This window comes from Oncorhynchus nerka, linkage group LG1, assembly GCF_034236695.1.
Source record: "Oncorhynchus nerka isolate Pitt River linkage group LG1, Oner_Uvic_2.0, whole genome shotgun sequence".
Classification (NCBI taxonomy): domain Eukaryota; kingdom Metazoa; phylum Chordata; class Actinopteri; order Salmoniformes; family Salmonidae; genus Oncorhynchus; species Oncorhynchus nerka.
The window spans coordinates 31,154,018-31,222,078 of NC_088396.1; the positions used below are offsets into that span (position 1 = coordinate 31,154,018).

A 68,061-nucleotide genomic window follows, 5' to 3' on the forward strand; every position below is an offset into this window, starting at 1 on the left:
TACTTCAATCCAAGCTAAATAGATTGTTATGGAAACATGCCATATAGTCCTGATGCTTAGCAGTGTGGTACCATAACTAATGCTACTGACATGACTGTAATCTTTACAGGAACAGAGAGGATGAGGACAGATGCATGTCACCATCTCACCAGGCTGACTTATAGCCACACAGGCTCGTGCTAGACCCAGGTACTAAGGACACACACATCATATACCCCTTTTCCATATCTTGTACTGATTTACCCCACAAGACATGTCATCAGAGGTCTCTTCACAGTCCCAAGTCCAGAACAGACTATGGGAGGTGCACAGTACTACATAGAGACATGACTACATGGAACTCTATTCCACATCAATTAACTTATGCAATCAGTAACATTTTATTTCAAAAACAGATAAAAATACACCTTATGGACCAGCGGGGACTGTGAAGCAACACAAGCACAGGCACAGACACATGCATACAAACACACGATAACAAACGTACTATACACACATGTACACATGGATTTTGTGTTGTGGACATGTGGTAGTAGAGTATGGGACTGAGGGCACACACTTAATATGTTGTGAAATCTTTCGTGAATGTATTGTAATGTTTTTTTATTTTTATGTTATTGGACCCCAGGGAGCCAAGGCAGCAGCTAATGGGGCCCCATAATAAATACAAAAACTGGATTAGCTCTGATGATGATATTGACCCATTTGTCTGTTCTAGTCTGGCCATGTAATGAGTAACTTCAATTCAATACGACTTTATTAATCCCATAGGGACAATTCGATAGGCATCTAGGGAGTCGGCCAGTAAGGAGTCATCCAACTGGAGATCCATGGTCCTAAGAGATACACACACTGAGACGTTATCAACTCAACCGGGCTCTGACAAGGGCCCTTAATAGTCCTCTCATATTCTCACGCCCAAACGTCTACACAACGTCCTGTAAATCTCCCACTGTTATTGTTTTAATGGTACTAATGTTAGTATTGTCCCAGTGGTAAAAACGTCAGCTTCAAACAGCCGACTATGTCTGGGCTCTACTGGAGTAAAGGAGAAGGGCGAGAGTATATAGCTTGTGAAAATAGATGGCCACGCTGACTCAGCGCTGAATGGAGTGTGTGTGTGTGTCGGTGTGTGTGAGCATGCGAACTGCTAAGCAACCTGACCGTGAATAACAAAGCACCCAGCTGCTTCGTAAATCGGACCTCGCAGTTATTTCCCCCAAAACCACAGAACCTCATAAAGTCAAGCACCCATGGTTCACTAATGGTATAAGAAGCTGTATCAATGCCTCTGAAATTTACTAAGGAAAACAACCCCGTAGAAACAAAACACCACTGGGTGTTTTAATCCCACTCCACCCCTCAGCTGAGACATTATTCTCATCAATAGACAAGACACTGAAATCATGTCTGTGGCCTGAAAGAGTCATGAGTCAAGTTCAATATGTCTTTGGACTGTATTTAGTAGATCGTCATGTAACAGTCAACTTCCTCACACTGGAGACATAGAGAAAATACCAGGCAGCAGTAATGGGTCTTTTGAGGAACTGTAAAAGGTTTTATGTCCTGTAGTGTAGGTTCAATTCCATATTAACATTGTCATGCCTTGTTTTGCCAATTATACTTCATTGCTGTAGCACTTTGTGTTTTTACATATGTGAACAATAATGTGAGCTGATAAATTCCTCTGCTTTGCCAAATGTGGCTTTTTTATGTACAGCGGGGACTATGACTATCTGTGTGTGTGTGTGTGTGTGTGTGTGTGTGTGTGTGTGTGTGTGTGTGTGTGTGTGGCTGTTATAGTTGTCTTTATAAGACTCCCATTACTCCCTGAATCAGTGAGAAAGCAGCTAAAAGAATTGGCTAGATTGTGTGTGTGTGTGTGTGTGTGTGTGTGTGTGTGTGTGTGTGTGTGTGTGTGTGTGTGTGTGTGTGTGTGTGTGTGTGTGTGTGTGTGTGTGTGTGTGTGTGTGTGTGTGTGTACACGTTCCCCTGGGCAAGCCTGGCTAAATGTTTACTGACACAACACATTTGAATGTTTTTTTGTCCGCGCCAGGCATTGTGAAATTAAGTGACTTCAGAAGAGAACGAGTCACTGCGGAAGTCTATCCTGCATACTTCAAATGGAATACCGTTGTGAAATGCATATTTAAAATGTGCAGAGGGCTGAATGTACGATAGCTGCCAAATATTGTGAAACATTGTAAGCATTGTTCTAAAAGGGTTCGAACATTTCTGAATAACAGACCAATTGTGCCTAAGAACCTTTTCTGACTGCAATACATCGCATGTTTAGGAACCAACCTCTCTTAAAAATGTGCAATTGTTATCAGACAGATGAAAATAAGAACAGTATGGGACCATTTTGGAGCAGTATACGTAATCCTAGAACTCAGATCTCTCTCTGAGAGAAATGTTGAAATTCAACCTGATCAACTCCATATGCACCTCAGTCACATTTTCCATGACAAATCACTCCATTTCCAACCCAGTGAGAGCATTGTTGAGAAACGTGCTGCAAGCCATCTGAGGGCCCTCCAAATGGACATGTGAAGGATGGAGAGCTATCTCCAGACCATATGCTTGTTAAATCCAAGGGATAGGAGGTCCATCCAGGGGGCTGCTGTGCTCTCCTCCTCTGAGGATGGGGGGTTCATAGCAAGACTCATTTTTATATTTGATTTAGATATTAGTATAAAATTGAAATTTTAGTAGAAAAAAAAAACATAATTTTTTTTTTTTGGGCCTCACTGCTATTAGCCCATACAAAATGTATGCATTGAATAACAGATTCACTACATGGAACAACAGATAGATATAACATCTAAATGAAGTTTGTTCTGAAGTGTATGACCTATATCTGACAGATTTAAAAAAAAAAATTTCAGTGTCTTTAACCCATTTGTTTTGGCACTAGACAGTCTAAACCCTGTCTCAGCCGGGGGGAAGGGGGTTCTACTCAGCTATATGGAATTAGAAGAAGAAGGTCATACCAAGGATCATGTTGATATTTTATTTAGAATTTTAAGACCACTTGAAGTATCAAAAACAAACAAAACAATTATTTAATGAAACATTTGATTTGATCTTAGTGCTATTAGCCCATACAAACACATTGAATAACAGATTCACTACATGGAACAACAGATAGTCCCCCCAAAAAAATCTAAAAGAAGTTCGTTCTGAAGTGTCTGTCCTATGAATTTCTGAGCGCTATAAGAAAGATCAGGATTTTTTATTTTTTTAACCGCTTATTTTTGGCACTAAACTGTTTCCATAAACTTCCATTCATTTTTACAACTGGTACCAGGGGACCTTCAGGTGAGTCTTGTGAGGCCTGTGGGCACCCTAGAGCAAAACATGTTCGTGAGAGTTTCACCTTTCCACAGAGGGGTCATATTAGTGTGTAGCCCAAACTGTTCGGATGCTACAGACAGAAGTTGGCAGAATGGCTGTACCAACTTCAGACAAGTCCCAAGACGCTTGTGTGGGTCGTAGAGCAAAACGGAGAACACCATCGTCTTCGTGAGAGTCTCATATTTTCATAATAACCACCACAGACAATTTTGGACACTACAGACAATTTTGTGAGAAGACAGATTTTTCGGGATGTCTCATGGTCTGACAAACACCGCTATAGCTCTATCACCTTTCACCACAGATGCGGAAGTGCGACATAGATGGATGTGGTAAATTGAGACGCAGCCCATGCAACAAAACAAAAAAAATATCCCTAGCTTAAACTGACAGGTTTTTATGGGGATTTTTGTATTATGCTAATTAGACTTCCTCGGGGGCGCAGACATCAACCTTAGGGGTTTTTAAACATCTCTCAGAGCGGAGAACCAGCTTCACTGTGTTCTGGTCACATACTCCAGGAACACACTACAACCACCCACATTTCCTATACACACATCACATATTTATCCCATACACACACTTTTCACAAACACACCCATGTAATAAACATAATGAATGTCATTATTTTTCATTGCCTCCAGTCTGGTACTATTTACTCCCCAGGTCCCCTGTGGTTCAGATATCTGCACAGAGTTATTGGGAGAGTGGGTTACACCATATGACAATAGCTATAAGGCAGGGATAGGCAACTAGATTCAGCCGTTGGCCAATTTGTGTCGGAGCAAATGGTCGGGGGGTGGAAAATAATAATAATAATTTGTACACTGCAAATTGACCAAAAATATATTGTATTTGAAAAGAAACATGATCACATAATATGATCACGTAATATGATCACGTAATATGATCACGTAATATGTGATCGTGTTTCTTTTCAAATACAATGTCTTTATTATCTATTTTTTATTTATTTCTGGGAATACTTGGGAACATATTTCCTAAATTAAACAAATTTTAAGGTGAATTCCTGGGGATTTTACAGTCTATTTTTGACTAAAAACTTTGGGTCTCCCCAAAAAATCACTTGCAGACCGGTTCTGGACCCCGGACCACCTGTTGCCGACACCTGCTGTAGGGTGAAGATGGGGGTTAGACCATATGACAATAGCTGTAGGGTGAAGATGGGGGTTAGACCATATGACAATAGCTGTAGGGTGAAGATGGGGGTAGACCATATGACAATAGCTGTAGGGTGAAGATGGGGGTTAGACCATATGACAATAGCTGTAGGGTGAAGATGGGGGTTAGACCATATGACAATAGCTGTAGGGTGAAGATGGGGGTTAGACCATATGACATTAGCTGTAGGGTGAAGATGGGGGTTAGACCATATGACAATAGCTGTAGGGTGAAGATGGGGGTTAGACCATATGACATTAGCTGTAGGGTAAAGATGGGGGTTAGACCATATGACAATAGCTGTAGGGTGAAGATGGGGGTTAGACCATATGACATTAGCTGTAGGGTAAAGATGGGGGTTAGACCATATGACAATAGCTGTAGGGTGAAGATGGGGGTTAGACCATATGACAATAGCTGTAGGGTGAAGATGGGTGTTAGACCATATGACAATAGCTGTAGGGTGAAGATGGGGGTTAGACCATATGACAATAGCTGTAGGGTGAAGATGGGGGTTAGACCATATGACAATAGCTGTAGGGTGAAGATGGGGGTTAGACCATATGACAATAGCTGTAGGGTAAAGACGGGGGTTACACCATATGACAATAACTGTAGGGTAAAGACGAGGGTTACACCATATGACAATAGCTGTAGGGTAAAGATGGAGTTAGACCATATGACAATAGCTGTAGGGTAAAGACGAAGTTACACCATATGACAATACTGTAGGATAAGAGGGTTACACCATATGACAATAACTGTAGGGTAAAGACGAGGGTTACACCATATGACAATAACTGTAGGATAAAGACGAGGGTTACACCATATGACAATAACTGTAGGATAAAGACGAGGGTTACACCATATGACAATAACTGTAGGGTAAAGACGAGTGTTACACCATATGACAATAACTGTAGGGTAAAGACGATTGTTACACCATATGACAATAACTGTAGGGTAAAGACGATTGTTACACCATATGACAATAACTGTAGGGTAAAGACGATTGTTACACCATATGACAATAACTGTAGGGTAAAGACGATTGTTACACCATATGACAATAACTGTAGGATAAAGACGAGTGTTACACCATATGACAATAACTGTAGGGTAAAGACGATTGTTACACCATATGACAATAACTGTAGGGTAAAGACGATTGTTACACCATATGACAATAACTGTAGGGTAAAGACGATTGTTACACCATATGACAATAACTGTAGGATAAAGACGAGGGTTACACCATATGACAATAACTGTAGGATAAAGACGAGGGTTACACCATATGACAATAACTGTAGGGTAAAGACGAGTGTTACACCATATGACAATAACTGTAGGATAAAGACGAGGGTTACACCATATGACAATAACTGTAGGGTAAAGACGAGTGTTAAACCATATGACAATAACTGTAGGATAAAGACGAGGGTTACACCATATGACAATAACTGTAGGATAAAGACGAGGGTTACACCATATGACAATAACTGTAGGATAAAGACGAGGGTTACACCATATGACAATAACCGTAGGGTAAAGACGAGGGTTACACCATATGACAATAACTGTAGGATAAAGACGAGGGTTACACCATATGACAATAACCGTAGGGTAAAGACGAGTGTTACACCATATGACAATAACTGTAGGATAAAGACAAGTGTTACACCATATGACAATAACTGTAGGATAAAGACGAGGGTTACACCATATGACAATAACTGTAGGATAAAGACGAGGGTTACACCATATGACAATAACTGTAGGGTAAAGACGAGGGTTAGACCATATGACAATAGCTGTAGGGTGAAGATGGGGGTAGACCATATGACAATAGCTGTAGGGTGAAGATGGGGGTTAGACCATATGACAATAGCTGTAGGGTGAAGATGGGGGTTAGACCAAATGACAATAGCTGTAGGGTGAAGATGGGGGTTAGACCATATGACAATAGCTGTAGGGTGAAGATGGGGGTTAGACCATATGACAATAACTGTAGGGTAAAGATGAGTGTTACACCATATGACAATAGCTGTAGGGTGAAGATGGGGGTTAGACCATATGACAATAGCTGTAGGGTGAAGATGAGTGTTACACCATATGACAATACTGTAGGGTGAAGATGGGGTTAGACCATATGACAATAGCTGTAGGATAAAGACGAGGGTTACACCATATGACAATAGCTGTAGGGTAAAGATGGGGTTAGACCATATGACAATAGCTGTAGGGTGAAGATGAGTGTTACACCATATGACAATAGCTGTAGAAGATGGGGGTTAGACCATATGACAATAGCTGTAGGGTAAAGACGAGGTGTTACATCATATGACAATAACTGTAGGGTAAAAAGACGAGGGTTACACCATATGACAATAACTGTAGGATAAAGACGAGGGTTACACCATATGACAATAACTGTAAAGGGTTAAAGACAATAACGAGGGTTACACCATATGACAATAACTGTAGGATAAAGACGAGGGTTACACCATATGACAATAACTGTAGGATAAAGACGAGGGTTACACCATATGACAATAACTGTAGGGTAAAGACGAGGGTTACACCATATGACAATAACTGTAGGGTAAAGATGGGGTTACACCATATGACAATAACTGTTACACCATATGACAATAACTGTAGGGTAAAGACGATTGTTACACCATATGACAATAACTGTAGGGTAAAGATGGGGGTTACACCATATGACAATAACTGTAGGGTAAAGACGAGGGTTACACCATATGACAATAACTGTAGGTAAAGACGAGGTTACACCATATGACAATAACCATGGGTTACACCATATGACAATAACTGTAGGGATAAAGACGAGGGTTACACCATATGACAATAACTGTAGGGTGAGTGTTAAACCATATGACAATAACTGTAGGATAAAGACGGGGTTACACCATATGACAATAACTGTAGGGATAAAGACGGGGTTACACCATATGACAATAACTGTAGGATAAAGACGAGGGTTACACCATATGACAATAACCGTAGGGTAAAGACGAGGGTTACACCATATGACAATAACTGTAGGATAAAGACGAGGGTTACACCATATGACAATAACCGTAGGGTAAAGACGAGGGTTACACCATATGACAATAACTGTAGGATAAAGACGAGGGTTACACCATATGACAATAACTGTAGGATAAAGACGAGGGTTACACCATATGACAATAACTGTAGGATAAAGACGAGGGTTACACCATATGACAATAACTGTAGGGTAAAGACGAGGGTTACACCATATGACAATAACTGTAGGATAAAGATGGGGGTTAGACCATATGACAATAACTGTAGGGTGAAGATGAGGGTTAGACCATATGACAATAGCTGTAGGGTGAAGAATGACAATAGCTGTAGGGTGAAGATGGGGTTACACCATATGACAATAACTGTAGGGTGAAGACGGGGGTTAGACCATATGACAATAACTGTAGGGTAAAGATGAGTGTTACACCATATGACAATAGCTGTAGGGTGAAGATGGGGTTAGACCATATGACAATAACTGTAGGGTAAAGAGAGGTTAATATGACTGTAGTAAAGACGAGGGTTACACCATATGACAATAACTGTAGGGTAAAGACGAGGGTTACACCATATGACAATAACACCACCATATGACAATAACTGTAGGATAAAGACCCTGGTTACACCATATGACAATAACTGTGTTTAGGAGTAAAGACGAGGGTTACACCATATGACAATAACTGTAGGTAAAGAAGGGTTACACCATATGACAATAACTGTAGGATAAAAGAAAGTTACATCTATGACAATAACTGCTATATGACTTTTTTTAGTAGTTACACCATATGACAATAACTGTAGGATAAAGACGAAGCAACAGCTCACTAGGGTTACACCATATGACAATAACTGTAGGATAAAGGTGTAAAGACGAGGGTTACACCATATGACAATAACTGTAGGTAAAGATGAGTTACACCATATGACAATAACTGTAGGATAAAGACGAGGGTTACACCATATGACAATAATAGGATAGGGTGACAATAACTAGGGTAAAGACGGGGTGATAAAGACAGAGTTACACCATATGACAATAACTAAAGACATGTTACATACACCATATGACAATAACTGTAGGGTAAAGACGAGGGTTACACCATATGACACCATATGAAATAACTGTAGGATAAAGACGAGGGTTACACCATATGACAATAACTGTAGGGTAAAGACGAGGGTTACACCATATGACAATAACTGTAGGGTAAAGACAGGGTTACACCATATGATAACTGTAGGAAAGACGAGGGTTGGACACCATATGATCAACTGTAGGATAAAGACGAGGTTACCATATGACAATAACTGTAGGATAAAGACGATGGTTACACCATATGACAATAACTGTAGGGTAAAGACGAGGGTTACACCATATGACAATAACTGTAGGATAAAGACGAGAGTTACACCATATGACAATAACTGTAGGATAAAGACGAAAGTTACACCATATGACAAGGCGAAAACTGTAGGGTAAAGATGTAGGTAAAGGGTTACACCATATGACAATAACTGTAGGTAAAGACAGGGTTACACCATATGAAAACATAACTGTAGGATAAAGACGAGGGTTAGTGATGTAGGTGAATATGGTATAACTGTAGGATAAAACGAGGGTTAGTGATGACAATAACTGTATGACAATAACAATAACTGTAGGGTAAAGACGAGGGTAACCATATGGTGTAGTGATGTACACCATATGACAATAACTGTAGGATAAAGACGAGGGTTACACCATATGACAGGATGAAAACTGTGTAGGTGAAAACAGTGGTAAAGATGTAGGTTACACCATATGACAATAACTGTAGGATAAAGACGAGGTTACACCATATGTAATGTAGGTGAAAACAGTGGTTAGTGACTGTAGGATAAAACAGTGGTAGACAATAACTGTAGGATAAAGAGTGATGGGAGGGTTACACCATATGACAATAACTGTAGGATAAAGACGAGGGTTAACCATATGACAATAATGTAGGATAAAGAGTGGAGGGTTACACCATATGACAATAACTGTAGGATAAAGACGAAAGGGTTACACCATATGACAATAACTGTAGGGTAAAGACGAGGGTTACACCATATGACAATAACTGTAGACAGAGCAAGGGTAAAGACGAGGGTTACACCATATGACAATAAGTAGGGTAAAGACAGGTTACACCATATGACAATAACTGTAAAAAGACGAGGTTGACAATAACATATGACAATAACTGTAGGGTAAAGACGAGGGTTACACCATATGACAATAACTGTAGATAAATGATAAAGACGACAAGGTTACATATGACAACCATAAAGACATCACAAATGACAATAACTGTAGGATAAAGACGAAAAGAAGGTTACACCATATGACAATAACTGTAGGATAAAGACGAGGGTTAACATATGACAATAACTGTAGGTAAAGACAGGGTTACACCATATGACAATAACTGTAGGGTAAAGAAGGGTTACACCATATGACAATAACTAGGTAGGGTTAAAGACGAGGTTACACCATATGACAATAACTGTAGGGAAAGTGGGTTACACCATATGTTAACTGTAGGATAAAGACGAGGGTTACACCATATGTCAACTCAGGATAAAGACTAGGGTTACACCATATGACAATAACTGTAGGATAAAGGACTGCTGGTTACCCATATGACAATAACTGTAGGATAAACCTGCTGGTTTGGCACCAATGACAATAACTGTAGATAAAGACGAGGGTTACACCATATGACAATAACTCTAAGGATGGGTTACACCATATGACAATAACTGTAGGATAAAGACGAGGGTTACCACCATATGACAATAACTGTAGGATAAAGACTAGGTTACACCATATGACAATAACTGTAGGATAAAGAGGAGGGTTACACCATATGACAATAACTGTAGGATAAAGACGAGGGTTACACCATATGACAATAACTGTAGATAAAGACGAGGTTACACCATATGACAATAACTCTAACCACTAAAGTAGGGTAAAGTGGAGAGGGTTACACCATATGACAATAACTGTAGGATAAAGACGAGGGTTACACCATATGACAATAACTGTAGGATAAAGACGAGGGTTACACCATATGACAATAACTGTAGGATAAAGACGAGGGTTACACCATATGACAATAACTGTAGGATAAAGACGAGGGTTACACCATATGACAATAACTGTAGGATAAAGACTGTTACACCATATGAGAAACTGTATAAAGACTGGTTACACCATATGACAATAACAGGATAAAAAAAACATGACAAAATGGATAAAGACGAGGGTTACACCATATGACAATAACTGTAGGGTAAAGACGAGGGTTACACCATATGACAATAACTGTGATAGGGTTACACCATATGACAATAACTGTAGGGTAAAGATGAGGGTTACACCATATGACAATAGCTGAAGATGGAGGTTAGACCATATGGGTAAAGATGAGGGTTACACCATATGACAATAACTGTAGGTAAAGACGAGGGTTACACCATATGACAATAACTGTAGGATGAAGATGGGGTTACACCATATGACAATAGCTGTAGGGTGTAGGTTAGACCATATGACAAAGAGGGTGAAGATGGGGTTACACCATATGACAATAGCTGTAGGGTGAAGATGGGGGTTAGACCATATGACAATAACTGTAGGGTAAAGATGAGTGTTACACCATATGACAATAACTGTAGGGTAAAGATGGGGTTACACCATATGACAATAACTGTAGGGTAAAGATGAGGGTTACACCATATGACAATAACTGTAGGTAAAGACGAGGGTTACACCATATGACAATAACTGTAGGATAAAGACGAGAGGGTTACACCATATGACAATAACTGTAGGATAAAAAGACGAGAGTTACACCATATGACAATAACTGTAGGATAAAGGGTTACACCAAGACAATAATGAGACGAGGGTTACACCATATGACAATAACTGTAGGATAAAGACGAGGGTTACACCATATGACAATAACTGTAGGGTAAAGACGAGGGTTACACCATATGACAATAACTGTAGGGATAAAGACGAGGTTACACCATATGACAATAACTGTAGGATAAAGACGAGGGTTACACCATATGACAATAACTGTAGGGATAAAGACGAGGGTTACACCATATGACAATAACTGTAGGATAAAGACTGTAGGGTAAAGAGGGTTACACCATATGACAATAACTGTAGGATAAAGACGAGGTTACACCATATGACAATAACTGTAGGATAAAGACGAGGGTTACACCATATGACAATAACTGTATAAAGACAGGGTTACACCATATGACAATAACTGTAGGTAAAGGAGGTTACACCATATGACAATAACCGTAGGGTAAAGACGAGGGTTACACCATATGACAATAACTGTAGGATAAAGACGAGGGTTACACCATATGACAATAACCGTAGGGTAAAGACGAGGGTTACACCATATGACAATAACTGTAGGATAAAGACGAGGGTTACACCATATGACAATAACTGTAGGATAAAGACGAGGGTTACACCATATGACAATAACTGTAGGATAAAGACGAGGGTTACACCATATGACAATAACTGTAGGATAAAGACGAGGGTTACACCATATGACAATAACTGTAGGATAAAGACGAGGGTTACACCATATGACAATAACTAGGTAAAGGATAAAGACGAGGGTTACACCATATGACAATAACTGTAGGATAAAGACGAGGGTTACACCATATGACAATAACTGTAGGATAAAGACGAGGGTTACACCATATGACAATAACTGTAGGATAAAGACGAGGGTTACACCATATGACAATAACTGTAGGATAAAGACGAGGGTTACACCATATGACAATAACTGATAAGATAAAGGGTTACACCAATAATATGACAATAACTGTAGGATAAAGACGAGGGTTACACCATATGACAATAACTAGGGTAGGATAAAGGAGGGTTACACCATATGACAATAACTGTAGGATAAAGACGAGGGTTACACCATATGACAATAACTGTAGGATAAAGACGAGGGTTACACCATATGACAATAACTGTAGGATAAAGACGAGGGTTACACCATATGACAATAACTGTAGGATAAAGACAATAACTGTAGGATAAAGAGGGTTACACCATATGACAATAACTGTAGGATAAAGACGAGGGTTACACCATATGACAATAACTGTAGGATAAAGACGAGGGTTACACCATATGACAATAACCGTAGGGTAAAGACGAGGGTTACACCATATGACAATAACTGTAGTTACAATATGACAATAACTGTAGGATAAAGACGGGTTACACCATATGACAATAACTGTAGGATAAAGACGAGGGTTACACCATATGACAATAACTGTAGGATAAAGACAATAACTGTAAGAGGGTTACACCATATGACAATAACTGTAAGGGTAAATGACAATAACTGTAGGGTAAAGGGTTACACCATATGACAATAACTGTAGGGTAAAGACGAGGGTTACACCATATGACAATAACTGTAGGATAAAGACGAGGGTTACACCATATGACAATAACTGTAGGATAAAGGAGGGTTACACCATATGACAATAACTGTAGGATAAAGACGAGGGTTACACCATATGACAATAACTGTAGGATAAAGACGAGGGTTACACCATATGACAATAACTGTAGGATAAAGACGAGGGTTACACCATATGACAATAACCGTAGGGTAAAGACGAGGGTTACACCATATGACAATAACTGTAGGATAAAGACGAGGGTTACACCATATGACAATAACTGTAGGGTAAAAGGATAAAGAGAGGGTTAAATGACAATAACTGTAGGATAAAGACGAGGTTACACCATATGACAATAACTGTAGGATAAAGACGAGGGTTACACCATATGACAATAACTGTAGGATAAAGACGAGTTACACCATATGTTACACCATATGACAATAACTGTAGGATAAAGACGAGGGTTACACCATATGACAATAACTGTAGGATAAAGACGAGGGTTACACCATATGACAATAACTGTAGGATAAAAGATAAATGACTGTAGGGTAAAGACGAGGGTTACACCATATGACAATAACCGTAGGGTAAAGACGAGGGTTACACCATATGACAATAACTGTAGGATAAAGACGAGGGTTACACCATATGACAATAACTGTAGGATAAAGACGAGGGTTACACCATATGACAATAACTGTAGGGTAAAGACGAGGGTTACACCATATGACAATAACTGTAGGATAAAGACGAGGGTTACACCATATGACAATAACCGTAGGGTCAGGACAACTCCAAGACATCAGAGCTCCTGAGTGGCACAGTGGTGTAAGGCACTGCATCTCAGTGCAAGAGGTGTGCGTCACTGCAGTCCCTGGTTCAAATCCATGGATGCATCACATCTAACTGTGTTTAGGAGTCCCATAGTGTGGTGCACAATTTGCCCAGCATTGGTCTGGGGTAGGCTGTTACTGTAAATAAGAGTTTATTCTTAACTGACTTGCCTAGTTAAATAAAAAAATTATCTGATCTCGATAGAGCTGCTATATGACAACATCACTTTTTTAGTAGTTCTTCAATGTAAATAAGGCATACTTATGACTGCTGAATACCAATACCTTGCGAAGCAACAGCTCACTATGTACCCCCTCTTGATCGCACATTCTTCTGTCTCTTACGTATCAGGTGTAAAAGAAACATAGACCAGAGTGGCGCAGCAGTCTAAGGCACTGTGTCTCAGTGCTAGAGGTGTCACTACAGACCCTGGTTTGATTCCAGGCTGTATCATAACCGGCAGTGATTGGGAATCCCATAGGGTGGTGCACAATTAGCCCAGTGTCTTTAGGGTTAGGCCGTCATTGTAAATAACAATGTGTTCTTAGCTGACATGCCTACTAAAATAAGGGTTAAAAAAATATACAAATAGCTGTACAATGGATTATGGTCATTTCATTGTCATGTTTCATACGATAAACTATGTAGAACATTGGCCTGTTGGAAACTCCCTCATTATCAATCATCAATAATTATCGAGGTAATTACTTCCCTCAATAACGATATAAAAACCTTTTAGATTCATTTTCGATAATGTCGATATAGAATAATTAGGTACAGCAGTCCATTTCACCTCTGTGACCCAGCAGGAACGTGCGGAGAAGTGACAATATGCACGTGGAGAGGTATACGCCCACTAAAAACCACTTAGCACCTCGAGTGATGGAGTCGCCACTATTAACCACGAAAAATGAGTGATGTAGGCGAAAACAGTGGTAGTGATGTAGGTGAAAACAGTGGTAGTGATGTAGGTGAAAACAGTGGTAGTGATGTAGGTGAAAACAGTAGTAGTGATGTAGGTGAAAACAGTGGTAGTGATGTAGGTGAAAACAGTGGTAGTGATGTAGGTGAAAACAGTGGTAGTGATGTAGGTGAAAACAGTGGTAGTGATGTAGGTGAAAACAGTTGTAGTGATGTAGGTGGTAGTGATGTAGGTGAAAACAGTGATGTAGGTGAAAACAGTGGTAGTGATGTAGGTGAAAACAGTGGTAGTGATGTAGGTGAAAACATAGTGATGGTGAAAACAGTGGTAGTGATGTAGGTGAAAACAGGTAGTGATGTAGGTGAAAACAGTGGTAGTGATGTAGGTGAAAACAGTGGTAGTGATGTAGGTGAAAACAGTGGTAGTGATGTAGTGAAAACAGTGGTGAGTGAGTGGTAGTGATGAAAACAGTGGTAGTGATGTAGGTGAAAACAGTGGTAGTGATGTAGGTGAAAACAGTGGTAGTGAGTGGTAGTGATGTAGGTGAAAACATGTGGTGAAAACAGTGGTAATGATGTAGGTGAAAACAGTGGTAGTGATGTAGGTGAAAACAGTGGTAGTGATGTGTGGTAGTGATGTAGGTGAAAACAGTGGTAGTGATGTAGGTGAAAACAGGTAGTGATGTAGGTGAAAACAGTGGTAGTGATGTAGGTGAAAACAGTGGTAGTGATGTAGGTGAAAACAGTGGTAGTGATGTAGGTGAAAACAGTGGTAGTGATGTAGGTGAAAACAGTGGTAGTGATAGCCATGGAGAAGGAGCAGCTTCCAACAAAGAAAGTATTGATAAAAAGGGTTAAACTGTTTCAGTAATTTGGAAGTGGTTTGGCTTTTTGAAGTCCGACAAAGAGCAGAGCAATGTTCGGTGCAAATTGTGACGTAGACAGGTGGCTACCAAGTCTGGTAATACGACAAACCTTTTTCAACATCTGAAGCAAAATCACTCTTTGGAACATGCAGGAAGTTTGAGTTTGTGCCACGGTATTGATAAACGCCCCTCAAGCACCAGACAATCTAGGGACGTTTGCCCGAAGCAGTCAACACTGACAGCGTTTATGCCCTACAAGCAAACATCGAGAATGTAAAATGTAAAATGTAAGACAAAGACATCACAAATGCTATAATGCATTGCATTACTAAGGACATGCTACCAATTAGCACAGTCGAAAAGGAAGGTTTCAAGAGGCGTATCAATTTAATTGACCCCAGGTACGTGCTCCCTGGCCCAGGTACGTGCTCCCTGGCCGCAAACATGAAACAGTTTTCCTTAAAGTATCATTTTATGTGTAGCTCACTTAATTTTAAAAAATGGAACCTTTCTTTAACTAGGCAAGTCAGTTAAGAACTACTTCTTATTTACAATGACGACCTATCGGGGAACAGTGGGTTAACTGCCTTGTTCAGGGGGGGAACGACAGATTTTTACCTTGTCAGCTCAGAGATTTGATCTAGCAACCTTTCGGTTACTTGCCCAACGCTCTAACCACTAGGCTACCTGCTGGTTACTGGCCCAACGCTCTAACCACTAGGCTACCTGCTGGTTACTGGCCCAAAGCTCTAACCACTAGGCTACCTGCTGGTTACTGGCCCAACGCTCTAACCACTAGGCTACCTGCTGGTTACTGGCCCAAAGCTCTAACCACTAAGCTACCTGCTGGTTACTGGCCCAACGCTCTAACCACTAGGCTACCTACTGGTTACTGGCCCAACGCTCTAACCACTAGGCTACCTGCTGGTTACTGGCCCAAAGCTCTAACCACTAGGCTACCTGCTGGTTACTGGCCCAACGATCTAACCACTAGGCTACCTGCTGGTTACTGGCCCCACTAGGCTACCTGCTGGTTACTGGCCCAACGCTCTAAACACTAAGCTACCTGCTGGTTACTGGCCCAACGCTCTAACCACTAGGCTACCTGTTGGTTACTGGCCCAACGCTCTAACCACTATAGGCTGTCTGCCTAGTGGTATGTTCAGGCATTCTTGAGTCTGAAGCAGATATGCACCTTTTAAACATTATTTGATTAATATTGTGATAATTATCGTTATCGATTGGAGAAAATATATAGATAGGGTGATCATTTATTTGCCATATCGCCCAGCCCTACCTACTACTAATCCCTACTACACCGCACAGCTCGGGCATGATCTGATTTATCTCTAGAGAAACTACAGCTAAATGTGCCTGGTCAATAGAGCGCACAGAAAAAAAACAGAACAAAATGGAATTCCAATATTTGAACAGAGTCAGTCAATTATCTGATTAAAACTGAAAAATAACCATCATTTCGGTTAATTGCTCAGCGCTAACCATATGACAATAGCTGTAGGGTAAAGATGGGGGTTAGACCATATGACAATAGCTGTAGGGTGAAGATGGGGGTTAGACCATATGACAATAGCTGTAGGGTAAAGATGGGGGTTAGACCATATGACAATAGCTGTAGGGTGAAGATGGGGGTAGACCATATGACAATAGCTGTAGGGTGAAGATGGGGGTTAGACCATATGACAATAGCTGTAGGGTGAAGATGGGGGTTAGACCAAATGACAATAGCTGTAGGGTGAAGATGGGGGTTAGACCATATGACAATAGCTGTAGGGTGAAGATGGGGGTTAGACCATATGACAATAACTGTAGGGTAAAGATGAGTGTTACACCATATGACAATAGCTGTAGGGTGAAGATGGGGGTTAGACCATATGACAATAGCTGTAGGGTGAAGATGAGTGTTACACCATATGACAATAGCTGTAGGGTGAAGATGGGGGTTAGACCATATGACAATAGCTGTAGGGTAAAGACGAGGGTTACACCATATGACAATAGCTGTAGGGTGAAGATGGGGGTTAGACCATATGACAATAGCTGTAGGGTGAAGATGAGTGTTACACCATATGACAATAGCTGTAGGGTGAAGATGGGGGTTAGACCATATGACAATAGCTGTAGGGTAAAGACGAGTGTTACATCATATGACAATTACTGTAGGGTAAAGACGAGTGTTACACCATATGACAATAACTGTAGGATAAAGACGAGGGTTACACCATATGACAATAACTGTAGGGTAAAGACGAGGGTTACACCATATGACAATAACTGTAGGATAAAGACGAGGGTTACACCATATGACAATAACTGTAGGATAAAGACGAGAGTTACACCATATGACAATAACTGTAGGATAAAGACGAGAGTTACACCATATGACAATAACTAGGTAAAGGGTTACAATATGACAATAACTGTAGGATAAAGACGAGGGTTACACCATATGACAATAACTGTAGGATAAAGACGAGAGTTACACCATATGACAATAACTGTAGGATAAAGACGAGAGTTACACCATATGACAATAACTGTAGGGTAAAGACGAGGGTTACACCATATGACAATAACTGTAGGATAAAGACGAGGGTTACACCATATGACAATAACTGTAGGATAAAGACGAGGGTTACACCATATGACAATAACTGTAGGGTAAAGACGAGGGTTACACCATATGACAATAACTGTAGGGTAAAGACGAGGGTTACACCATATGACAATAACTGTAGGATAAAGACGAGGGTTACACCATATGACAATAACTGTAGGATAAAGACGAGGGTTACACCATATGACAATAACTGTAGGATAAAGACGAGGGTTACACCATATGACAATAACTGTAGGATAAAGACGAGGGTTACACCATATGACAATAACTGTAGGATAAAGACAGGGTTACACCATATGACAATAACTCCTAGGTAAAGACGAGGGTTAGGCACCATCTCATGACAAGAACTGTAGGATAAAGACCCTGGTTACACCATATGACAATAACTGTGTTTAGGAGTCCCATATGACAATAACCGTAGGGTGGTTACACCATATGACAATGGTCTGGTAAAGGTAGGTTACACCATATGACAATAACTAGTATAAAGAAGAGGTTACACCATATGACAATAACTGTAGGATAAAAAAAATGATCTGAGGGTTACACCATATGACAATAACTGTAGGATAAAGACAGGGTTACACCATATGACATAACTGTAAGATAAAGACGAGGGTTACACCATATGACAATAACCTGGGGTAAAGACGAGGGTTACACCATATGACAATAACTGTAGGATAAAGACGAGGGTTACACCATATGACAATAACTGTAGGATAAAGACGAGGGTTACACCATATGACAATAACTGTAACTGTAGGAGGAGTAAAGGCGCAGGGTTACACCATATGACAATAACTGTAAGATAAAGACGAGGGTTACACCATATGACAATAACCGTAGTGGGTAAAGACGAGGGTTACACCATATGACAATAACTGTAGGATCTTTAGGGTTACACCATATGACAATAACAATGTAGGGTAAAGACGAGTGTTACACCATATGACAATAACTGTAGGATAAAAAAGGGTTACACCATATGACAATAATGGATAGGTCATTTCATTGTCGTAGGATAAATGGTTACACCATATGACAATAACTGTAGGATAAAGCCTGTTGGAAACTCCTCATTATCAATCATCAATAATTATCAAGGTTACACCATATGACAATAACTGAGGATAAAACGAGGGTTACACCATATGACAATAACTGTAGGATAAAGACGAGGGTTACACCATATGACAATAACTGTAGGATAAAGACGAGGGTTACACCATATGACAATAACTGTAGGATAAAGACGAGGGTTACACCATATGACAATAACTGTAGGGTAAAGACGAGGTTACACCATATGACAGTAACTGTAGGGTAAAGACGAGGGTTATGTAGGTTACACCATATGACAATAACTGTAGGATAAAGACGAGGGTTACACCATATGACAATAACTGTAGGATGAAGATGGGGGTTAGACCATATGACAATAGCTGTAGGGTGAAGATGAGTGTTACACCATATGACAATAGCTGTAGGGTGAAGATGGGGGTTAGACCATATGACAATAGCTGTAGGGTAAAACAGTGTTACATCATATGACAAAACTGTAGGGTAAAGACAGTGTTACACCATATGACAATAACTGTAGGATAAAGACGAGGGTGAAACCATATGACAATAACTGTAGGGTAAAGACAGGGTTAACCATATGACAATAACTGTAGGATAAAGACGAGGGTTACACCATATGACAATAACTGTAGGATAAAACAGAGTTACACCATATGACAATAACTGTAGGATAAAGATGTAGGGTAAAGACGAGGGTTACACCATATGACAATAACTGTAGGATAAAGACGAGGGTTACACCATATGACAATAACTGTAGGATAAAACGAGGGTTACACCATATGACAATAACTGTAGGATAAAGACGAGGGTTACACCATATGACAATAACTGTAGGATAAAGGAGGGTTACACCATATGACAAGAACTGTAGGATAAAGACGTAGGATAAACAGGTTACACCATATGACAATAACTGTAGGATAAAGACGAGGGTTACACCATATGACAATAACTGTAGGATAAAGACGAGGGTTACACCATATGACAATAACTGTAGGATAAAGACGAGGGTTACACCATATGACAATAACTGTAAGATAAAGACGAGGGTTACACCATATGACAATAACCGTAGGGTAAAGACGAGGGTTACACCATATGACAATAACTGTAGGATAAAGACGAGGGTTACACCATATGACAATAACCGTAGGGTAAAGATGAAGTGTTTATGACAATAACTGTAGGATAAAGACGAGGGTTACACCATATGACAATAACTGTAGGATAAAGACGAGGGTTACACCATATGACAATAACTGTAGGATAAAGACGAGGGTTACACCATATGACAATAACTGTAGGATAAAGACGAGAGTTACACCATATGACAATAACTGTAGGGTAAAGACGAGGGTTACACCATATGACAATAACTGTAGGATAAAGACGAGGGTTACACCATATGACAATAACTGTAGGATAAAGACGAGGTTACACCATATGACAATAACTGTAGGGTAAAGACGAGGGTTACACCATATGACAATAACTGTAGGGTAAAGACGAGGGTTACACCATATGACAGGTAACTGTAGGGTAAAGACGAGGGTTACACCATATGACAATAACTGTATGTCTCCCTCCAGGTTGCACCATATGACAATAACGTAGGGTAAAGGAGGGTTCACCATATGACAATAACCGTAGGGTAAAGACGAGGGTTACACCATATGACAATAACTGTAGTATAAAGACGAGGTTACACCATATGACAATAACTGTAGGATAAAGACGAGGTTGGCACCATATGACAATAACTGTAGGATAAAGACGAGGTTACACCATATGACAATAACTGTAGGATAAAGACGAGAGTTACACCATATGACAATAACTGTAGGATAAAGACGAGAGTTACACCATATGACAATAACTGTAGGATAAAGACGAGAGTTACACCATATGACAATAACTGTAGGGTAAAGACGAGGGTTACACCATATGACAATAACTGTAGGATAAAGACGAGGGTTACACCATATGACAATAACTGTAGGATAAAGACGAGGGTTACACCATATGACAATAACTGTAGGGTAAAGACGAGGGTTACACCATATGACAATAACTGTAGGGTAAAGACGAGGGTTACACCATATGACAGTAACCGTAGGGTAAAGACGAGGGTTACACCATATGACAATAACTGTAGGATAAAGACGAGGGTTACACCATATGACAATAACTGTAGGGTAAAGACGAGGGTTACACCATATGACAATAACTGTAGGATAAAGACGAGGGTTACACCATATGACAATAACCGTAGGGTCAGGACAACTCCAAGACATCAGAGCTCCTGAGTGGCACAGTGGTGTAAGGCACTGCATCTCAGTGCAAGAGGTGTGCGTCACTGCAGTCCCTGGTTCAAATCCATGGATGCATCACATCTAACTGTGTTTAGGAGTCCCATAGTGTGGTGCACAATTTGCCCAGCATTGGTCTGGGGTAGGCTGTTACTGTAAATAAGAGTTTATTCTTAACTGACTTGCCTAGTTAAATAAAAAAATTATCTGTTCTCGATAGAGCTGCTATATGACAACATCACTTTTTAGTAGTTCTTCAATGTAAATAAGGCATACTTATGACTGCTGAATACCAATACCTTGCTGAAGCAACAGCTCACTATGCCCCCCTCTTGATCGCACATTCTTCTGTCTCTACGTATCAGGTGTAAAAGAAACATAGACCAGAGTGGCGCAGCAGTCTAAGGCACTGTGTCTCAGTGCTAGAGGTGTCACTACAGACCCTGGTTTGATTCCAGGCTGTATCATAACCGGCAGTGATTGGGAATCCCATAGGGTGGTGCACAATTAGCCCAGTGTCTTTAGGGTTAGGCCGTCATTGTAAATAACAATGTGTTCTTAGCTGACATGCCTACTAAAATAAGGGTTAAAAAAATATACAAATAGCTGTACAATGGATTATGGTCATTTCATTGTCATGTTTCATACGATAAACTATGTAGAACATTGGCCTGTTGGAAACTCCCTCATTATCAATCATCAATAATTATCGAGGTAATTACTTCCCTCAATAACGATATAAAAACCTTTTAGATTCATTTTCGATAATGTCGATATAGAATAGTTGTAGGTGAATGTAGGTGAAAACAGTGGTAGTGATGTAGGTGAAAACAGTGGTAGTGATGTAGGTGAAAACAGTGGTAGTGATGTAGGTGAAAACAGTGGTAGTGATGTAGGCGAAAACAGTGGTAGTGATGTAGGTGAAAACAGTGGTAGTGATGTAGGTGAAAACAGTGGTAGTGATGTAGGTGAAAACAATGGTAGTGATGTAGGTGAAAACAGTGGTAGTGATGTAGGTGAAAACAGTGGTAGTGATGTAGGTGAAAACAGTGGCAGTGATGTAGGTGAAAACAGTGGTAGTGATGTAGGCGAAAACAGTGGTAGTGATGTAGGTGAAAACAGTGGTAGTGATGTAGGTGAAAACAGTGGTAGTGATGTAGGTGAAAACAATGGTAGTGATGTAGGTGAAAACAGTGGTAGTGATGTAGGTGAAAACAGTGGTAGTGATGTAGGTGAAAACAGTGGTAGTGATGTAGGTGAAAACAGTGGTAGTGGTGTAGGTGAAAACAGTGGTAGTGATGTAGGTGAAAACAGTGGTAGTGATAGCCATGGAGAAGGAGCAGCTTCCAACAAAGAAAGTATTGATAAAAAGGGTTAAACTGTTTCAGTAATTTGGAAGTGGTTTGGCTTTTTGAAGTCCGACAAAGAGGAGAGCAATGTTCGGTGCAAATTGTGACAAGACAGGTGGCTACCAAGTCTGGTAGGGGAACGACAAACCTTTTTCAACATCTGAAGCAAAATCACTCTTTGGAACATGCATGAAGTTTGAGTTTGCGCCACGGTATTGATAAACGCCCCTCAAGCACCAGACAATCTAGGGACGTTTGCCCGAAGCAGTCAACACTGACAGCGTTTATGCCCTACAAGCAAACATCGAGAAGACAAAGACATCACAAATGCTATAATGCATTGCATTACTAAGGACATGCTACCAATTAGCACAGTCGAAAAGGAAGGTTTCAAGAGGCTTATCAATTTAATTGACCCCAGGTACGTGCTCCCTGGCCCAGGTACGTGCTCCCTGGCCGCAAACATGAAACAGTTTTCCTTAAAGTATCATTTTATGTGTAGCTCACTTAATTTTAAAAAATGGAACCTTTCTTTAACTAGGCAAATCAGTTAAGAACTACTTCTTATTTACAATGACGACCTATCGGGGAACAGTGGGTTAACTGCCTTGTTCAGGGGGGGAACGACAGATTTTTACCTTGTCAGCTCAGAGATTTGATCTAGCAACCTTTCGGTTACTGGCCCAACGCTCTAACCACTAGGCTACCTGCTGGTTACTGGCCCAACGCTCTAACCACTAGGATACCTGCTGGTTACTGGCCCAATGCTCTGACCACTAGGCTACCTGCTGGTTACTGGCCCAACGCTCTAACCACTAGGCTACCTGCTGGTTACTGGCTCAAAGCTCTAACCACTAGGCTACCTGCTGGTTACTGGCCCAACGATCTAACCACTAGGCTACCTGCTGGTTACTGGCCCCACTAGGCTACCTGCTGGTTACTGGCCCAACGCTCTAAACACTAAGCTACCTGCTGGTTACTGGCCCAAAGCTCTAACCACTAGGCTACCTGCTGGTTACTGGCCCAACGCTCTAACCACTAGGCTACCTGCTGGTTACTGGCCCAACGCTCTAACCACTAGGCTACCTGCTGGTTACTGGCCCAACGCTCTAACCACTAGGCTACCTGCTGGTTACTGGCCCAACGCTCTAACCACTAGGCTACCTGCTGGTTACTGGCCCAAAGCTCTAACCACTAGGCTACCTGCTGGTTACTGGCCCAACGCTCTAACCACTAGGCTACCTGCTGGTTACTGGCCCAAAGCTCTAACCACTAGGCTACCTGCTGGTTACTGGCCCAAAGCTCTAACCACTAGGCTACCTGCTGGTTACTGGCCCAACGCTCTAACCACTAGGCTACCTGCTGGTTACTGGCCCAAAGCTCTAACCACTAGGCTACCTGCTGGTTACTGGCCCAACGATCTAACCACTAGGCTACCTGCTGGTTACTGGCCCCACTAGGCTACCTGCTGGTTACTGGCCCAACGCTCTAAACACTAAGCTACCTGCTGGTTACTGGCCCAACGCTCTAACCACTAGGCTACCTGCTGGTTACTGGCCCAACGCTCTAACCACTATAGGCTGTCTGCCTAGTGGTATGTTCAGGCATTCTTGAGTCTGAAGCAGATATGCACCTTTTAAACATTATTTGATTAATATTGTGATAATTATCGTTATCGATTGGAGAAAATATATAGATAGGGTGATCATTTATTTGCCATATCGCCCAGCCCTACCTACTACTAATCCCTACTACACCGCACAGCTCGGGCATGATCTGATTTATCTCTAGAGAAACTACAGCTAAATGTGCCTGGTCAATAGAGCGCACAGAAAAAAAACAGAACAAAATGGAATTCCAATATTTGAACAGAGTCAGTCAATTATCTGATTAAAACTGAAAAATAACCATCATTTCGGTTAATTGCTCAGCGCTAACCATATGACAATAGCTGTAGGGTGAAGATGGGGGTTAGACCATATGACAATAGCTGTAGGGTAAAGATGGGGGTTAGACCATATGACAATAGCTGTAGGGTGAAGATGGGGGTAGACCATATGACAATAGCTGTAGGGTAAAGATGGGGGTTAGACCATATGACAATAGCTGTAGGGTGAAGATGGGGGTTAGACCATATGACAATAGCTGTAGGGTAAAGATGGGGGTTAGACCATATGACAATAGCTGTAGGGTGAAGATGGGGGTTAAGACCATATGACAATAGCTGTAGGGTAAAGATGGGGGGGGGTAGGGTAAAGATGGGGTTTGACCATATGACAATAGCTGTAGGGTGAAGATGGGGGTTAAGACCATATGACAATAGCTGTAGGGTGAAGATGGGGGTTAGACCATATGACAATAGCTGTAGGGTGAAGATGGGGTTTGACCATATGACAATAGCTGTAGGGTAAAGATGGGGTTTGACCATATGACAATAGCTGTAGGGTAAAGATGGGGGTTAGACCATATGACAATAGCTGTAGGGTGAAGATGGGGGTTAGACCATATGACAATAGCTGTAGGGTAAAGACGTGGTGCTGGTGCTGGAGCTTTGGTTAACTAATTTTAAACTAGTAATTAGTAAACTAATTTTAACTTTCTTTTCAAGTCTGTAAAGGATGATGAAACACATTATCCACAATTCATAGTATGCGTTTTGCATTCATGATAAAATAATGTTTAACAAACGTCAAACCTATATATAAAAGTAATGATTTTATTAGTTAAATTGACATAAATAAACATCAAATAAAAAAAAGAATGTACAAGATTTTTAAACTTAAGTTTGCTACGGTCTTATGATGGACAGTATATTCTGCTTCGGCTAGGCAAGTGCACACAGAATTGTCGTAATAAAAAAATACAAATACAGAATTTAACATTGAAGCCCCTGTGTTTGGACAATAAAAGCGCATCTACTAATAAACAAAGTACTTCCTACTGTAATACAGACATCAAATACACAAGATTTTACAGCAGACAGGTCATTTAAGCAATGGTCCCAATCTGCATTGTTATAGCTAATAAATAAATACATTTAGTGCATATTCTCATTTACCTCAAAGAGTCAAATGAAAAAAGGAACTATAAGTTAAAAGGTGGACCAAAGTCAATTTGGATCCGTTAGTTTCATAAAGACAGGAATCTCTGCTCTCCTCCCCTACGGTAAGACAGGCCAGCTATCTTCAGTATGCATCTTCACATAAGTTGTTTATGCGTTTTGATAATCATTACTTGTAGAAACCACCAAAAACTGGACAAAATAGTTCAATACTGTGTAATTTGGGGGAAAACGAATCAAAATAAGAAAAAATACTTTTGACCCAAACCACAACCATGTTCCCCTCAGTTAATGGGATGATTGCAGCAGGTCTCTCCTGGTTAAACTAAGTACATGCAGTTATGGAGTACTTCTATACTCACTTTTCTGTATTTCCTTGGAAAACAAAAATCAATAGTGATTGATATAGTATTTATCATTGTTCTTACACAGCTGTTGTTATTCCTTTAAATAATGTCTATGTAATATTAAATGTTGCCTGGGCCTGAATGGACAGTAATACTGTGTTAACTACTGAATAACCTCCTCACCCTCTAAACTTGAGTTCATCCTTACCCAAGAGAGACAGAGGAGCATCATTGGCTAATGGCTACACTATACTTATGGTACACTCTTAGAAAAAAAAGGTGCTGCTGTGGTCTAAGGCACTGCATCGCAGTGCTGAGGCATCACTACAGCCTGGAGTTCGATTCCAGGCTGTATCACAGCCGGCCATGACCGGGAGTCCCATAGGGCAACGGACAATTAGCCCAGCATCGTCTGGGTTAGGGGAGGGTTTGGCCGGGGGGCTTTCCTTCGCTCATTTCCTTCTAGCGACTCCTTGTGGCAGGTTGGGCGCCTGCAAGCTGACTTCAGTCGTCAGTTGAACAGTGTTTCCTCCAAAACATTGGTGCAGCTGGCTTCTGGGCTAAGCGAGCAGGTGTTAAGCAAAAGCATGGCTTGACGGGTCATGTTTCAGAGGACGTATGACTCAATCTTTACCTCTTCCGAGCCCGTTGGGGAGTTGCAGCGATGAGAAAAGATCGTAACTATCAATTGGATATCACAAAATTGGGGAGAATTTTTTTTCTCCAAAAATAAAAGGTGCTATCTAAAACCTAAAAGGGTTCTTCGGCTGTCCCCATTGGAGAACCCTTTGAAGAACCCCTTTTGATTCAAGGTAGAACCCTGTTGGTTTCAGGTAGAACCATTTTGAGTTCCATGTAGAACCCTTACCTGGAACCAAAAAGGGTTCTACCTGGAACCAAAAAGTGGTCTCCTATGGGGACAGACGAAGAACCCCTTTGGAACCCTTTTTTCTAAGAATGTACCAAAGTGTTCACTGGTGGAAACCCTCCTCAGTTATAAACAAAATACCCCAGCTGTGCTTCTGTTCAGGACGATGACAATGTTTTGTAAACTATGAGGGGCCAGACTAGCGATGAGGAATGACTTTGTGTCGGCTGATAAACAGAAGATAGGATCCACACTGCTATACTTTAAAAACACATCGTAATAACAGTTTTCAAAAGTGCTCCCTGGAATGGGAAATATCAACAATATAAAATGGTTGATAACTATCAACTTTATAAAATGTTGAACTAAAAAGCATCCTGTGCAGTTTTGAACCATAAGGAACAGGTTAAGTCTATGTGTGAACGGCATATGGGTTTTGTTGAGGCCTAGTGAGTGAACGGAGGTATCCATATCACCTCACTTAAATGACTGCATATCCTAATTCTCTATCTGGTTAAGAACAACATAGCCCATTCCTTTCAATAAAAAACTAGAACAAATCAAATACAAATTCAGTAATGTTACATACAACAAGTGCTCTGTCTCTCTCTCAGTGGTTCTTTGGCAGTTACGTCTATAGAACGTTCAGTAGCACATCCTCCTCCTCCTCTGTATGCGGTTTCAGTTCCCGATCTTGATCGCCCCAAAGTACGTCCCCTCTGGTTCAGGATCCAGCATCCAGGCATTGGACACATTAACAAACAGTCCATCCCCTTGCTGTAGCATCACCCCCCTGCCCTGCTGGGCACAGTACATGTTATACTGAGAGTTATTCCAGCGCATGGTGCTGCCTGTCTTCATCAACACCACAGACTTGCTGGGCAGGGACGTGTGTTTCTCGTGGGAGATGTACTGGATGAGCTGGGCGTTGTTCACGTCCACGGCCTGGGGCGTAGCATCGCCAGGCTCTGTGTCAGGTCCCAGGTCGTAGTAGCGGAAACAGGTCTTGGCGTAGACGGAGTACAGGCCTGGCTCATCCACCAGGAGACGGCCGTCATGGTAACGCATCTTCTTCAGGTGGCCCTGCGCCTCATCCCAATGGATCATAGCTGCTCTCAGCTCCCCTTCTGGAACAATACAAATACAACAGCCAATCAATAAATTAATGAATCAATCAGTCAGTTGATCAACTAATCAGTAATACAATCAGTCAATCAATCAATAAGTCAGTCAAAACAATGATTATGTTATTAGTCAAATCTGTCTGTTTGACAGAGGTTGTCAGAATTATATTTCCACCATTGTACTGTATACTAGTATTGGTTGCAGTAGGCTAGTTCTAGCTGTAAGCTGTGGCTTACTGTTGGCTATTGCTATGGACTTACTCTTCACATAGTCTATAGTTGCTCTGATTGGTAGATGAGCTGATGGAAGCCCCTCCCTCCCCTGGTTCTTGCAGCGTTGTCTGCCTTTCCTCGGGTCCTTCAGGGCGTCGAACATGATGGGTTCCATCTGCACTTCCTGCGGAAATAGAAAGGGTCATCAACGGGACGCTACAATGCATGTCAGAGCAGAGTGGAACTGTGAGAGGGCGGCAGCAGAGTGAGGAGATGAGAAAACAGCCATCAATAAAATACAATTGTATTGGTCGGGTACAAAGTTTAGCAGGTGTTATGGCAGGTGCAGTAAAATGCTATTTTCCTAGTCCTATCAATCAATGCAGTAAATGTCAATAAGCACACAATAATTCAACATTTTGAGAGGAAAACTCACCTTAATGAACTGAATGATGAAAATATTGGAATAAAGTAGGCTAATGCAATTGAATTAATGTATCAAATTCTTGCTCATACTGAAACTCCCAAAGTCATATCCAACAATTAGCCTATACTAATTTAAAAGAAATAGAGTTTGGGAAATCCTGACCTAAATTATCATTATTGCCACTATTATTGCCATATCTTCAATCTAAGCCTAATAGAAAGTGTGTTCCCTCAGGCCTGGAGGGAAGCAAAAGTATTTCCGCTACCCAAGAATAGTAAACCTCCTTTTACTGGCTAAAATAGCCAACCAATCAGCCTGCTTAGTAAACTTTTGGAAAAAAGTTGATGACCAATGCTATTTGACCAATGCTATTTTACTGTAAACTAATTGACAACATACTTTCAACACACTTATAGGAAAGGACATTCAACAACCATGGCACAAATGACTGATGATTGGCTGAGAGAAATGTATGATAAAAATATTGTGGGAGCTGTTTTGTTAGACTTCAGTGTGGCTATTGACATTATTGATGATAGTCTGTAGATGGAAAAACTTGTGTTATGGCTTTACACCCCCTGCTATATTGTGGATAGAGTTACCTGTCTAACAGAACACAGAGAGTAATGGAAGCCTCTCTAACATTATACACGTAGATTCAGGAATTCCCCAGGGCAGCTGTCTAGGCCCCTTACTTTTTTGAATCTTTACTAATGACATGCCACTGGCCTGAGTAAAGCCAGTGTGTCTGTGTTTGGGATAACTCAACACTATACACGTCAGCTACTACAGCAAGTGAAATCACTGCAACACTACAATAAAGAGCTGCAGTTAGTTTCCGAATGGGTGGCAAGGAATAAGTTAGTACTAAATATTTCAAAAACTAAAAGCATTGTATTTGGGACAAATCATTCACTAAACCCTAAACTTCAACTAAATCTTGTAATAAATCATGTAGAACTTGAGCAAGTTGAGGTGACTAAACTGCTTGGAGTAAACCTGGATTGTAAATTGTCATGGTCAAAACATGTTGATACAATAGTAGCTAAGATGGGGAGAAGTCCATAATAAAGTGCTGCTCTTCCTTTTTAACACTATCAACAAGGAAGGTCCTACAGGCCTTAGTTTTTTGAACCTGGTCTACTCTTCAGTCATGTGGTCAGGTGCAACCAAGAGGGACTTCGGAAAATTACAATTGTCTCAGAAATGGGCAGCACGGCTGGCCCTTAAATGTACACAGAGAGCTAAAATTAATAATATGCATGTAAATCTCATGGCTCAAAATGGAAGAGATTGACTTCATCACTACTTGTTTGTGTAAGAAGTGTTGACATGCTGAATGCACCGAGGTGTCTGTTTAAACTACTAGCACACAGCTCAGACACCCATGCACACCCCACAAGTCATGACACCAAAGGACTCTTCACAATCCCAGAATCAAGAACAGACTTGAGGGGGGGGGGGTAGATAAAAATACAACTTATGGAGCAGCGGGAACTGTGAAGAGACACCCACAGGCACAGACACACATACACATGATAAGACACGCACTCTACACACATGTACACATAGATGTTGTATTGTAAATATATGATAGTGGAGTAGTGGCCTGAAGGAACACACTAAATGTATTGGGTAAAGTGTTATGAAATGTAATGTATTTTTTAAATTTCATTTTACCCCTTTTTCTCCCCAATTTCGTGGTATCCAATTGTTTAGTAGCTACTATCTTGTCTCGTCGCTACAACTCCCATACGGGCTCGGGAGAGACGAAGGTTGAAAGTCATGTGTCCTCCGATACACATCCCAACCAAGCCGCACTGCTTCTTAACACAGCGCCATCCAACCTGGAAGCCAGCTGCACCAATGTGTCGGAGGAAACACCGTGCACCTGGCAACCTTGGTTAGCGTGCACTGCGCCCGGCCCGCCACGGGAGTCGCTGGTGCACGATGAGACAAGGATTTCCCTACCGGCCAAACCCGGACAACGCTAGGCCAATTGTGAGTCGCCCCACGGACCTCCCGGTCGGTTACGACAGAACCTGGGCGTGAAACCAGAGCCTGGGCGTTAACCACTGCGCCACCCGGGAGGCCGGTCATGTAATGTTTTAAATTATATATAACTGCCTTAATGTTGTTGGACCCCAGGAAGAGTAGCTGGTGCCTTGGCAGCAGCTAATAGGGATCCTTAATAATTACAAATACACATTTCAGCACCGATTTGATTGGGACAGCGCCAACTCGCTGCTTTGAGACACTCATCTTGATTAATCAATAACAATTAGGCTGGGAAAATGTTAACGTTAACGTTTAGTTTGCTCATATATTAGCTGACCCCCCCAAAATTCTAGCATGTTATGTAGCTTAACAAGTGGAATTTGCTCTTCACTCATGTAGTACCCTGTCCGACTCCCGACCAAAAGCCTCGACTTGTCTGATAATCAATCAACGTGATTTTTTTTCAGTGAATCTCTTTCTGTATTTTAGCGACCCTCAGGAGGTAGGGTGGGCAGACCCTGCCCCAGGCTGGCAGCAACAGTCAAGTTCATTGTTGATGGGTTTGTTATGGTCATAGAAGAAGGGGGAGCTGCACATTGGTTTGTGGGGATATAAATAGTGGGGAGAGACCCATTTTCTCTCTCTTGTGATTATTTCTCTGGGGAGATACCTCCCGCTGGACTGTGATTTATGGCTTGCTAGTTCATGCTAGCTTTGTTGTTTTGTGCAGTTCCCCGTTACTCCGTGCAGTGTAACATTCAAATGCCTATTGGCATGAACCACATTTCCCTCTCTGTCCATTTGTTATTTAAGCTAGTAAAGTCATAAGATTGGGAAACCTGTAAACGCCACAGTATTTTTAGATAATTGATCTGGAGGTGCTAGCTCATTTGCCCATCTAGCACTGATCAGAAACACATAGCATGCCATAATGTAGCCTAAATCAAGTGTGTTGTTTTCCTCTTGACTCACGTAGTAGCCTTATATAATTGATCCACAATCAAGCTATGAGAGTACATCCTGTTTTATCTGCCTTAATGTAACAGCCTACTTCAATATAACACATTATTATGTATTTACTTTTTGTCATTACACAGCATACAAGTCATTCATGCCTTTCAATAAAATAAAGCATTTTATTTTGAAATAAAATAACAAAGGGAGTCTTGAATAATGAAACAATAAATGAATAAGATGTTCTGCCAAAAATAAACGTTTAAACACCCTGTGTTTTGAATGCATGTTTTATTAAGAAAACATTTGGAGCAGTTATGGGTCTACTTGTGATAGTTTACTAGGTCCTGCAAGGCACATTAGGAGGGAAGTCTAGGGTGTACCCCTTGACTTATTACACATTTTGTTGTGTTACAACCTGAATACAAAATGCATTAAATAGATTTTTAGCCCAACCATCTACACACAATAACCCGTAATGACAAAGTGAAAATATTTTTGGGCAAATGTATTGAAAACGAAATACCTCATTTACATAAGTATTGACACCCCTGAGTTAACATGTTAGAATCTGTCATTTAGGTTAGTAATGTAGAGTAACTACAATGTTGTTGATCCATCCTCAGTTTTCTCCCATCACAGCCATTAATCAATGAAACTCAATCAAATGTATTTATGAAGCCCTTTTTACATCAGCAGATGCTACAAAGTGCTATACAGAAACCCAGCCTAAAACCCCAAACAGCAAGCAATGCAGATGTAGAAGCACGGTGGCTAGGAAAAACTCCCTAGTAAGGCAGGAACCTACAGTAGGAAGAAACCTTGAGAGGAACCAGGCTCGGGGGGGGGGGGGGTCAGTCTTCTTCTGGCTGTGCCGGGTGGAGATTATAAGAGTACATGGCCATTAAGGCCAGATAGTTTTAAACACATCTTGAAGAACAATGTAACTATTTTAAAGTCACCATTGGCCTCATGGTGAAATCCCTGAGCGGTTTCCTTCCTCTCCGGCTACTGATTTAGGAAGGACGCCTGTATCTTTGTAGTGACTGGGTGTATTGATACACCATCCAAAGTGTAGTTAATAACTTCACAATGCTCAAAGAGATATTTAATGTCTGCTTTTTTTTGCTTTTTTACACATCTACCAATAGGTGCCCTTCTTTGCGAGGCATTGGAAAAACCTCCTGGTCTTCATTGTATTTGTGGGGTACAGAGATGAGGTAGTCATTAAAAAATCATGTTTAACACTATTATTGCACACAGAGTGAGTACATGCAACTTATTAAGTGACTTTTTAAGCACATTTCTACTCCTGAACGTATTTAGTATTGCAATAACAAACGGGTTGAATACTTATTGACGCAAGACATTTCAGTGTTTCATTTTGAATAAAAACTTTTTTTTTTCTAAAAACATAATTCCACTTTTAAACGATGGGGTATTGTGTGTAGGCCAGTGACACAAAATCTCAGTTTAATACATTTTAAATTCAGGCTGTAACACAAAATGTGGAATAAGTGTGTCAATACTTTCTGAAGGCACTGAATCGGCGTTAACAGATGCATGGGCTTCTCCTGATACTGAGATGCGCTGCCTGTCGTGGTCTCATAGATCATCATTCTCCCGAGTGTACTCCAGCCTATTCGTATCGCTAAATTGAAATATTTAAATCATCAGAAAAATAAGTTTAATCATGGCCACAAATTTCTCTGGCCCAGCCAATATTGGAATCCTGGCACCGCTAGTGTCTGCAACTGAGAGAGAGCTGTAGTAGGCTAAAAGGTACTCAGACACAGTTTTTTATTTTCTTAATACAGCACGGCAAGCCCAAAACCCGCCCAGCCCAGTCCGAACCAATTCACAGAATTTGAGGCCTGGCCGGCTGTCAGGTTCGAGCTGAGAATGAGGGCTCTAGTGACCGCAAACCTCTATCTAGAAGTGATTTATCATTAGCCCAATCATAATAGTTTCTAAGCAGTTGCTAGCGCTACATATTTCAACAAATGCTTATTTCATTGTCTATTTTAATTATAGCTTATGCTGTGTGTGTACAGGCGTGCATGTGTGTGTTTCCCACACACTTCTCCCATTAGTTCTGCCTAGTGAACCTCTAAGCCCGGAGCTCTGAGTTGTGAGCAGCACCAGAAATTGTGGTCTGGTTCTGGGACCCTAGGGCTGCTGGGTAATGTCACCTTTCAGATGGATGTTCTTTTCAAAGTTCTGGCACAACTTCTAAATCTGATTAGATTCACCCCTGGAGTGGTGCGATGACATGTGTATCCCCAGTCAGAGCTACAGTACACAGACTGGAGACAAGACGCAGCACATAGATAAAAACACCGTCTCTATGCAAGTAAACAGCCTGCCTCACTGAACAGGTTCCATGTGAAGACCTACTGTCTGTCTGCTAGAGATACTTACTTCCAGAACAGACACATCCTGTAGATGTTTCAACTTGTTTTATCATTTCAGTTATAATGTCCCACATTATGATCAGCCCTGGTGTGCCAGAAATCTCATTTTCCGCTCTACCTTGAGCCAATAAATACAATTAAATACCAGAAACAAAAGCGAAGTGTTGACTTGAACACTGTTGAAGATTGTTCTTCAATGACCTGAAAACCACAAATGGACACACAACACCTCTGAATAGGACAGAACATTTCAAATAAAACAAGACTACTGCTCTGGAATGATCATCACGGTGGTTTGCAGCAACATGAGTGCACCTGCATAATACTAATATTAAGTCTTGTATATTTACTCACACAACAGGAGCAGACAGACTTGTGTGATGTTCAGTCCAAGATCAGTACAGTCTCTCTTCCAAAAACAATTTGCTGTGTAAACATGTTTATAGAAAGGTGGTTTAGAATTAGACAGGGTAAACAAGTCTGGCCAAGGCTATGGAGAAATCACCAACTAACTCCCCCCTGGCCCAACAATTTGGCATTTAGCTTTGATTTGTGGTGAGACACTCGACCAACTCATGCCTCCTTACCAGGAAGAGAAGATGACTTTCGCTGGAGAGCTACAGAGCAGAGGCTCAGGCTGGGGTAGTAACTGTTTACTACAGGACTGTAGTTATCCACTCCAGTGATGCACTGTATTATTCTATTGTATCACCTTTCACCCAGTTCAGTCCACTGTCCACTGTGCAATAGATTACAGCCATGGGTCATCAGTTCCAACCCATTGAGCTCTGAGTACCCTGTGCTCTCTGACCCTCCTGGTCCAATCCACAGGTGAAATATGTCTGGATCAAAGAGCACTTAACAAAGGCAAACATGAGACGTGGCAGCTCTTAATAATACCTGCTCTTTAACAAACCCACTCATTTGTCAGCGAAGTAACACTGGTCCCTGGGAAGACTAACACAACACACGCACCCACACGCATACACACACATCCCAGGGCAGACTCTATGATCACACACAGGGAGCCAAATAGACCTTTCAGCCTCACACCTCATAAAGCCTAGAGCAGGGTTCACTCTGCAGCCTGGAGGATGGAGCAGAGCTGAGACTACAACATGGGAACCATCCCAGTCTGAGATGTCAGCCTGATGACACAGAGGCCTCCTCAGTCCAAGGCAAAGCAGAGACAGCAGAGCAGAGTGGGTGGTTTGTCTAAGCACTCCTCTGGGGCAACAAGGGCAAATTCAAAATACATTATGGGAAACTAAACACAGCTAAGCAAAGCAGAGCGGATTCCTTTCTTTCTGTGTTGTTTTAATTCCTGAAAAGATTCTGCTGTTGCCGGGGGAAACCTGTGCCAGCAAGATGGTGGAATGTTCCAAAAATGATTTACACAAAACCCATGTCAGACCTCAACAATGGTGCATTCCGCCGCGACCAACGTTCTACGCCACTGTTACTGATGAGCGAAGATTACTCTGAACACATACATACGTTATGCCACTGTCATTAATGAGTGAAGGTTACTCTGAACACATACATACGTTATGCCACTGTCATTAATGAGTGAAGGTTACTCTGAACACATACATACGTTATGCCACTGTCATTAATGAGTGAAGATTACTCTGAACACATACATACGTTATGCCACTGTCATTAATGAGTGAAGGTTACTCTGAACACATACATACGTTATGCCACTGTCATTAATGAGTGAAGGTTACTCTGAACACATACATACGTTATGCCACTGTCATCAATGAGTGAAGGTTATGCAGGACACATAGCAATCACCGCCGCCAAACCATGACATCATTTAATTGGTGCCCCATGTACAATACAGTAAACTACAGGCAAATCTGACTCTAGGCCCACCCCCCAATCCTCGCTTTATTGGGGAGATGAAACATGTCTGACCCCTGATCAGTGGGTAGGGACTATGAGGATGGCTTGACCTCTCTACAGGCTCCTGACCACACTGGGGTTAGGGTTTGAAGCTGGGTTTGGCTTAGGGTGTACATTTGCTGTGGTAGGCACAAAAACAGAACCATGGGAACAGCAAGACTAAGCGCAAATTTGAGAATGGGTAACCTTTTTTGGTTATAATATAAATGTCTTACCATTTACCTACTGTACACCCCGTGCTGATCATACTGTTCACACATGGGTGCAAGTTATAGGAGGAGGAAATGCTTACCAGGTGTAATCTGTTATAGTAACCCCTTGTTCACTTGCTGAACATACACACCGTGGTGGTTTCCCAGTAGTTTCCCCCGGCTATTGATATTCTGGTTTGGCCAAATAGGATTGCCATAGGCTAACTCCCACACAGGACAAGGCTGTTTCGTGTCAAAGAATCAGTGAATGAAGCCAAAAAGAATACAGCTTCGGAATTTATATCCTGTAGATACTGTAATCTGATAAAATACTGTAATCTGATTTACTTTCGAAATGGCAATTATCTTTTTGATTACATACCAAATAGTGTAACAAAATAACATCTGAAATAAGATTGTAAAATAAATTGTAACCCAACAATCTCTGAGCTTTAATGACAAACATAGCCTATTAATTCTACCTTACCAGGAAGTCCCGGACAACATTACAGTAAAAACCCTCTAATGTGGACCAATGAGAGGGTTGGTTATTATGATCAGACAGGGTTCGACTCACCTCCATTGGCTGCTGCGTTGCAGAGGAGAGATCGACCTGGAAACAGAAACACGGGCGTTAGGAAGACACATATTACCTAACAATCCCCCTAATTTATCAGAGTAAAACAGACACAGTTTGTTGACAGGTAGTCTCAAGCGTGTCACAATTCACTGACTGAAACCTGGAAGACCTACTCTGACTTTTAGTGACTGCTTGGCCGGCAGTGTATCCATAGGTTAGAGGTGCCAGTTCTCTGTTCAGGTCTGCACCAGGACTCTTCAACCATTCCCCATACCAATTCCCATCCCTATACCCCCATCTAGAACCAGATGTCCTGTACATCCTGGTCTCTCAGATCCTGAGGCACGGTGCTGTGCTGCCTCCTACTCCCCCATCAGATACAGTAACTCCTACAGATGTTCAGACAGGGGGAGCAGTGCATCTGGTCCTTGTGCCAAATACAACTCTAATAGCCATCTCTCATTTTTACATTTTACATTTAAGTAATTTAGCAAAAGCTCTTAAACCAGAACGACTTACAGTACAGTAGTGGTCCGTACTGGTCCCCCGTGGGAATCAAACCCACAACCCTGGCGTTGCAAGCACCATGCTCTACCACCTGAACCAGGGAAATCACGATAATGATATTATCACGATACTTAGGTGCCGATAGGATATGTATTACAACTCTAACGCTTCAAACAACCGACAGCTTCATTGCGCAAAATAGTATGCATCATCATCTGGATGTGTGTGCAACAAAAGGTCAACATTCATCCTTCTGCTACCATTTCTGTCAAGCAGTCTGCACACACAGTTTGATGCATACGTTCGATAAGTCCAATGTATGTACCACACCGAACGCACTGCAACTGCCTCTGCAACTCATTGCTGCAAGGCAAACACAGCGTTCCATTGGAAATGAATGTCAATCTGGTGTACCAAAATGCAATGACACTGTCAGTGTGTTCGAAGCGTGAATGTATTGTGATTCGATGTTCCAAACATATCGCTCACATATTGTCTGCTGCAGAGAGACAAGAGAGCCATGAGAAAACAAGTTTAATTCAGTCATGGAAATAACAGTTGGTGAAAACAAATTGGCTCCCTATTTTAAAAGAAGATGGAGAACAAGCTATGAACAAAGAAAACTGGAGTTTTTGTGCAGGTACAGCCAACCAGCACAAAAATAAAAATGCGATACTGTCAAAAGGATACATCATCAAAAATAATATCCCGATATGTAAATGTACAACGTTTTAGTACCATCTCTCTTCCCCTCTTTTTCTGCCCGTCTCCTGTTCTCTTTCTCCATCCTCTCCTTCTCTCTCTCTATCTAGCTAATATACCATTCTCATCACTCTCCTCCCTTTCTCTCACCCAACACCCCTCTCTCTCTTTCCTACTTGGGCTCTTCTCCAGGAGTTAACAAGCTCCCGACACACACCACTGTGTTTATGCCAAAGATTGGTCAACCGACATTGACATCATTCTACAGCAGGCTCTCTACACACACACACACACACACCATTCCGGGCTTCATTAGGCCTATGTGTGAAGACTGATGGAGCATCATGATGGAACTGAAATGTTTTCTTGTTGTTTGTCTGGTTGAAACATGACCATCATTCAACTGTAGAAACCACCATAAAGCAATGATAACAACCCAGAAATAATGTTAATGCTGTGTATTATACAAGACTGATTGTGCAGGGTGATAGTGGTACATGACAGGTTAGCTACCTGACTGGCACGGAGGCACATCAATATCACTGACATGTCATTCTGTCTCTCTCTGTGCTGAGGGCTCACTGGCTTGACTGGAGAAGACCTGGAGCTAAAATAGAACAACTGCTAAATATTCCTATTGTGTTTTGTTACTTTGGCAATACCAATGTGTAATTATGTCATGCCAATAATGTCATGTTTGAATTTGAAAACATCTTCCGTAGAGATTATTAGATGGTTTCTAAAACCACCTACCCCAACTACATCATACACTTTGAGAAACATTTGTTTATTCTCATTTCTGAAAGAAAACTGTTAATAACAGTGTAAACATTCCTGCTTCAGTAAAAACAGATGCATTTTACAAACAAGATTAGTTGAATGACATCTTTATTTAGACAACACTATCCCCATCTGGCAACACTCACTATTGAGATTTATCTTTGTGAAAACGGGAGATTGCTTTGATAAGGTCTGTGACATGGAAAATACTGTCTTGCTGATATAATTTAACTCTTTATAATCTGTGCAGACAATCTCATCAGTAGAGAGATGTGCTATTTCAGAGTGCTGACAGCTGGTTTTACTATTGGGGACAAATTCACAGAATTACCACCACTGGCTTTCGAGAGCAGAGATTGTTCAAAAGGAAAGTGCTCGCGCACTTCAGCCGCAAGTTCCTCAAGAAGTTGCGAGCCCAAACTGTATCCGCAAACCTGCAAGCTTGAATGATATTCAACCATGTGCGCTTGAAACAGCAAAAGGCTATAGGTTTGGGTATTCCAACAGTTTAATGTAGCCCACTTTTCACTCTCAAGTTTAAACTTAATATGTGTCAATTACAATTTCAAAACTGTGCAACAATTTTTGCAGATTGTTTACCCTATTGTCAGGCTGATTGTTTAAAGTCGAATTTAATATAGCCACCCGCAAGTTCAAGATATAATGCTGACGCGCACCTCTGCACATGTCGCAACTCGCAAGTGTGTCGCATAGTTATGTTATCACCCGTTGTGCGTCTTGGAAGTGTTTCTTACCTCTTGGAGATAACCTGTCAAGTGTAACAAGATCGCCACACTCGATGCAATCTGCAGCAATCCCATAACAGCCAGAGTCACGAATATAAACGGTCTATATTTGGGTTCCGAGCCATGGGACGGGTGGTAGCGGGACTGAGCGCCCTCCATGTCGGCGTGGTTCCTCAGGTAGCCTCGGTAATCATTAGCTGCCATGGTGAGTCCTGGTGCTCTGGATGAATAGACTACTCTTACTGGAAGGAAGGAAGTTCTGAGTTTCTGACAGAGGAGAGCTATAAACAGTGGGTGGGCAGAAGACTAGCGGCTCCCTCTGTAGAGAGACAGCCAATCAGACGAAAGATATCTTTAGTCTAGTGTGTGTGTGCTACGGTTAAAGACAACGTCGTGCATACACACAAACATACACAGAACCATAACTGTGGTACAGGACAGGTTCATCTAGACCGGGCTCTTTATAACACACAGCAGTTGTGACGCGTCAACCCCCCTCCAGCCAAACGAGATCATCTTCCCCCTCCGACGGTGATGGAATGATTGGCAAGGTTACATTTGCTAGATTAAAAAAGAGATATGGCAGTTATAACCACTTTATGAAGGTTTTATAATGATAAGAGTCCGGGAAAGTCATTTTTATGCTAAAGATTTCCCTTGAAGAGTAAATGTAGCTGATGGACTTATAGCTTATACTTTGAGAACCAATAATCACCTAAATAAAGATATATAGTCAGGGAGACTGGCATGGAAAAATGTGTAGAATTTAAGGAAATTAGCTTTAAAACTGCACATTTTTCTCTGAGCCCATAGCAAAATGTGTAGAATAGCAGGAAAATAACTTTAATACTGTAAGCATTTCTCTCAGCCACATGGCAAAGTGTGTAGAATTGCAGAAAATGTTTTTTGTTGTTGTCTCTGCGGCCAACAGGAGGGGGGGGGGGGCTCTAAAATGTACAGTGCCTGATTTTGTACCCCATCATGTCAAAGTGCAATGTTTGGGGCAAATTCAACACAACACATCATTGAGTACCACTCTACATATTTTGAAACATGGTGGTATCTGCATCATGTTATGGGTATGCTTGTCATTGGAAAGGACTTGGGAGATTTTTCGGGGTTAAAAAGGAACGGAGTAGAGCTAAGCACCCGCAAAATCCTAGAGGAAAACCTGGTTCAGTCTGATTTCCAACAAACACTGGGAGGGAGACAAATTCACCTTTCAGCAGGAAAATAACCTGAAACGCAAGGTCAAATATATATGTGAGTTGCTTACCAAGACAAAATTGAATGTTCCTGAGTGGTCTAGTTACAGTTTTGACTTAAATTGGCTTGAAATTCTATGGCAAGACTTGACTATTTATTTTACTAGGCAAGTCAGTTAAGAACAAATTCTTATTTTCAATGACGGCCTTACAACTGCCTGTTCAGGGGCAGAAGAAGAGATTTGTAGCTTGTCAGCTCGGGGATTTGAACTTGCAACCTTCTGGTTACTAGTCCAATGCTCTAACCACTAGGCTACCCTGCCAACACTGTCTGTCAAGCACTGATCAACAACTAACTTGACAGAGCTTGAAGAAAATGTTAAATAAGAATGTGCAAATATTGTACAAACCAGATGAGCAAAGCTCTTATAGACTTACCCAGAAAGACTCACCGCTCTTATAGACTTACCCAGAAAGACTCACAGGTCTTATAGACTTACCCAGAAAGACTCACAGCTCTTATAGACTTACCCAGAAAGACTCACCGCTCTTATAGACTTACCCAGAAAGACTCACAGCTTATATAGACTTACCCAGAAAGACTCACAGGTCTTATAGACTTACCCAGAAAGACTCACAGCTCATATAGACTTACCCAGAAAGACTCACAGGTCTTATAGACTTACCCAGAAAGACTCACAGCTGTGATCACTGCTAAAGGTGATTCTAACATGTATTGACTGGTGGTAATACTTATGTAAATGAGATTTGTCTGTATTTCATTTTCAATACATTTGCAAAATGTTTCTAAAATGTTTTATTATGGAGTATTGTGAGTATATGGGTGAGAAAAAAAGTGGAGTAAATCAAGGGGTATGAATACTGTATGTTTGACGACTGCACCAGCGACCACACCCACGCCCACCTCCTCAGCCCCATTTTGACCCAGAAAGAAACCTGTCATGACATTACAAGGTCATTAGAGAAGTCATTCCCTAATATCTCTGTGATTCACCCTCTCTCTGTAACTCAGGATACGAGTGTCTTCCTCTGTTTGTTTGTGTGTGTACCTGTGCGTGCAACTCCTCAACCTCAACACCCACATATTGTCTTCCCCTCATCGGATGACAACACTGACCCACATTGGATCTGTCACTGTATCATAGCATGTATACAACGACAGACAGACTGATCTTCCCACCCCTCTGATCTGACAAGACAGATAGGCTTCCCAGGCACATGGCCATGCCTAGAGGTGGGTGACATGATATATCAGTCATATGAGTGGTGTCTCCTAAAGACCAACACCCTACATAGCATTCCTGAAGGTAATGTTACTGTACATTTGGTAATGCCAATAAGGGCCTGTGGATTATCATTCATAAAGGTCTCTCTTGTTGAATTGAGGGGATTTTATAAAGTAGCAACTTCTCATCTGTGTAGAGGAAAGTGATCTGTGTATTTAATCTGACCATCCTCAATGCCTTTAAGCCAAGCCAAGCCAAACCAAATCAAATCAAATTGTATTAGTCACATGCCTTGTAAATAACAGGTGCAGATTAACAGTGATATGCTTACTTAAGGGCTCTTTCCAACAATGCAGAGAGAAACATTTTGAAATAAATAATAACATAACAAATAAATACACAATGACTAATGATAACTTACTGTAGCTATATATGGGATACCAGTACCGAGTCGGTGTGCAAGGGTACGAGGTAATTGAGGTAGATATGTACATACTGTATAGGTAGGGATAAAGTGACTAGGCAACAGGATAGATAATAAACAGTACCAGTAGTATTTGATGAGTCAAAAGAGTGTGCAAAAAGGCTCAATGCAGATAGTCAGGGTAACTATTTAGCAGTCCTGTGGCTTGATCAGGCCAACCACTGTCATGTCGTCAGCAAACTTAATGAGGGTGTTGGACGCAGTAGTGGGTGAACACTACACCCACTACTGCCTCTCCCATATCCTTATTGGTTTATAGAAGCAGGTACCCACGTGCCATCTCCTCATTGGTTATACCCACGTGGGTGACTGAAAGACGAATGAGGTCGGTGGAGGTAATGCACCGAATTTATGAAAGTTGCCAATCGCAATATAAAGTCCAGAGAAGAAAAAGCCTGGAAGGAGGAGAGGTGACTAGAAACGATTCGGTTGACTGTTTTATGTGTGGATTAATTGTCGGAGTAGAGAACCTTGTGCATTTCAGGTCAAATAACAACTCAATGTTTATATGCCAGGACAAATTAGCTAGCTAGCAACAGCAAGCTAGCTAAATTGGACACATTAGCTAGCAACAGCAAGCTAGCTAAATTGGACACATTAGCTAGCAACAGCAAGCTAGCTAATTTGCCATAAATGTTTAATGCTTTTCGACCTGTCCCCAAATTAATGTAATTGGTTCACAGTTTGGGTTCCGTGTAATAGAGATTGCATCATCTGTGGATCTGCTGGGGCAGTATGCAAATTGGAGTGGGTCTAGTGTGTCTGGGATAATGGTGTTGATGTGAGCCATAACCAGCCTTTCAAAGCATTTAATGGCTACAGATGTGAGTGCTACTGGGCGTTAGTCATTTAGGGAGGTTACCTTAGCGTTCTTGGGCACAGGCTCTATGTTGGTCTGCTTGAAACATGTAGGTATTACAGACTGGGTCAGGAAGAGGTTGAAAATGTCAGTGAAGACATTTGCCAGCTGGTCAGCGCATGCTCTGAGTACCCGTCATGGTGAATGTTAACTTGTTTAAAGATCTTAATCACATCTGGGGCGACAGGTAGTCTAGTGATTAAAACAGGCCAGTAACCGAAACATTGTAAGATTGGATCCCCGAGCTGACAAGAAAAAACATCCGTCGTTCTGCTCTTGAACAAGGCAGTTAACCCACAGTTCCTAGGCCTAGTTAAATAAATAAAATAAACATTGGCTACGGAGAGCAAGATCACACAGTCGTCCGGAACAGCTGGTGTTCTAATGCATGGTTCAGTGTTGCTTGCCTCGAAGCGAGCATAAATCAAATCAAATCAAATGTATTTATATAGCCCTTTGTACATCAGCTGATATCTCAAAGTGCTGTACAGAAACCCAGCCTAAAACCCCAAACAGCAAACAATGCAGGTGTAAAAGCACGGTGGCTAGGAAAAACTCCCTAGAAAGGCCAAAACCTAGGAAGAAACCTAGAGAGGAACCAGGCTATGTGGGGTGACCAGTCCTCTTCTGGCTGTGCCGGGTAGAGATTATAACAGAACATGACCAAGATGTTCAAATGTTCATAAATGACCAGCATGGTCGAATAATAGTAGGGCAGAACAGTTGAAACTGGAGCAGCAGCACAGTCAGGTGGACTGGGGACAGCAAGGAGTCATCATGTCAGGTAGTCCTGGGGCACGGTCCTAGGGCTCAGATCCTCCGAGAGAGAGAAAGAAAGAGAGAATTAGAGAGAGCATATGTGGGGTGGCCAGTCCTCTTCTGGCTGTGCCGGGTGGAGATTATAACAGAACGTGGCCAAGATGTTCAAATGTTCATAAATGACCAGCATGGTTGAATAATAATAAAAGGCATTTAGCTCTTCTAGTAGACTTGCGTCACTGGGCAGCTCATGGCTGGGTTTCCCTTTGTACCTGTCAGAGCCGGCGTAGTATAATTTGCTTTTAGTATTGGCATTTTGACTGTTTGGTGGCTCGTCGGAGGTCGGATTAGTGCCCCGCTCCTTTAAAGCGGCAGCTCCATGGTTTCTCGTTGACGATGCAGTTATTATTGAAGCCGGTGACTGATGTGGTAAACTCCTCAATGTTATCGGATGAATCCAGTAACATATTCCAGTCTGTGCTAGCGAAACAGTCCTGTAGCTTAGCATCCGCTTCATCTGACCACTTCCTGTTTGAGTTTTTGCTCGTAAGCAGGAATGAGGAGGATAGAGTTATGGTCAGATTTGCCAAATTCTCCTAAACTAATCTAACCCTGAGCATAATCAAAAAAAATTGTGACTGGATTTAATGACGAGTATGAACTTGCAGCATGCATGCTATTGGGCTGTTGAAGTCACTACCAAACCCAATAAACTTTACAAACCAGTCCAATTCAATAAAATAAAATCTTAATCTGTCCCCTTAGGGCAATTGGTTCCTCTCTGCTGCCTCAGCTTTTTCATTGTGAGTAATACAGGATCTCTAAACTGTATATAATATCAACATCCCAGTGATCCAACAGGCCAGGAGAATTACACTGGAATTACCTTCCTACTTTACTCTGTTTTCTGATGACAGCAAAAGAAACAACAGCGTAGTATTTGAAAACCCAGCAGAAAAAAACGTTCTTTGAAACAAATGTTATTTTAGGCAGACACTGTGACAATAGAAAGGGGGGATGGAGAGGGGGTAGGTCGGTGAGTTTGCAAAATCCATGCGAATCTCTGGGTGCCAGTGGAGTTCATGGGAGAAACGTGGCTTAGGTCTTCAGCCCTAAACCAGCAAACCTCCTGGCGCTAGAAACATTTAATACTCCGTCATTATGGGCTTTTTGACTGCACAAAACCACACGCATGATTTCAGTTATGTGCATTAGCACTATATTTCATTTGTATGCAATGGATGTCTCGCTGGCCATGCTTAACAAACCTACCTCCATCTCCTGACAGACACCAAGGTCACTACCATTGGAGGTGAGCGAAACACGTCATACTTCAAGGACCTCCCTGACCTCTTTTAACATGGTTTGCAAACTTGCCTCTCATTGGAAGATATTTACTTACACTCATTTGATAGGAGAGGAAAACATGGGGTCAGGATCAGAGTTCTCCTCTCTTCCCTTTCTCATGACCTCTTGAACTTGGCTGCCTGTGCCCTGGCCATGTGCTTCTGGCTCTGCCTCTCTCTGTGACTCTACCCCTGGCTCTGCCTCTCTCTGTGACTCTACCCCTGGCTCTGTGACTCTACCCCTGGCTCTGCCTGTCTCTGTGACTCTACCCCTGGCTCTGCCTCTCTCTGTGGCTCTACCCATGGCTCTGCCTCTCTCTGTGACTCTACCCCTGTCTCTGCCTCTCTCTCTGGCTCTACCCCTGGCTCTGCCTTTATCCCTGGCTCTCTCTCGTTCTGTGACTCTACCTCTGGTTCTGCCTCTCTCATAACTCTACCTCTCTCTGTGACACTATCCCTGGCTCTACCTCTCTCATAACTCTCTCTGTGACTCTACCCCTGGCTCTGCCTCTCTCTGTGACTCTACCCCTGGCTCTGCCTCTCTCTGTGACTCTACCCCTGGCTCTGTGACTCTACCCCTGGCTCTGCCTCTCTCTGTGACTATACCCCTGGCTCTGCCTCTCTCTGTGACTCTACCCCTGGCTCTGCCTCTCTCTGTGGCTCTACCCCTGGCTCTGCCTCTCTCTGTGACTTTACCCCTGGCTCTGCCTCTCTCTGTGGCTCTAACCCTGGCTCTGCCTCTCTCTGTGACTCTCCACCTGGCTCTGTGACTCTACCCCTGGCTCTGCCTCTCTCTGTGACTCTACCCCTGAATCTGCCTCTCTCTGTGACTCTACCCCTGGCTCTGCCTCTCTCTGTGGCTCTACCCCTGGTTCTGCCTCTCTCTGTGACTCTACCCCTGGCTCTGCCTCTCTCTGTGACTCTACCCCTGGCTCTGTGACTCCACCCCTGGCTCTGCCTCTCTCTGTGGCTCTACCCCTGGCTCTGCCTCTCTCTCTGGCTCTACCCCTGGCTCTGCCTCTCTCTGTGACTCTACCCCTGGCTCTGCCTCTCTCTCTGGCTCTACCCCTGGTTCTGCCTCTCTCTGTGACTCTACCCCTGGCTCTGCCTCTCTCTGTGACTCTACCCCTGGTTCTGCCTCTCTCTGTGACTCTACCCATGGTTCTGCCTCTCTCTGTGACTCTACCCCTGTCTCTGCCTCTCTCTCTGGCTCTGCCTCTATCCCTGGCTCTCTCTCGTTCTGTGACTCTACCTCTGGTTCTGCCTCTCATAACTCTACCTCTCTCTGTGACACTATCCCTGGCTCTACCTCTCTCATAACTCTCTCTGTGACTCTACCCCTGGCTCTGCCTTTCTCTGTGACTCTACCCCTGGCTCTGCCTCTCTCTGTGACTCTCTCTGTGGCTCTGGCTCTGCCTCTCTCTGTGACTCTACCCCTGGCTCTGCCTCTCTCTGTGACTCTACCTCTGGCTCTGCCTCTCTCTGTGACTCTACCCCTGGCTCTGCCTCTCTCTCTGGCTCTACCCCTGGCTCTGCCTCTCTCTGTGACTCTACCCCTGGCTCTGCCTCTCTCTCTGGCTCTACCCCTGGCTCTGCATATCTCTGTGACTCTCCACCTGGCTCTGTGACTCTACCCCTGGCTCTGCCTCTCTCTGTGACTCTACCCCTGGCTCTGCCTCTCTCTGTGACTCTACCCCTGGCTCTGCCTCTCTCTGTGGCTCTACCCCTGGCTCTGCCTCTCTCTGTGACTCTACCCCTGGCTCTGCCTCGCTCTGTGACTCTACCCCTGGCTCTGTGACTCCACCCCTGGCTCTGCCTCTCTCTGTGGCTCTACCCCTGGCTCTGCCTCTCTCTCTGGCTCTACCCCTGGCTCTGCCTCTCTCTGTGACTCTACCCCTGGCTCTGCCTCTCTCTCTGGCTCTACCCCTGGTTCTGCCTCTCTCTGTGACTCTACCCCTGGCTCTGCCTCTCTCTGTGACTCTACCCCTGGCTCTGCCTCTCTCTGTGACTCTACCCCTGTCTCTGCCTCTCTCTCTGGCTCTACCCCTGGCTCTGCCTCTATCCCTGGCTCTCTCTCGTTCTGTGACTCTACCTCTGGTTCTGCCTCTCTCATAACTCTACCTCTCTCTGTGACACTATCCCTGGCTCTACCTCTCTCATAACTCTCTCTGTGACTCTACCCCTGGCTCTGCCTCTCTCTGTGACTCTACCCCTGGCTCTGCCTCTCTCTGTGACTCTACCCCTGGCTCTGTGACTCTACCCCTGGCTCTGCCTCTCTCTGTGACTCTACCCCTGGCTCTGCCTCTCTCTCTGGCTCTACCCCTGGCTCTGCCTCTCTCTGTGACTCCACCCCTGGCTCTGCCTCTCTCTGTGACTATACCCCTGGCTCTGCCTCTCTCTGTGACTCTACCCCTGGCTCTGCCTCTGTGACTCTACCTCTGGCTCTGCCTCTCTATGTGGCTCTACCCCTGGCTCTGCCTCTCTCTGGCTCTACCCCTGGCTCTGCCTCTCTCTGTGACTCTACCCCTGGCTCTGCCTCTCTCTGTGGCTCTACCCCTGGCTCTGCCCCTGGCTCTGCCTCTCTCTGTGACTCTACCCCTGGCTCTGCCTCTCTCTGTGGCTCTGCCTCTCTCTGTGACTCTACCCCTGGCTCTGCTTCTCTCTGTGGCTCTACCCCTGGCTCTGCCTCTCTCTGTGACTCTACCCCTGGCTCTGCCTCTCTCTGTGACTCTACCTCTGGCTCTGCCTCTCTATGTGACTCTACCCCTGGCTCTGCCTCTCTCTCTGGCTCTACCCCTGGCTCTGCCTCTCTCTGTGACTCTACCCCTGGCTCTGCCTCTCTCTGTGACTCTACCCCTGGCTCTGCCTCTCTCTGTGGCTCTACCCCTGGCTCTGCCTCTCTCTGTGACTCTACCCCTGGCTCTGCCTCGCTCTGTGACTCTACCCCTGGCTCTGTGACTCCACCCCTGGCTCTGCCTCTCTCTGTGGCTCTACCCCTGGCTCTGCCTCTCTCTCTGGCTCTACCCCTGGCTCTGCCTCTCTCTGTGACTCTACCCCTGGCTCTGCCTCTCTCTCTGGCTCTACCCCTGGTTCTGCCTCTCTCTGTGACTCTACCCCTGGCTCTGCCTCTCTCTGTGACTCTACCCCTGGCTCTGCCTCTCTCTGTGACTCTACCCCTGTCTCTGCCTCTCTCTCTGGCTCTACCCCTGGCTCTGCCTCTATCCCTGGCTCTCTCTCGTTCTGTGACTCTACCTCTGGTTCTGCCTCTCTCATAACTCTACCTCTCTCTGTGACACTATCCCTGGCTCTACCTCTCTCATAACTCTCTCTGTGACTCTACCCCTGGCTCTGCCTCTCTCTGTGACTCTACCCCTGGCTTTGCCTCTCTCTGTGACTCTACCCCTGGCTCTGTGACTCTACCCCTGGCTCTGCCTCTCTCTGTGACTCTACCCCTGGCTCTGCCTCTCTCTGTGACTCTACCTCTGGCTCTGCCTCTCTCTGTGACTCTACCCCTGGCTCTGCCTCTCTCTCTGGCTCTACCCCTGGCTCTGCCTCTCTCTGTGACTCTAACCCTGGCTCTGCATATCTCTGTGACTCTCCACCTGGCTCTGTGACTCTACCCCTGGCTCTGCCTCTCTCTGTGACTCTACCCCTGGCTCTGCCTCTCTCTGTGACTCTACCCCTGGCTCTGCCTCTCTCTGTGGCTCTACCCCTGGCTCTGCCTCTCTCTGTGACTCTACCCCTGGCTCTGCCTCGCTCTGTGACTCTACCCCTGGCTCTGTGACTCCACCCCTGGCTCTGCCTCTCTCTGTGGCTCTACCCCTGGCTCTGCCTCTCTCTCTGGCTCTACCCCTGGCTCTGCCTCTCTCTGTGACTCTACCCCTGGCTCTGCCTCTCTCTCTGGCTCTACCCCTGGTTCTGCCTCTCTCTGTGACTCTACCCCTGGCTCTGCCTCTCTCTGTGACTCTACCCCTGGCTCTGCCTCTCTCTGTGACTCTACCCCTGGCTCTGCCTCTCTCTGTGGCTCTACCCCTGGCTCTGCCCCTGGCTCTGCCTCTCTCTGTGACTCTACCCCTGGCTCTGCCTCTCTCTGTGGCTCTGCCTCTCTCTGTGACTCTACCCCTGGCTCTGCTTCTCTCTGTGGCTCTACCCCTGGCTCTGCCTCTCTCTGTGACTCTACCCCTGGCTCTGCCTCTCTCTGTGACTCTACCTCTGGCTCTGCCTCTCTCTGTGACTCTACCCCTGGCTCTGCCTCTCTCTCTGGCTCTACCCCTGGCTCTGCCTCTCTCTGTGACTCTAACCCTGGCTCTGCATATCTCTGTGACTCTCCACCTGGCTCTGTGACTCTACCCCTGGCTCTGCCTCTCTCTGTGACTCTACCCCTGAATCTGCCTCTCTCTGTGACTCTACCCCTGGCTCTGCCTCTCTCTGTGACTCTACCCCTGGCTCTGCCTCTCTCTGTGGCTCTACCCCTGGCTCTGCCTCTCTCTGTGACTCTACCCCTGGCTCTGCCTCGCTCTGTGACTCTACCCCTGGCTCTGTGACTCCACCCCTGGCTCTGCCTCTCTCTGTGGCTCTACCCCTGGCTCTGCCTCTCTCTCTGGCTCTACCCCTGGCTCTGCCTCTCTCTGTGACTCTACCCCTGGCTCTGCCTCTCTCTCTGGCTCTACCCCTGGTTCTGCCTCTCTGTGACTCTACCCCTGGCTCTGCTCTCTCTGTGACTCTACCCCTGGCTCTGCCTCTCTCTGTGACTCTACCCCTGTCTCTGCCTCTCTCTCTGGCTCTACCCCTGGCTCTGCCTCTATCCCTGGCTCTCTCTCGTTCTGTGACTCTACCTCTGGTTCTGCCTCTCTCATAACTCTACCTCTCTCTGTGACACTATCCCTGGCTCTACCTCTCTCATAACTCTCTCTGTGACTCTACCCCTGGCTCTGCCTCTCTCTGTGACTCTACCCCTGGCTTTGCCTCTCTCTGTGACTCTACCCCTGGCTCTGTGACTCTACCCCTGGCTCTGCCTCTCTCTGTGACTCTACCCCTGGCTCTGCCTCTCTCTGTGACTCTACCTCTGGCTCTGCCTCTCTCTGTGACTCTACCCCTGGCTCTGCCTCTCTCTCTGGCTCTACCCCTGGCTCTGCCTCTCTCTGTGACTCTAACCCTGGCTCTGCATATCTCTGTGACTCTCCACCTGGCTCTGTGACTCTACCCCTGGCTCTGCCTCTCTCTGTGACTCTACCCCTGGCTCTGCCTCTCTCTGTGACTCTACCCCTGGCTCTGCCTCTCTCTGTGGCTCTACCCCTGGCTCTGCCTCTCTCTGTGACTCTACCCCTGGCTCTGCCTCGCTCTGTGACTCTACCCCTGGCTCTGTGACTCCACCCCTGGCTCTGCCTCTCTCTGTGGCTCTACCCCTGGCTCTGCCTCTCTCTCTGGCTCTACCCCTGGCTCTGCCTCTCTCTGTGACTCTACCCCTGGCTCTGCCTCTCTCTCTGGCTCTACCCCTGGTTCTGCCTCTCTCTGTGACTCTACCCCTGGCTCTGCCTCTCTCTGTGACTCTACCCCTGGCTCTGCCTCTCTCTGTGACTCTACCCCTGTCTCTGCCTCTCTCTCTGGCTCTACCCCTGGCTCTGCCTCTATCCCTGGCTCTCTCTCGTTCTGTGACTCTACCTCTGGTTCTGCCTCTCTCATAACTCTACCTCTCTCTGTGACACTATCCCTGGCTCTACCTCTCTCATAACTCTCTCTGTGACTCTACCCCTGGCTCTGCCTCTCTCTGTGACTCTACCCCTGGCTCTGCCTCTCTCTGTGACTCTACCCCTGGCTCTGTGACTCTACCCCTGGCTCTGCCTCTCTCTGTGACTCTACCCCTGGCTCTGCCTCTCTCTCTGGCTCTACCCCTGGCTCTGCCTCTCTCTGTGACTCCACCCCTGGCTCTGCCTCTCTCTGTGACTATACCCCTGGCTCTGCCTCTCTCTGTGACTCTACCCCTGGCTCTGCCTCTCTCTGTGACTCTACCTCTGGCTCTGCCTCTCTATGTGGCTCTACCCCTGGCTCTGCCTCTCTCTCTGGCTCTACCCCTGGCTCTGCCTCTCTCTGTGACTCTACCCCTGGCTCTGCCTCTCTCTGTGGCTCTACCCCTGGCTCTGCCCCTGGCTCTGCCTCTCTCTGTGACTCTACCCCTGGCTCTGCCTCTCTCTGTGGCTCTGCCTCTCTCTGTGACTCTACCCCTGGCTCTGCTTCTCTCTGTGGCTCTACCCCTGGCTCTGCCTCTCTCTGTGACTCTACCCCTGGCTCTGCCTCTCTCTGTGACACTATCCCTGGCTCTACCTCTCTCATAACTCTCTCTGTGACTCTACCCCTGGCTCTGCCTCTCTCTGTGACTCTACCCCTGGCTTTGCCTCTCTCTGTGACTCTACCCCTGGCTCTGTGACTCTACCCCTGGCTCTGCCTCTCTCTGTGACTCTACCCCTGGCTCTGCCTCTCTCTGTGACTCTACCTCTGGCTCTGCCTCTCTCTGTGACTCTACCCCTGGCTCTGCCTCTCTCTCTGGCTCTACCCCTGGCTCTGCCTCTCTCTGTGACTCTAACCCTGGCTCTGCATATCTCTGTGACTCTCCACCTGGCTCTGTGACTCTACCCCTGGCTCTGCTCTCTCTGTGACTCTACCCCTGGCTCTGCCTCTCTCTGTGACTCTACCCCTGGCTCTGCTCTCTCTGTGGCTCTACCCCTGGCTCTGCCTCTCTCTGTGACTCTACCCCTGGCTCTGCCTCGCTCTGTGACTCTACCCCTGGCTCTGTGACTCCACCCCTGGCTCTGCTCTCTGTGGCTCTACCCCTGGCTCTGCCTCTCTCTCTGGCTCTACCCCTGGCTCTGCCTCTCTCTGTGACTCTACCCCTGGCTCTGCCTCTCTCTCTGGCTCTACCCCTGGTTCTGCCTCTCTCTGTGACTCTACCCCTGGCTCTGCCTCTCTCTGTGACTCTACCCCTGGCTCTGCCTCTCTCTGTGACTCTACCCCTGTCTCTGCCTCTCTCTCTGGCTCTACCCCTGGCTCTGCCTCTATCCCTGGCTCTCTCGTTCTGTGACTCTACCTCTGGTTCTGCCTCTCTCATAACTCTACCTCTCTCTGTGACACTATCCCTGGCTCTACCTCTCTCATAACTCTCTCTGTGACTCTACCCCTGGCTCTGCCTCTCTCTGTGACTCTACCCCTGGCTCTGCCTCTCTCTGTGACTCTACCCCTGGCTCTGTGACTCTACCCCTGGCTCTGCCTCTCTCTGTGACTCTACCCCTGGCTCTGCCTCTCTCTCTGGCTCTACCCCTGGCTCTGCCTCTCTCTGTGACTCCACCCCTGGCTCTGCCTCTCTCTGTGACTATACCCCTGGCTCTGCCTCTCTCTGTGACTCTACCCCTGGCTCTGCCTCTCTCTGTGACTCTACCTCTGGCTCTGCCTCTCTATGTGGCTCTACCCCTGGCTCTGCCTCTCTCTCTGGCTCTACCCCTGGCTCTGCCTCTCTCTGTGACTCTACCCCTGGCTCTGCCTCTCTCTGTGGCTCTACCCCTGGCTCTGCCCCTGGCTCTGCCTCTCTCTGTGACTCTACCCCTGGCTCTGCCTCTCTCTGTGGCTCTGCCTCTCTCTGTGACTCTACCCCTGGCTCTGCTTCTCTCTGTGGCTCTACCCCTGGCTCTGCCTCTCTCTGTGACTCTACCCCTGGCTCTGCCTCTCTCTGTGACTCTACCTCTGGCTCTGCCTCTCTATGTGACTCTACCCCTGGCTCTGCCTCTCTCTCTGGCTCTACCCCTGGCTCTGCCTCTCTCTGTGACTCTACCCCTGGCTCTGCCTCTCTCTGTGACTCTACCCCTGGCTCTGTGACTCTACCCCTGGCTCTGCCTCTCTCTGTGACTATACCCCTGGCTCTGCTCTCTCTGTGACTCTACCCCTGGCTCTGCCTCTCTGTGGCTCTACCCCTGGCTCTGCCTCTCTGTGACTCTACCCCTGGCTCTGCCTCTCTCTGTGGCTCTACCCCTGGCTCTGCCTCTCTGTGACTCTACCCCTGGCTCTGCCTCTCTCTGTGACTCTACCCCTGGCTCTGCCTCTCTCTGTGACTCTACCCCTGAATCTGCCTCTCTCTGTGACTCTACCCCTGGCTCTGCCTCTCTCTGTGACACTACCCCTGGCTCTGCCTCTCTCTGTGGCTCTACCCCTGGCTCTGCCTCTCTGTGACTCTACCCCTGGCTCTGCCTCGCTCTGTGACTCTACCCCTGGCTCTGTGACTCCACCCCTGGCTCTGCCTCTGTGGCTCTACCCCTGGCTCTGCCTCTCTCTCTGGCTCTACCCCTGGCTCTGCCTCTCTCTGTGACTCTACCCCTGGCTCTGCCTCTCTCTCTGGCTCTACCCCTGGTTCTGCCTCTCTCTGTGACTCTACCCCTGGCTCTGCCTCTCTCTGTGGCTCTACCCCTGGCTCTGCCTCTCTCTGTGACTCTACCCCTGTCTCTGCCTCTCTCTCTGGCTCTACCCCTGGCTCTGCCTCTATCCCTGGCTCTCTCTCGTTCTGTGACTCTACCTCTGGTTCTGCCTCTCTCATAACTCTACCTCTCTCTGTGACACTATCCCTGGCTCTACCTCTCTCATAACTCTCTCTGTGACTCTACCCCTGGCTCTGCCTCTCTCTATGACTCTACCCCTGGCTCTGCCTCTCTCTGTGACTCTACCCCTGGCTCTGTGACTCTACCCCTGGCTCTGCCTCTCTCTGTGACTCTACCCCTGGCTCTGCCTCTCTCTCTGGCTCTACCCCTGGCTCTGCCTCTCTCTGTGACTCTACCCCTGCCTCTGCCTCTCTCTGTGACTATACCCCTGGCTCTGCCTCTCTCTGTGACTCTACCCCTGGCTCTGCCTCTCTCTCTGGCTCTACCCCTGGCTCTGCCTCTCTCTGTGACTCTACCCCTGGCTCTGCCTCTCTCTCTGGCTCTACCCCTGGCTCTGCCTCTCTCTGTGACTCTACCCCTGGCTCTGCCTCTCTCTGTGACTCTACCCCTGGCTCTGTGACTCTACCCCTGGCTCTGCCTCTCTCTATGACTATACCCCTGGCTCTGCCTCTCTCTGTTGCTCTACCCCTGCCTCTGCCTCTCTGTGACTTTACCCCTGGCTCTGCCTCTCTCTGTGGCTCTACCCCTGGCTCTGCCTCTCTCTGTGACTCTACCCCTGGCTCTGCCTCTCTCTGTGACTCTCCACCTGGCTCTATGACTCTACCCCTGGCTCTGCCTCTCTCTGTGGCTCTACCCCTGGCTCTGCCTCTCTCTCTGGCTCTACCCCTGGCTCTGCCCCTGGCTCTGCCTCTCTCTGTGACTCTACCCCTGGCTCTGCCTCTCTCTGTGGCTCTGCCTCTCTCTGTGACTCTACCCCTGGCTCTGCTTCTCTCTGTGGCTCTACCCCTGGCTCTGCCTCTCTCTGTGACTCTACCCCTGGCTCTGCCTCTCTCTGTGACTCTACCTCTGGCTCTGCCTCTCTATGTGACTCTACCCCTGGCTCTGCCTCTCTCTCTGGCTCTACCCCTGGCTCTGCCTCTCTCTGTGACTCTACCCCTGGCTCTGCCTCTCTCTGTGACTCTACCCCTGGCTCTGCCTCTCTCTGTGACTCTACCCCTGTCTCTGCCTCTCTCTCTGGCTCTACCCCTGGCTCTGCCTCTATCCCTGGCTCTCTCTCGTTCTGTGACTCTACCTCTGGTTCTGCCTCTCTCATAACTCTACCTCTCTCTGTGACACTATCCCTGGCTCTACCTCTCTCATAACTCTCTCTGTGACTCTACCCCTGGCTCTGCCTCTCTCTGTGACTCTACCCCTGGCTCTGCCTCTCTCTGTGACTCTACCCCTGGCTCTGTGACTCTACCCCTGGCTCTGCCTCTCTCTGTGACTCTACCCCTGGCTCTGCCTCTCTCTCTGGCTCTACCCCTGGCTCTGCCTCTCTCTGTGACTCTACCCCTGGCTCTGCCTCTCTCTGTGACTATACCCCTGGCTCTGCCTCTCTCTGTGACTCTACCCCTGGCTCTGCCTCTCTCTGTGACTCTACCCCTGGCTCTGCCTCTCTCTGTGACTCTACCCCTGGCTCTGCCTCTCTCTCTGGCTCTACCCCTGGCTCTGCCTCTCTCTGTGACTCTACCCCTGGCTCTGCCTCTCTCTGTGACTCTACCCCTGGCTCTGTGACTCTACCCCTGGCTCTGCCTCTCTCTGTGACTATACCCCTGGCTCTGCCTCTCTCTGTGACTCTACCCCTGGCTCTGCCTCTCTCTCTGGCTCTACCCCTGGCTCTGCCTCTCTCTGTGACTCTACCCCTGGCTCTGCCTCTCTCTCTGGCTCTACCCCTGGCTCTGCCTCTCTCTGTGACTCTACCCCTGGCTCTGCCTCTCTCTGTGACTCTACCCCTGGCTCTGCCTCTCTCTGTGACTATACCCCTGGCTCTGCCTCTCTCTGTGACTCTACCCCTGGCTCTGCCTCTCTCTGTGGCTCTACCCCTGGCTCTGCCTCTCTCTGTGGCTCTACCCCTGGCTCTGCCTCTCTCTGTGGCTCTACCCCTGGCTCTGCCTCTCTCTGTGACTCTACCCCTGGCTCTGCCTCTCTCTGTGACTCTACCCCTGGCTCTGCCTCTCTCTGTGACTCTACCTCTGGCTCTGCCTCTCTCTGTGACTCTACCCCTGGCTCTGCCTCTCTCTCTGGCTCTACCCCTGGCTCTGCCTCTCTCTGTGACTCTACCCCTGGCTCTGCCTCTCTCTGTGACTCTACCTCTGGCTCTGCCTCTCTCTGTGACTCTACCCCTGGCTCTGCCTCTCTCTCTGGCTCTACCCCTGAATCTGCCTCTCTCTGTGACTCTACCCCTGGCTCTGCCTCTCTCTGTGACTCTACCCCTGGCTCTGCCTCTCTCTGTGACTCTACCCCTGGCTCTGCCTCGCTCTGTGACTCTACCCCTGGCTCTGTGACTCCACCCCTGGCTCTGCCTCTCTCTGTGACTCTACCCCTGTCTCTGCCTCTCTCTCTGGCTCTACCCCTGGCTCTGCCTCTATCCCTGGCTCTCTCTCGTTCTGTGACTCTACCTCTGGTTCTGCCTCTCTCATAACTCTACCTCTCTCTGTGACACTATCCCTGGCTCTACCTCTCTCATAACTCTCTCTGTGACTCTACCCCTGGCTCTGCCTCTCTCTATGACTCTACCCCTGGCTCTGCCTCTCTCTGTGACTCTACCCCTGGCTCTGCCTCTCTCTGTGACTCTACCCCTGGCTCTGCCTCTCTCTCTGGCTCTACCCCTGGCTCTGCCTCTCTCTGTGACTCTACCCCTGGCTCTGCCTCTCTCTGTGACTCTACCCCTGGCTCTGTGACTCTACCCCTGGCTCTGCCTCTCTCTGTGACTATACCCCTGGCTCTGCCTCTCTCTGTGACTCTACCCCTGGCTCTGCCTCTCTCTCTGGCTCTACCCCTGGCTCTGCCTCTCTCTGTGACTCTACCCCTGGCTCTGCCTCTCTCTCTGGCTCTACCCCTGGCTCTGCCTCTCTCTGTGACTCTACCCCTGGCTCTGCCTCTCTCTGTGACTCTACCCCTGGCTCTGTGACTCTACCCCTGGCTCTGCCTCTCTCTATGACTATACCCCTGGCTCTGCCTCTCTCTGTGACTATACCCCTGGCTCTGCCTCTCTCTGTGACTCTACCCCTGGCTCTGCCTCTCTCTGTTGCTCTACCCCTGCCTCTGCCTCTCTGTGACTTTACCCCTGGCTCTGCCTCTCTCTGTGGCTCTACCCCTGGCTCTGCCTCTCTCTGTGACTCTACCCCTGGCTCTGCCTCTCTCTGTGACTCTCCACCTGGCTCTATGACTCTACCCCTGGCTCTGCCTCTCTCTGTGGCTCTACCCCTGGCTCTGCCTCTCTCTCTGGCTCTACCCCTGGCTCTGCCTCTCTCTGTGACTCTACCCCTGGCTCTGCCTCTCTCTGTGGCTCTACCCCTGGCTCTGCCCCTGGCTCTGCCTCTCTCTGTGGCTCTACCCCTGGCTCTGCCTCTCTCTGTGACTCTACCCCTGTCTCTGCCTCTCTCTCTGGCTCTACCCCTGGCTCTGCCTCTATCCCTGGCTCTCTCTCTCGTTCTGTGACTCTACCTCTGGTTCTGCCTCTCTCATAACTCTACCTCTCTCTGTGACACTATCCCTGGCTCTACCTCTCTCATAACTCTCTCTGTGACTCTACCCCTGGCTCTGCCTCTCTCTATGACTCTACCCCTGGCTCTGCCTCTCTCTGTGACTCTACCCCTGGCTCTGCCTCTCTCTGTGACTCTACCCCTGGCTCTGCCTCTCTCTCTGGCTCTACCCCTGGCTCTGCCTCTCTCTGTGACTCTACCCCTGGCTCTGCCTCTCTCTGTGACTCTACCCCTGGCTCTGTGACTCTACCCCTGGCTCTGCCTCTCTCTGTGACTATACCCCTGGCTCTGCCTCTCTCTGTGACTCTACCCCTGGCTCTGCCTCTCTCTGTGACTATACCCCTGGCTCTGCCTCTCTCTGTGACTCTACCCCTGGCTCTGCCTCTCTCTCTGGCTCTACCCCTGGCTCTGCCTCTCTCTGTGACTCTACCCCTGGCTCTGCCTCTCTCTGTGACTCTACCCCTGGCTCTGCCTCTCTCTATGACTATACCCCTGGCTCTGCCTCTCTCTGTGACTATACCCCTGGCTCTGCCTCTCTCTGTGACTCTACCCCTGGCTCTGCCTCTCTCTGTTGCTCTACCCCTGCCTCTGCCTCTCTGTGACTTTACCCCTGGCTCTGCCTCTCTCTGTGGCTCTACCCCTGGCTCTGCCTCTCTCTGTGACTCTACCCCTGGCTCTGCCTCTCTCTGTGACTCTCCACCTGGCTCTATGACTCTACCCCTGGCTCTGCCTCTCTGTGGCTCTACCCCTTGCTCTGCCTCTCTCTCTGGCTCTACCCCTGGCTCTGCCTCTCTCTGTGACTCTACCCCTGGCTCTGCCTCTCTCTGTGGCTCTACCCCTGGCTCTGCCCCTGGCTCTGCCTCTCTCTGTGACTCTACCCCTGGCTCTGCCTCTCTCTGTGGCTCTGCCTCTCTCTGTGACTCTACCCCTGGCTCTGTGACTCTACCCCTGGCTCTGCCTCTCTCTGTGACTATACCCCTGGCTCTGCCTCTCTCTGTGACTCTACCCCTGGCTCTGCCTCTCTCTGTGGCTCTACCCCTGGCTCTGCCTCTCTCTGTGACTCTACCCCTGGCTCTGCCTCTCTCTGTTGCTCTACCCCTGGCTCTGCCTCTCTCTGTGGCTCTACCCCTGGCTCTGCCTCTCTCTGTGACTCTACCCCTGGCTCTGCCTCTCTCTGTGACTCTACCCCTGGCTCTGCCTCTCTCTGTGACTCTACCCCTGGCTCTGCCTCTCTCTCTGGCTCTACCCCTGGCTCTGCCTCTCTCTGTGACTCTACCCCTGGCTCTGCCTCTCTCTGTGACTCTTTTCCTGGCTCTGTGACTCTACCCCTGGCTCTGCCTCTCTCTCTGGCTCTACCCCTGGCTCTGCCTCTCTCTGTGACTCTACCCCTGGCTCTGCCTCTCTCTGTGGCTCTACCCCTGGCTCTTTCTCTCTCTGTGACTTTACCCCTGGCTCTGCCTCTCTCTGTGGCTCTAACCCTGGCTCTGCCTCTCTCATAACTCTACCTCTCTCTGTGACACTATCCCTGGCTCTGCCTCTCTCATAACTCTCTCTGTGACTCTACCCCTGGCTCTGCCTTTCTCTGTGACTCTACCCCTGGCTCTGCCTCTCTCTGTGACTCTCTCTGTGGCTCTACCCCTGGCTCTGCCTCTCTCTGTGACTCTACCCCTGGCTCTGCCTCTCTCTGTGACTCTACCTCTGGCTCTGCCTCTCTCTGTGACTCTACCCCTGGCTCTGCCTCTCTCTCTGGCTCTACCCCTGGCTCTGCCTCTCTCTGTGACTCTACCCCTGGCTCTGCCTCTCTCTGTGACTCTCCACCTGGCTCTATGACTCTACCCCTGGCTCTGCCTCTCTCTGTGGCTCTACCCCTGGCTCTGCCTCTCTCTCTGGCTCTACCTCTGTCTCTGCCTCTCTCTGTGACTCTACCCCTGGCTCTGCCTCTCTCTGTGGCTCTACCCCTGGCTCTGCCCCTGGCTCTGCCTCTCTCTGTGACTCTACCCCTGGCTCTGCCTCTCTCTGTGGCTCTACCCCTGGCTCTGCCCCTGGCTCTGCCTCTCTCTGTGACTCTACCCCTGGCTCTGCCTCTCTCTGTGACTCTACGCCTGGCTCTGTGACTCTACCCCTGGCTCTGCCTCTCTCTGTGACTCTACGCCTGGCTCTGTGACTTTACCCCTGGCTCTGCCTCTCTCTGTGGCTCTACCCCTGGCTCTGTGACTCTACCCCTGGCTCTGCCTCTAGCTGTGGTCCTGTTAGCTCCTCTCCCGGTCAGGGGTGCTTGATAATACACTGTGAGAACCTGTGTTTAGCTGTGGCTTTCCTGCTGTACCCTCAGCTATTTCCTCTAGCCCAGCAACCTGGACCAGTGGCCGGCGGCAAAGCAAAGGTTTGGGTGCTATTCAGGTATGGTGTGTGTGTATGTGTGGTACTCCTCTGTGTTTTGCCATGAGCTGTTCTGGTCTCTACCAGAGGGGAGTGGGGCGGACCGAACCCAACGCTCTTTCACATGGAGACAAGCGCCTGAAGCTGGAAAGAGAAAGAGGGAGAGAGAACGAGATAAAAAAATCTGTGTTAAATAGACCCACTAGTGTTCTTGTATGGTCTATTAGGGAGATTGTTTTGAGTGGACATATGAATCCCTACCTCTATAACCACTAATACAATTTGAACAGCTCACCAGCAGCCATGAACTCTTGTCCTAACCTTAGCTCATCAGTTCTGACAATATCACCACTGTCCTTTCTACCATGGCCATATAGTGGCTATCTGATTATTATCCCTCCCCAGGGCACCGTCTGAAGTAAGAGGTAGGAGGTTAGAGTTCAGAACTGGTGCCTAGTGTGTGTCAGACTGTGAAGTCACAGTGAGAAGAGAAGGTTCCAGCAAGTCTGGACTTCTCATAGCTATTTCAGTTTCAAAACAACCAGCATGATTTCACTGGATTCAGGTTATTTTAAAACTCAAAGAATTTTTTGTTATTTTAAAACGCAAAGATTTGAAATTAGAATGGTCAAATCCTGTGTAATAAGGAAGTGGCTGTGTATTTTCAGTTTGGGAGTTTTGGTCTGTGATATTTGTAACCTCTTCCCCAGTGTGCAACATTCCCCTCAATTGCTAATGCAGTAGTTTGCCTGTGATTTGATTGAGAAGTATAAAATTGATGTGTCATTTAAGGGTTTCATGCTAACCAGGTTCTTTGCTTGCAAACAGTTATGTGTACCCAAGGTATAATAGATGTGTGTCCTCAGTTTATTTATTCTGAGTCTAAATTATAGACAGAATTACAATTGCCTTGTAGAATGAAGTGTCACGACATGCAGAGTTGTGTATTGTCTGTCTCTCCCCTGTCTCCCACATCCTCTGTGGTAACAAGTTCATCCCTAGTCTGCCATTACACGCACACGCACGCACGCACACACACACACACACACACACACACACACACTTTGCAGAGGGCACACACACGTAGATGGACCACACACACACACACACTTTGCAGAGGGCACACACACGTAGACGGACCCCACCAAAGGTCTCATTCTCCTGTCTCCTGGCTTATTACATAGCAACCTCCTTAGCAACTACAAATATACAGTGAACCCCCACTCCTTCAACACACACACACTCTCCGTCCACATCTCAGTTCACATTGGTCAGTGGTTTAATCAAAACTAAACATTTGAAAACGAGATTGGAGAAATACAAGTCTAAGTAGGGATATTCCTGTTTTTTAGGCCAACATAGACTCCGTTTTTGGGCGGGTTTATGATTGGGTGAGTTGGGGTGAGCACAGCACATTATTAGAGCAGACAGTAATGGATTGTGGGGGTAAACACAGTCAACTGGTGGGAGATACAAACATGGCAGCAGAATCACATTCACTGTGTGGCGAAATCTGCTCGGAGCCTTCACCGTGCACTGCCACTTTAAGAGCGCATGAGCAGTAAGGAAGGAGGAGATAAAGAGTTCGTTCAGCTCTTTGGGGAGGAGCTATTGGGTGGCGCGACAGTTTGATTGTGTGTGCTGTGCTGCAGAAGTTGTTTGTTTTCAGCGTTTGTAGTTTATGAAGTATTTAACTCAATCATCGGTGTGATCGCTTTAGATCGTGGTTGTTTTTATTTGGGACCGCATCCGTCCGTTATGGATCGCATGGATTAGTAGCAACATTGTTGCGAAGCTTTAACAAACAAACCAACAAACCATCGGACAGTCAGACACCGGCAGGCCTGAAGACCACAGCTAAGATTGATCTTTTTCTCTCTCTTTCTCTTTCCTCTCATTCCAGTGCTTTACCCTGCAACAGACTCTCTATTTTTCAAATGCACTTCCCCTTGAAGTTCATTAGAGCTGGACTATTATTTCCCTGCCAGAAGTATTTGGATGGACATTTTAGTAGGTTGCTTGCAAGTTGTATATTATGTGAACTGTATTGAGCTGAGGTGTACTAATGACATGTGGCCGAGAAGACTGGACATTTTTAAGGCCTTTGTTGTGTCGATGAACACCCCCCACATTCATACCCTCTGCACTCACCCACTAGAAAATAATACAGATTATTGCAAATCCTATGTTGATGACTGGGTTCGTTCTTGTATGAAGTTGCTGTTGAATTGCTCTGCCATTATTAGTATTAGTATTATTGTATGAGGTATTCGTGTTTGGGTTACCCCTGTGCTGTGATGTGGGTTTTATATGGTGTGTATTCTTTTTTCTCTCCACTGGCTATCTGGTAAACAGGCTACACTCTAGGCAGTCTCTTCTGCTGATGTGTGTGGGTCTGGTAGTGGTACTCTCTCTATTCTACTCTTTTCCTTTCGGCATGGTTAATACCTGCCTGGCGCCCGAACAAAATCTTTCTTTACCCCTCTCTAATAAATACCGCTACAGAATTGGCGCCCAAACAGGGACTTGAAGAGAAACACCCATGACACCATCCACACAAGGTTGAATCATGTCTTTTGTTGGAACCCCATACTGTGTCAATGTGGACACACCTGACGGTAATCATGTTCGGGATTCTTTCATTGTGGAAGGACTCGATGAACTAATGGAGTTGGATAGCACTGCCCCTAATCCCCAGGCTTCTGGCTCACCTATAACATCTCCACCATTACCCTCCCCTCAAACCCTTCCGGTTACCCTGTCCAGAGAGACTGGGAGAGGTGTCTCTGTGATCACTGGACAACTGGAACATCAATGGACACACACCAATCATAGTTTGACAATGCAGGAGAATGCCATTCGCAAACTCAGTGAATGTGTGGAGGCTCATCAGACAGATGTGCAGAGGAGGTTGGATTACCTTCCCTGTCAAATGGAGGAAAATCAACAACAAATTGTTCAGAGACAGAAATATTTACAAGATTCTCTGAAGCAGGATATTCAAGGAAAACTGCACCGGTTCAAAACACAAATGGAAACTAACCATCATCAAGTCATAATCTTTCTTGAGGAGGAACAAAAACAGAGAGCAGAGGAGTCAGCCTCTGTTGTGAAGGGAGTGTGTTCTTATCTGAAGGAAGTTATGGAGGACTTCAACTCTCTCACAGGGGAACTACGATTTTTGATTGAACAGACTCAAAAGGACACTGTTAATGAGATGGAAAAAGCACAGAGGGCCACAGACCTTCAACTGGAAGGGCTGCACCAGGAGGTAATGCAGTGTTTTTCCCTTCTGGACAAATCTTCTGCACCTCCCTCAGGTTTTACCTCTGCCACTGGCTTGGCCAGTAATGGAATAGGAACAGGTAGCACTACAAAAACCCCTCTGAAGATCCTGTTAAACAACAGAACTCCCGCTGCCACTGTCATGTCTCCTCTAGAGCGCTCCCTCCCTATCAAACTACTTTTCCCCACTTTTGGCAGCCCAGAAGATGATGTTGATCCACTGTTTTTCTTATCTAAGTGTAATGATTTTCTTTCTATCCGGCCCCTTACTGACTTGGAGGTTCTTGCCACCCTCCGCAGTGTTCTCCATGGTACAGCAAGAGACTGGTGGGAGATAGCCCGTGAACATGTGTCAACCTGGGAGGAGTTTCAAAAAATATTCCTCTTAGCCTTCCTTTCAGAGGACTATGGGGATGAACTGGCGGAACGTGTTCGTAACAGAGTCCAGGGTGAAGCAGAGCCAATACGGGACTTTGCCTTCTCCTATCGAGTTCTATGTAGGAGATGGAAGGCTGACATTACTGAGCAGGAGATGGTCAAACACCTTCTTAAGAACATGGTTCCCCGCCTTGCTAGTCAACTTCGAGAACGTGTGCAAAATGTGGATGATCTGGTGCGTCTTGGGACTCAGTTTGAGAAGGACTGGAAGCACCACCTCCAAACTAAAAACACTGTTCCCTCATCCCAGTATACCCATAACTCTCCTGGGGCTAAACCGTCTCAGATATTTGTACCCAAGATCCAGGACAAAAGTCCAGTTATGTGTTGGAGGTGTAAAGTCCAACATCCTCCAGATTCTTGCCCGCTCTATGTCCAGCATCAGGATTCAGGAAAAGGTCAGAAAGGACCGAAGACTGAAAGTCTACACAGGCGTGGTGACTTGCATACAATTGGGTCAGCCTTAATGCCCACCATGAAGCCTTTAGACAGCACAGCTAGCGGTCTTATTCCTATTCCGCAACAACTATTGGTTCCTCTGACTGTTAGGAACTGGAGAGGGAAGGCCATAATCGACACAGGGGCATCTTACACCCTGATGCAAGAGGCCCTGTGGCAGAACATGGCATTACCTCATGAGGAGCTACGAACATGGGAGGAGGGACCATTGTACTTGGCCAATGGAGAACCTACCACCCCCTTGGGCTGGATTAGTATAATAATAAAACTGCATGGTGAGACTATTAACCTTCCTGTGGCAATACTTGCAGATTCAAGCCTGGCATTTGCTGTAGTTCTTGGCCTAGACTTCCTGTTCTTCAATGGACTGACCATCTCTATGTCCGAACCCTCCTATCGGCTACCCTCTGACTATTCCCAGCCTCATCCATTTCAACCTGGTAATGCACTGATTTCAGGTTGGAGCCTGCTACATTATGCAGAGTCCGGACAAGGTCAAGTCAGAGACAGAGAAAATATAAAGAGACAAAGACAAAAACATGTTCCACCAGTGAAGTCTGAGAACCCAACTATCACCCTGATTACCGCCGTACCCCCCCCTTCTATCCGAGAGCAAAAACAAACCTGATGCGGATTTCTACATCAAACAAGCAGTGGAACAGGCATGTCTGTCGGATGATGAAAGGTGGCAGCTCTCCCAGATGTTGGACATGAACAGTGAGGTCTGTACTCTTACACTCGGCCGTACAACCGTCTTCAAACACAAAATCTATACCCGGCATGAGGTCCCCATTAAGCAGCGTCCCTACAGGCTGTCCCCCGCCAAACTGGAAATTCTCAATGAACAGCTCAAAAGCATGTTGGAGAATGGAATTGTGGAACCTTCTTTTTCTGGATGGGCTTCTCCGGTTGTCCTGATTCCTAAGAAAGATGGTGGATATCGATTCTGTGTGGACTACAGGAAGCCGAATGCCATAACAGAAAGCGATGCCTACCCTCTACCAAACATAAATGACATACTGGAATCTCTGGCAGGAGCATCCATCTTTAGTAATCTGGATCTGAACAGTGGCTATTGGCAGGTGTCAATGGATCCCGCTAGTCAGGACAAGGCTGCCTTTGTCACCCCTGCTGGTTTGTACTCCTTCAAAGTCATGCCTTTTGGTTTGAAGAATGCTCCAGCAACCTTCCAACGGTTGATGGAGACTGTCCTGGGAGATCTGAGGGGTAGAAATTGTCTTGTGTATCTGGATGACATCATAATCTACTCCTCCTCTGTTGCGGATCATCTGCAAGACATTCAGTCCGTCTTCGACAGACTAAAGGCTGCAGGTTTGACCTTGAACTTGAAGAAGTGTCGTTTCTGTCTGCCAGAACTCAAGTTCCTTGGTCATGTGGTTAATGCTGAAGGTATCCATGCAGATCCAGCCAAAGTTGCAGCCGTGCAGGAATTCCCAATTCCCACATCCCTCAAGGCTGTTCAGCGGTTTCTGGGTATGGCTGGATGGTACCACAGGTTTGTGCCTGATTTTTCAAAGGAAGCTGAACCCCTCAACCACCTTAAGAAGAAAGGTGTGAAATTCCATTGGACCCCTGCATGCCAAAGTGCATTTGAAGCACTCAAAAACAGTCTAATTACTCCTCCAGTGCTTGGACATCCTAACCTGAATGCTCATTTCATTGTGTACACGGATGCAAGTCAAACAGGACTTGGAGCAGTCTTGGCTCAACAAACAGGACTTGGAACAGAAGAAGTTCTTGCCTATGCAAGTCGCACCCTTAATTCAGCCGAGAGGAATTATTCAACGACTGAAAGGGAGTGCCTCGCTGTGGTCTGGGCTTTGGAGAAATGGAGCTACTACTTGGAGGCAAAGATCTTCACCGTTGTCACAGACCATGCTGCTCTGCAGTGGGTTCTGGCATCAGACCAACAGCCGTCTTATTCGCTGGTCTATCAGACTGCAGAAGTTTGACTTCATCATTGAGTATCGCAAAGGAAAACTGAACGTTGTACCAGATGCCCTTTCTCGGATTACAGAGACGGCCAATGTTTGTCCTCCCTTGTGCAGTACTTATACTACCGCTAAATGTCTGGATGATTCCTTTCCTCTGGATGATGAGAGTGTATGGAGAGCACAGCAGAAGGATGCTGCCATCATGGCGATCTACAAGAGTCTGTCTGAAGAAGACTCCAAGAGTCGCTTCAATGATAAGTATAGCATAATTCAGGATAAAGTGTATCGAAAAACTCCAAGAGGAGATGGAATACACAGCACCCATTATCGCGTCTTCATTCCCTCTACATTGTGTGACCAGATAATCCAAGTTTATCATGCCAATCCCATGAGTGGCCATCTTGGAGTTTTTAAAACTTATCGAAGACTACAAGAGGTGGTTTACTGGCCAGGCATGTGGGTTGATACCCGGAGGTTTGTACAGCAGTGTGAAGTCTGCCAGAAATACAAACCAGACATTGGCAGACCTGCCGGGAAAATGCAGCAGACCGTGGTGAACCATCCAAATGAAATGTTGGGAATTGACCTCATGGGACCTTTTCCTCCCAGCCGGGGGACACGGAATGAATTTTTATTGGTGGTAGTGGATTACTACACACACTGGGTGGAGTTGTTTCCCCTCCGCAAAGCTACTGCATCAGCCATTGCTCTAATTCTGCGAAGGGAGGTTTTTACCAGATTTGGAATTCCAGACCAAATCCTCTCTGACCGAGGTCCGCAGTTCATATCAGGAATCTACAAAGAGCTCTGTACCTACTGGGGTGTAATTGCCAAGTTGACCACAGCCTATCATCCTCAGACCAACCTGACCGAGAGGGTAAACCGAACCCTGAAGGGGATGATTGCTTCATTCGTGGGGGATCAGCACACAAGGTGGGATCAGCATCTCCCTGAATTTCGCTTTGCACTGAACTCTGCCGTGCAGGAGACTTCTGGGGTCACTCCCGCCGAACTCCACCTGGGAAGACCACTAAAAGGTCCGATGGACAGGGTCTTGCAAAGTTCAAATGTTTCACCTGACTGCCCAGCGTTTGATGCCGTACAACACCACCACACCTTGCTAGCCAGAGTGGAGGCCAGCAAAACCAAAGCCAAACAACGACAGCTGAGAAACTATGACAAACATAGACGAGACGTGTGTTTTCCACCCCAGTCTCGTGTCTGGATACGTTCCCATCATCTGTCAAAGGCATCTAAGAAGTTCACTGCCAAGCTAGCTTCGAGATGGAAAGGTCCATACCGTGTAGTGCAGCAGTTGGGACCAGTGAACTACTTGGTCTGTTTGGAGGACACTGGGGAAGATGTCAGGACAGTGCATGTTGTTGACCTAAAGCCCTGCTACCCTACGGCAGAAGAGCTGGATCGCAGGCAAAAGCAACACCTGCAGGACCTCTTCGTGGAGGACTCTGATGATGAGGACTTCCCTGGTTTTGTGTAGCAGGAACATGAACTTGTCAAAGCC

The 68,061-nt window shown here is 45.7% G+C and overlaps 1 protein-coding gene and 1 long non-coding RNA gene across 2 annotated transcripts in view; one reads left to right on the top strand and one right to left on the bottom strand.

The window, feature by feature from the left end:
- Nucleotides 1-1,095, top strand: part of LOC115129082 (uncharacterized) — a 67,944-nt gene extending 66,849 nt beyond the window's left edge. Inside the window, exon 4 of the long non-coding RNA XR_003863610.2 lies at nucleotides 110-1,095. This is a non-coding gene — a long non-coding RNA (uncharacterized LOC115129082). The remainder of the gene's footprint in view (nucleotides 1-109) is intronic.
- Nucleotides 1,096-25,836: 24,741 nt separating this feature from the next.
- LOC115129093 (tumor necrosis factor ligand superfamily member 11-like) lies at nucleotides 25,837-40,369 on the bottom strand. Its single transcript, XM_029659221.2, has 4 exons — nucleotides 39,973-40,369; nucleotides 37,226-37,261; nucleotides 28,802-28,937; nucleotides 25,837-28,543 (listed from the first exon to the last, which is right to left on the bottom strand). The coding sequence occupies exons 1-4, from the start codon at nucleotides 40,165-40,167 to the stop codon at nucleotides 28,098-28,100; spliced, it is 813 nt and encodes a 270-aa protein (XP_029515081.1). The 5' UTR covers nucleotides 40,168-40,369; the 3' UTR covers nucleotides 25,837-28,097.
- Between the last annotated feature and the right edge of the window lie 27,692 nt (nucleotides 40,370-68,061).

Bases quoted from the DNA above. Each gene is read 5' to 3' on its own strand.
- LOC115129093 (XM_029659221.2), bottom strand. From the start codon at position 40,167: ATGGCAGCTAATGATTACCGAGGCTACCTGAGGAACCACGCCGACATG. The intron at 37,262-39,972 runs GTAAGAAACACT...TTCTGTTTCCAG, and splicing joins TGACAGGTTATCTCCAAGAG to GTCGATCTCTCCTCTGCAAC. The intron at 28,938-37,225 runs GTGAGTCGAACC...CTATTTCCGCAG, and splicing joins CAACGCAGCAGCCAATGGAG to GAAGTGCAGATGGAACCCAT.